The 71,508-nt window shown below is 47.5% G+C and overlaps 5 protein-coding genes across 6 annotated transcripts in view; 2 read left to right on the forward strand and 3 right to left on the reverse strand.

Moving 5' to 3' along the window:
- Nucleotides 1-7,986, reverse strand: part of LOC135818199 (uncharacterized) — a 15,561-nt gene extending 7,575 nt beyond the window's left edge. Inside the window, exons 1-2 of the mRNA XM_065331548.1 lie at nt 7,630-7,986; nt 23-122 (exon numbers count right to left, since the gene is read on the reverse strand). Coding sequence (XP_065187620.1) covers nt 23-122; nt 7,630-7,675 — 146 coding nt within the window. The 5' untranslated portion in view covers nt 7,676-7,986. The remainder of the gene's footprint in view (nt 1-22; nt 123-7,629) is intronic.
- Nucleotides 7,987-10,646: 2,660 nt separating this feature from the next.
- On the reverse strand, nt 10,647-16,919 carry LOC135818200 (uncharacterized). Its single transcript, XM_065331549.1, has 6 exons — nt 16,463-16,919; nt 14,760-14,849; nt 14,024-14,152; nt 13,200-13,287; nt 12,046-12,110; nt 10,647-11,775 (listed from the first exon to the last, which is right to left on the reverse strand). The coding sequence occupies exons 1-6, from the start codon at nt 16,508-16,510 to the stop codon at nt 11,611-11,613; spliced, it is 585 nt and encodes a 194-aa protein (XP_065187621.1). The 5' UTR covers nt 16,511-16,919; the 3' UTR covers nt 10,647-11,610.
- Nucleotides 16,920-22,651: 5,732 nt separating this feature from the next.
- On the forward strand, nt 22,652-28,433 carry LOC135818201 (synaptotagmin-6-like). The gene is made up of 4 exons (XM_065331550.1): nt 22,652-23,101; nt 24,415-25,607; nt 26,509-26,635; nt 27,223-28,433. The coding sequence occupies exons 1-4, from the start codon at nt 23,086-23,088 to the stop codon at nt 27,594-27,596; spliced, it is 1,710 nt and encodes a 569-aa protein (XP_065187622.1). The 5' UTR covers nt 22,652-23,085; the 3' UTR covers nt 27,597-28,433.
- A 480-nt stretch (nt 28,434-28,913) lies between these two features.
- On the reverse strand, nt 28,914-31,279 carry LOC135818202 (methionine aminopeptidase 2-like). Its single transcript, XM_065331551.1, has one exon. The coding sequence runs from the start codon at nt 31,253-31,255 to the stop codon at nt 29,813-29,815; it is 1,443 nt and encodes a 480-aa protein (XP_065187623.1). The 5' UTR covers nt 31,256-31,279; the 3' UTR covers nt 28,914-29,812.
- A 23,078-nt stretch (nt 31,280-54,357) lies between these two features.
- Nucleotides 54,358-71,508, forward strand: part of LOC135818203 (eukaryotic translation initiation factor 4 gamma 1-like) — a 55,849-nt gene continuing 38,698 nt past the window's right edge. The window contains exons 1-10 of one of the 2 annotated variants that reach the window (XM_065331552.1): nt 54,358-54,572; nt 55,008-55,346; nt 56,981-57,034; nt 57,255-57,869; nt 61,397-62,711; nt 63,336-63,430; nt 68,604-68,895; nt 70,248-70,366; nt 70,560-70,594; nt 71,102-71,234. In XM_065331552.1, the coding sequence (XP_065187624.1) occupies nt 55,092-55,346; nt 56,981-57,034; nt 57,255-57,869; nt 61,397-62,711; nt 63,336-63,430; nt 68,604-68,895; nt 70,248-70,366; nt 70,560-70,594; nt 71,102-71,234 (2,913 nt within the window). In that variant the 5' untranslated portion in view covers nt 54,358-54,572; nt 55,008-55,091. The remainder of the gene's footprint in view (nt 54,573-55,007; nt 55,347-56,980; nt 57,035-57,254; nt 57,870-61,396; nt 62,712-63,335; nt 63,431-68,603; nt 68,896-70,247; nt 70,367-70,559; nt 70,595-71,101; nt 71,235-71,508) is intronic. The other variant, XM_065331553.1, reaches the window with a different exon arrangement.

Raw genomic sequence — 71,508 nt, forward strand, 5'->3', positions numbered from 1 at the left:
ACAAACACAGAGGTCTACTCACATGCGAGAAGTGAAGAAGGACGCCCCGATCGTCGGACTGACTGCACTGCTGAACTGGGACTTGTTCATATGACGCAACACCAGTGACGTCTTGCCAGCGCCTGCAACAACAACAACAACAACAACAACAACAACAACAACAACAACAACAACAACAACAACAACAACAACAACAACAACAACAGATATAATGCACTGCTAATGCACTGCACAGAAATTGTACAACAAAATCACAACTATGTGTCCTAAAAAGGTCGAGAGATTATAATAGTCCAGGCTCCATAAAAGGAGTGTTAACATCCAGTGCCCGGGCGCCCATTCATATTTGGGAGCACGCTTGACCCCTTGAGGTACAGCTTTAGTGCTACAGCTACGTGCGAGGAGTGCGACATGCCACAACTGTGAATTATGGCCCTTGATATTGCTACTAGCCCATCCATTTGGAATACACCCAATTTGGGGTGATGGATGCCAGTCAACATTTGTACACACTGGAAGCTTATATCTGGCAGTTTGGGCCTAGAAGATTCTTCAGTCTTCTGAAAATAGCCGAACATCTTAGCTGGACTCCACTTTTGGCACAGAGTATCCCTAGGCCCCGGCCCTTGCGTTTGATCTACCTCACCCCCCCCCCCCTGCATTACAGTCCATTCATAAAAAGATGGGCTCTGGCTCTGACGAGCTCCCGTATTTGGCGATTTTTCGTGATTTCATCGTACACAGTGCAGTGCTGCGAAATTTGAAATTTGAAAAAGGGTCCAAAAAGGGTACCTGAACTGGGGTTCGAACCGCACAATGCACTGTTGCAGACGGGGTCAAACGGCCTGGATTTTTATGGTTTTTCCCAATTCAATGCTTTGGGGGCAAAACCTGGCCGAAATCCTATTCTTGTGATGGCTTGCTTTTTGGAGAAAAAAACTTCAGAAACATAATTGGAAGAGGATTCCATAGAGGATTGCAGAAAAAAATTCTAAAAAAACTCAACGTTTGACCCATTTATGGCCAAAAGCTAGAAGTTCATTTTTTTCTGAATGGACTGTAGAACCTGATGAAGGATGGCGATGGTTACCCTTTGGGCTACCCAATCCCCCCAGCAAGTTAAAGGATGTCCTTATACGGATTTCCATTGCTAAAATTGCACCCTTGGCCCCTGATAAAAGACAAACTCTACCAACAACTATTCACAAGTCTAAGGGACTGAAGGATAACTGCTGATCTTGCTTGCATGCATTGGTCTAATACTGATGACTGTGGTGTCATGTATTTAGAGTCTAGTGCACGGTATTGCTTTGTGGTACAAGTATTACATTGTTCATGATATTCGTTACAACAGTGTATGCTCTGCGTAGATAAGTAGATTGGGTTGCAAGGATAGCATGTTAGAAGTAATTGATTGGAACATCTGGGCCGCTCAATTACGTTAAGAGCACACTCTCATCATTGTTAACAACATTGTTGATCATACGGGTCAGATCCTAGTGTTTACCTAGTCATGTAATTTCTCGTGCTGCTGTGTTCAGCTGGTTGGACTACTCTAATAGTAATACCTTAATTACTAGCCTTCGATAGCACGTGCGAGTGCGGGCTTTTGCTGCGCAACTGGTATACCCCACAGTGTATTTAGAATAGTCTTCAATAATAATCTAGTTCAGTGAGTTTCACTACTTCCTAGAACTAATACAAGAAACACCAGGTCCTGAGATTGTGCGGTGTGCGTGCGTGTACGTGCCGTAGAAGAGTCTGATGGTCTTTCCCCTTCAGCTCTTGGTGCCGAAACCCGGGATAGGCAGAACGTACTGCTGTGGGTTTTCCTAGAGAGAGGTCCGGTGAGGAGTATGGCGGCGAAGATTGAAGGGTTCTTGCGCCCCTACAGAGGGAAGGGCGACAGCTGGGAGGTGTTTTGGGCCAAGTTCGCGTTCTTGGCCACAAACCAGAAGTGGGACACAGACGACAAGAAGATGGCGCAGCTTCCGCTCTACTTGGACGGCGATGCGTTTATGGTTTACAACGCCATGGATGACGCGGACCAAAAGAAACCGGACGAAGTAGAGAAAAGAATGAAAGAAGCGTTTTGCCTCACGAAGTCGCAGGCATACAAGCTGTTTGTTGCACGCCGCTTGCAGCTGGATGAATCCCCAGATGGGTACATTGCCGACCTTAGGAGGCTAGCAGCGGTGGCAGGCCTTGGAAGAGGCGCGGATGCAGACAGCGTGCTCGTAGAGCAAATCCTGAACGGCTTACCTTCATCCATGGCGCAGCAAGTGCGCCTTGCTCTGGTTGGAAAAGGCGACGACGTATCGTTGTGCCTGCAGTTGGTTCGAGCATTGCAGCAAACTGGAACTGAGGATGATGTTGTTTCAGCTGCAAGTGGCGCGAGTGGCCCCGGGCCGGCAGGCTCTGGTACGCGGAATGTGCTTTGCTTCCGTTGCAATAAGCTTGGTCACGTGCGGCGAAACTGCCCGGAGGCGAAGTCTGGCTACGATCGCGGTGCTTGGAGGAGCTCAGCGGCGGGGGGTTCAAGTGGCGTGCGGCCTGGCCTCACTTGTTTCTTCTGCGACAAGCCTGGCCACTTGAAAGCAGACTGCGAAGAACGGAGGGCCTGGGAGGCCCAGAGGTCAAGCAAAGTCACCGGTCAGCCATCACCATCGGCAGCCTGCACGTCTTCCCCGCAGGAATGTTCCGTGGAACGAGGTGAGCCGGCGGAGGAGCGCTGCCTGTACATGGGGCATGGGAGCGAGAAGTCAGGCCAGCTGGTAAAAATCTTCGTTGGTGTAAGTGCAGCGTCTGGTGACAACGCCGGCAAGGAATCGTCCATTGTGAGCGCACGTGCACGCGGACAAGCGGTTGTAGACACGGGCTCGACGAGGACGTTGATCAGCCGTGCATTCGCGGACCGCAGCAGCCTCACGTACGACGGCCCAGACACTCTCGAGACCAACCTTGTGGCTCTGGACGGCAATCGAATCGAAGTTCTGGGGCATCTAGAGGTCCTTCTAGAGCGAAACGATGGGCCTGTCAACCTTCCCAGAGTCAAGGTACGAGCGCTTGTAGTTGAAAGCCTAAGCACTGTCCGTGCTGACGTGCTGATTGGAGCGGATGTCGCTTCGCGGTGCGGTGGGTTGCAACTGAAGTATAGTAGTGATGGACAGCTTTGCGGAGTTGTATTTGGAGCCGCAGCCAGCGACACTGTTGCAGCCACTGCTGATCGGCTGTCCCCGAAGGGGCAGGATGATGATGGTCGATCTGGCCATCCGTCGCGTCGGGTGAAAGTCAGCACCACTGACGAGGGCAAGGTTATGCTCAGTATTGCGGACGGTGTCGTGACCTGGAGCCCTGCTGAGAAGCAATGGGAGTTGACCTGGAAGTGGCTCGATGGTGAACCTCCTGCAATGCCGCTCGGCCCGGGTATCGGAGAGTACAGCAGGACGAACCTGACTCCGGAGCAAGAGCGCCTGTTTGTTAGTGAGGTGCAATCCTGGATAGACAACGGCTGGTTGATCAAGCACGACCCGAAGCTACATGGCGAGCCAGCATGTGTGCTGCCGCTCATCGGTGTTCCGCAAGAACACAAGACGACGCCGGTGAGGCCGTGCCTGGATTACCGTCACTTGAATAAAAAGCTCCACTCTGACCCTGGTTTTGACCCACCAGTCTGCGGTGACACGCTACGTCGATGGCGTCAGGCAGGAGAGGATTATGCTCTGCTCGACATTAGGAAGGCATACCTCCAGATCCGGGTTAGCCCGGCGCTGTACCGCTACCAAGTCGTGCTTTGGAAGGGAGAAGCTCACGTCATGACGAGAATGGGATTCGGGTTGGCGGTAGCGCCCAAGTTTATGGATGCCGTTGTGAAGTACGTCACCCAGCCGTATCCTGGAGTAGATAACTACTATGACGACCTGCTGGTCCCTAGTGCCCTGGTGCCGAAGGTGTCTGGTGCACTGAATGAGTTCGGCCTACCAACCAAGCCCGCAGAGCAACTGGCAGAGGCTCGGGTCCTTGGCCTCCAGCTGACCAAGTCGTCCAGTGGTGACACGTCCTGGTCGCGAAAGGAGCCAGCTGCCATGACCTTGGAGCGTCCGGCAACTAGGAGGAGAATCTTCCAATGGTGTGGACGACTGACAAGCCACTACCCGGTATGCTCATGGCTGCGACCTGCCTGCAGTTTCTTGAAGAGAGCAGCTTCGGCGGACGATGCGTCCTGGGATGATCCAGTCCCACCGGCTATCCAGGTCTGCTGCGAGGAGCTTGAGAAGCGGCTAGCCGAAGTCGACCCAGCAAAGGGAACGTGGAGCATCTCTGCTGGCGACAGCAACACATGGACGGTGTGGTGTGATGCATCCGGCCTGGCCCTTGGTGCTGCCCTGGAGGTTGACGGCAAGGTGGTGGAGGATACCACGCAGCTACGACCACACCAGGACAAGAGGCACATCAATATTGCCGAATTGGAGGCGGCCATCCTGGGTCTCAATCTGGCTGCGAAGTGGAATGTGAAGCGGATTACGCTGAAGATTGATTCCAAGACCGTCTTCGGGTGGCTGAAGCAAGTGATCAACGATGTCCGACGAGTGAAGACCACTGGCTTGCATGACCTGTTGGTGCAGAGGCGCCTACACATTGTCAGCGATATGATTGACACGATTGGAGCCGCAGTGGATGTTGTATGGGTGTCGTCTGACTCCAACATTGCAGATGCCCTGACCCGAGTTCCAAGCGTCTGGCTTACTCGATCCGTGGGTAGCATTCCCGACGTCACCGCCGGCGCTGTGTGCGAAACGACAGTTGTTGGCCCAATTTCGTTTGACGCCGTGGCGGCAGCCCAGCTGGAAGACGAAGTGGTGCAGCGTGTCGCCAGCCAGGTGGCTACCCGATCGGCGGTTCGCGATGCTGGTTACAGGAGCGTGGCAAGTCAGCTCGTCGTCGAGGATGGCGTCCTGCTCCGAAGCGTTAAGCTGCCTGTTGAGGGTGAAATCCTCGTTCCTGTCATCGCTAAATCCGCGGAAGAGTCTGTTATTAGCGCTGCCCACACCAACTCCGGCCATGCCTCATGGCAGAATATGTACGAGATGTTGCGTGAACGCTGCTACCTACCACGCATGGCCGAGAAATGCCAGCAACATGTCCGCAGCTGCCAGCGTTGCAAGGCTGCGAACGCCGCAGGAGGACAAGCGGCGCCAGCGACACGACCAGATATGCCCGGGAGACCGTGGGGCTGTGTTCAGATCGACACCTTGGAGCTTGGGGCGAGCAAGAGCGGGGAAATCCACTGCGTCTTGGTCTGCGTTGATGCCCTGACGAAGTACGCCGAAGTTGTCCCGTTGCGTCGGCACGATGGTGCGAGCGTGGCCGATGCCATTGTCGAGTTGTGCTGTAGATGGGGAACGCCAGATGTGATCCGGATGGACAATGGCCGGGAGTTCCGCAACTACATTGTCAAGGCCCTTTTGCGTGTGTTTGGTGTTGAGGTCAAGACCGGAGCTGTCAGGCACCCACAGACGCAAGGCATGGCTGAGCGTTTTAATCGCACGCTGCTCGGCCTCATAAGGAAGGTCCTGGAAGAATCAACGGATTGGCTAGCCGAGCTCCCGGTGCTGATGCATTACTACAACAGCCGCATCCACAGCGCCATCGGCATTTCACCAATGAAAGCAATGATCGGGTGGCAGCCTCGAGCATTGGTGAGCGCCCGCATCAACCTATCCGATCCCAGAGAGTGGCAGGATGAGCATGCAGCGAGGTGTGCGAGAGTTCGCGACCTGCTTGATGCGGAGATGTCCGAGAAAGACCACTGTGAATCCGAGCATGAGTGCCCGTTCGCGCCTGATGATAGCGTCCTCCTCCAGCAGCCAAAGAGGCGCCAGAAGTGTACTCCTCCATACCAATGTGGCTGGCGTATCAAGAAGGTCTTGTCAGGATCGACAGTAGTCATCTGGCGGAGGTTCAAGGGTGTTTTGCAGGAGAAGGTCATCAACATCGACCTGCTGAAGCGTGACGTGCCAGCTGCACCTTCCTCGGACCCAGCAGATGAGCGTCGCCATGATAGAGAGGAGGAATCGGCTGGAGAAGAGAGTGATGACAGCGGGCCATACGTAGTGTTCTCGCCGAGTAGCGATACTCCAGACGAGCGAGTGTTGCGAGACAGGTCTGCCATTCGACCGCCTGCCCGCTTTCGCACGCAGTGATTGCATGGTCGGTAGTGAGTTTCTACATGCCACCAGGCGGAGGTGATGAAGGATAACTGCTGATCTTGCTTGCATGCATTGGTCTAATACTGATGACTGTGGTGTCATGTATTTAGAGTCTAGTGCACGGTATTGCTTTGTGGTACAAGTATTACATTGTTCATGATATTCGTTACAACAGTGTATGCTCTGCGTAGATAAGTAGATTGGGTTGCAAGGATAGCATGTTAGAAGTAATTGATTGGAACATCTGGGCCGCTCAATTACGTTAAGAGCACACTCTCATCATTGTTAACAACATTGTTGATCATACGGGTCAGATCCTAGTGTTTACCTAGTCATGTAATTTCTCGTGCTGCTGTGTTCAGCTGGTTGGACTACTCTAATAGTAATACCTTAATTACTAGCCTTCGATAGCACGTGCGAGTGCGGGCTTTTGCTGCGCAACTGGTATACCCCACAGTGTATTTAGAATAGTCTTCAATAATAATCTAGTTCAGTGAGTTTCACTACTTCCTAGAACTAATACAAGAAACACCAGGTCCTGAGATTGTGCGGTGTGCGTGCGTGTACGTGCCGTAGAAGAGTCTGATGGTCTTTCCCCTTCAGGACTGAAACCGAAAACCTGAATTATAATAATTCTAGTGTTCCTCATTCTAACTCTTATTCTCTTCATAAGTGACTTCAGTAGAGTTGCTCTCCCAACCTAGGGTCACTTGGCCATGTTTGCGACACACACGGCTGCTTATCTGTTTTGTCCACCACACACACAATTTTGCACTGACGATGACGCGTGCACTAGGTCTCGGATCATAATTGGATACTGTAAATATACAAAATGTCGGCGCTGCAAAATTTCGGCACCTCACGATTTTTGACATTTCGGCGGCGATTTATTTTCGGCGTGGGGTAGAGGGCATGTACATGTATATAGTGCGACAGATGCTGTGAAAAATTTCATCGGCGTTTTAATTGAGGCGTTTTGGGTCGGTGCCGAATATAGCCGAAATTAAATAGCTGCCGAAAATTTGTATATTTACAGTAATGCAATACCGGTATATGTACAGCAGCAGTACAGGTCTGTTGTTCTGCATTGTATCGGTTTGTCGTGTATCTTGCCCACGCTAATCAGTACAGTCATGCTATGCACTGCATACCACCACTCATCAGCGCAGCACAAAAGGAAATCTTAGCACTCGTGTATGCCCCCAGCTTATGCCCTATCGTTAAAAAACTGAGATGTCTCAAGTAAAAGTATGTAATGGGCAATATGTGGGTTATAAGTTATGTACACGTACATGCACATGTACTCGCCAGCTGATAAAAAAATTGTGGGAAAACATTTTGGTACATTTCGCGCCATTTGCATCCCTGGCCCTTGTGCTAATTGCCAGAATTGCAGAAGAATAATTTTCACAGATTTTACCTTGGGCACCGAGTACGACAATTTTGGCCTCGATAGTGGGCTTCATATCGCCAGCAGCTTTCGCAGGGTCATGGACTAAGTCAGACTTCACCAAGCAGGAAATGTACACACATCGTTACGCTGTACTTGCAAGTATTGTTTACTGAGAAACAGATTCGGAAAGGTACAATTGCTGAAGATTCTCCGGGGATAACCACAGAACCAATTCTGATAATCCGTAGCGGTGAAAGAATTATACTGGTGTTTCTCAAAGCCAAAACCTACAAGCTAGGTCAACGAGCTATTCAGGGTATGTCTTGTCTTGTCTTGCCTCTAGCTCTGGAGTCTGGTACAGAAATCCCCTCTCATCTGTCCAGTTTGATTTGACTGGCAAAATACAAAGCTGCGACGTCGCGACGCCGCGATACGGTGGCATCACTGGCATGTCATCATCACGACATCATTCATGTGAGTCATGTGATCGCACATTTTGTGAGTCCGAAATCCGCACTGTACTGAATCGCTAGCGGCCGAAACCGGCCGACCCGCATCTGCATGATCTGGTACATGGTGGTCCCGTTCGCTGTACTGTGTGTTGCGGAATGCGGAAGCTCCGGCTTCACCAGCCACGCGATCATTATTTTCGAATAAGTGATGTAAGCCGTGAATGAGAAAGATGACGACGTCGATGTGGTAACGAAAAAGAAGAGAATTTTTGTTTTGACCACGCAGCATTGTTTTTTTTGTGATTGAAGGTTTCCCCTGAATGGAGGTGGAGTGAAAATGAGTGACGACTTGTTCGAGTCCGTAATTTCTCTAGAAGAAGACCTGCAGCAACGAGGCAGAATAGAAGGTGTTGAACGTGGCGGAAAGTTAGGATACGCTGAAGGCTATGTGGCAGGCCGGGAGAAAGGTTCGTCTGCTGGGTCTGAAATTGGATTTATGGTGGGCCTCTGCGAAACGGCTCTGAGTAAAGCCGAAGAGTACCAGCTCAAGGCAAGAACAGTAAAAGCTGTGCAAGCTCTGCTTGATAGCATTAGGTCTTTCCCGTTCGCGGATCCATCGTATGACAACTACGTTGAGGATTTTGAGAAGATCAGAAATAAATTTCGCCATGTGTGCGCCTTGCTGAAAGTGACACAATCCCACACGGAGAGCCTTTCTTTTTAGGACACTGATTAGGTGATCAATATTTGAAAACTAGCAGCTGCCTTGAAACTGGCTTTGAACAGGTGTACGTGTATTTCCTGGAAACGACACGAGACAATCTTTTTAAACCACTCGAACACTTGAGAACATTCATTTTTTGCTTGTCTGTTTATTTTTTTCTAGCTGGCAGCATGACTTTTTAGGCCCAGGTTACTATTTTTTCTATTACTCACTCAGCGCACGTGTGTGCGTGCGCGTGTGTGTGCGTGCGCGTGTGTGTACGTGCACCCGCACGCACATTCACAGCTCTATCCTCTTGGTGTTGAGATCTATTTTAAATTTTGGTCGACTGTGTGTCTTATCTCCAAGCCACACGCAGCGATGCCGTATGAGAGTGACTGCGTGTGGACTGCCAGGCCCATAGCCCGTACCCAAGCACACCATATGCGAATCAATGCCAATGCTGTACATGTGTTGGTACATGTACAGTGTTGAAAAGCAACATGATCAACTAACTTGTGCATGCATCTCCGCGATAGCAAATCCACGGTTAATATAGTATGATCTCCCTCAACAAGCCAGACGCGTGGTACTCCGTGACTCGTGTGTTACTGCTCTGCTTCCGCTCTCTGTATTATCTCCCTCAATTGTTCTATTGGTCGCAGACAATTCGGCTACCCCAGCCATGTATTGCTTGGAATAAAATATATCTGCGTCATGTCCTACTATGCCTGGTCTATGGGTTATTGTCATGTGACTAATGGCATAGTAATGTGATAGGGAACGCACCAAGAACGACGTAGCATTCGGATTAGTGAATTGTGAACGGCAATTACACCCAATACAATGCTATGTAGATACCACATCTTTTTTTCTCTTTTTTCCCCTACACAATCCACATTATCTCCACACTGGGATGAATAAGGGAGCGTGGTGGTGGGGCCGCCGGCCACAGGTCTCGGCTTCATAGCCCCAAGGACGCATCTACCAGCCAATACTGCAGTGCTGCTCAATGAAATCCAGTCGATGCACTCATGTACGCGCCGGGCGTTGCGCAGCCCTAGACCTGCGGACACTGGGCTTTGAACTGATGCAAGGCGCAAACTTGACGTGACGCGACTGGATTTCATTGAGCAGGACTGTACTTCGAAAGTGCAAAAGAATCCGAGCTGAATGCCATGCCTGTTCTGAGGTACATGCATGCTGAAGTGTGGACTGGCCAAGTCAAAAAGCAGCCAGTGCAGCTAAGGCCTGGCCGGCCGGTCGTGCACAGACCTGAAATCAAAATTCGAAATCTTTATTGATATTTGAATAACCCGAGGCTAAACATCAATAAAAATGATAGACAAAAGCTGTGATTGCTTTAACCCTAAAAAGTTGAACTATTAAATGCACCTCCACGGTCCAGGTTTCGATAAATCACCGATGCTAATCTGCACGGATCGACCGTGACTAAAAATACCCATACTGGATTCTGGGTAGACAAACACACACATTCACAATTGCTACAGCACTACTAAGACCTTCACGCCTAGGCCCAGTTTCATCAAGCGTAGCCTAGCCCACAACAGTGACAACTGCTCAGCATGCACATCGACTAAGCACACAGTACCCACTGCACCCGGGAAAAAAACTAACTACACCGTTAACACACGCGTTGTAGCCGTGCAATCCCATAGAGGTTATGCGATGACATCATCAGTTGGGATGCTTTGTCAAAGTCGCTGCACTAGCGACTCGCGCTGCATACACGGCGCTCGTAAGCGGTTCCACTGTATTCTTAGCGCCCATAAGCAGTTCGGCTGACTCACCCCCATGAAATCATTCGCATGACCCGACTCTATAGAGCCTCAGGGCCACACTGAGACAGAACCGCAATGGCATAGCAGTAAGAGTAGATGAAGCATATTCCCGTGTAGATAAACCGTGGTCTATTACGGATAAAAAAAATGGAAAAAAGATATGATAGCACAGAAAATGAAGAAATTTATCGGAAGACCAGAAATGAATGCTCAATCCGCGGACAGCAGAATTATAAATAATAGGAGACATTCAACTGTCAATCAAGAAATCACTTGAGCTGTTTGTGCACACCAACCGATATCCCAGTCATAAAATAGCTCATAATGTAGCCTGTGTGGAGTAATACCAAGAGTATATAACCGGGGGGGGGGTATGTACTCTTGGTAACACTGCACTACTAACAGTGAAGGAGTATTATAGTTGAACAAATGGTACAAGGTATGTGATTATGTGCACACAGTACTCATATAACATGCACAGTATTACTGCATTGATTCCCATAGTGACGTGTGAGAACCTGAGAAAGGAGATGCGTGAATTCAGGGTCCAATGTGGCTCTAAGCATGGCGGTGCCATTATGACCTGCACCCACACCACCCGGTGTGCTGCGCAGAAGGTATCGGGCAAGCATACCGCTTGGCTGCACTGCCACGGTGCATTTCTGAAGACACGGTCCCGTGGCAGTGGGACATTGGCAAACCGTTGAATTTGCTCAGCGTGTGGATCCAGAATGGCAAGCAGAGCCTGACAGTACCCGAACAAGAGCAAGCAGCACTATTGTGATCACATCCCCATCAGCATAAACGTGAGCATGGCTGCTGGATTGCTCAGCAGACCGTACGGCATTCCACTGGAAAAGGAACTTGTGACTTGGCCTTAATTCTGTATGGTGCTATCCCACGGACACTCTCCGTTTCTGTACGATGGCCGACATCAATCGAAGAGCTATCTCAGCCCACCACTTCAGGACACTGGCTTAAAGTTTTCGCTCCGTTGGAGCGGTGTGCTGGATCTCACCTGTTCATCCTACACACGTACTAGTATTCCACCTCACGGTTCAGGCTGAGCGGATGCTGGTGCTTGCTCGTACGCCGGCGGAGCATCGACCAGCTCGGCACGTGGATCAACAGGTGGCATGAGCGGACGCTGGTAGGAGTCCGGGGTTGTGAAGCGCGAGTCCTGTCGAGATCTCAACAGCCAGATTGTAACAATCGCCTGAACCGGTAAAGAAAACACCAACACCAAAACTGTCTCTTTACCTTTATCCGAGCCCTGGAGGTACAATACTGGCATCCGGCGTAACGGTTGTAAATGCCTACAGCATGCATATCATTCATTGCGAATGCTTTGCAATTCAGAGCCGATTCAACTAGTTTCGAGTAATACCCTAGCCTGGGTTGCTTGTGAATGTCCAATCTCAAAAGGGATAAAAACAATTCACACTTTGCAATCTTTCTGTGACAACTTTGGGCTTGCATTCCTTACCACGCAGACAAAGTTGAGAATACAAAAGCTTGCGTAGGCTTCGCTGAAATTGGTGTAGTCTTCATCTGCAGAAAATCAGCATAACACACGCGCAAACACACACACAGATATAATACACACACATACACACCACACCGGCACACACATACACACACACACACACAGATATAATACACACACACCACGCCGGCACACACACACACACCAACACGGATATCCAAATTAGGAAAGCACCGGCAGCAGAACAACACCATTTTCCAAGAAACGATATCTCGGCAACTACCATAAAACGAAACCTGTCACCACTTCAACGCAGCCAACACATGTACAGGTTGTTGGCGCAAGAAGTATGGTCTCCTTGATTGCAGTGTTGACAGAAGCAAGGTAAGGCTTCATGATATTTTTAGAGTGGCTCCGATGATATCAGAAAGCACGCGCAGTTTATCAGTGCCCCTATCAGTGCACTTCCTCAAGACCTTTTTCAGGGGCGTCGCACACGGTACGTTCACTACGGTATTGACCGTACCACTATTCGCCCCAAGTACCCCGTGAATCAATAAAATGCACTGATTCGGGCTCTAAATTTCCAATATTTTCGGCTCGGCCCCCCCGGTCCCCCCCCCCCCCCCCGAGTAAATTGTACTTCAGATGGCTGATCGTACCACACTAAATTACCCGGCTTCCGACGCCCCTGCCTTTTACTAAAAAAAGAGAGTAAAGGATTGAACTTTGTTCAAGCCAGGTGACAGATGAAGAGACATGTCCTCGTGTGGACCTGGCTTCCTACAGAGTTTCTACGAATCCTTGAACCCAGGCAATACACGAGTGCTCTGTTCATGCTCATCCAGTACCCACATCAAGTGTGAAGCACCCCGCTTATCACGAGAATATGTCGCAATGAATCGTGGAGGCCCATTGGTACATCAAGCAGATCACCGGCTTCTTTCAACTGCACCCTCTCACCTCATTGATCGGTTGGCAGCATGTTACAAGGTGGAGGATGCACTGTGTTGAAAGCAGTGCTCCCGGTGACTACAACCATAATCGGTTGGCAGAGCCCCGGTCTTGCGACTATTTCAACCGTATGGTAACATGCTGTCAACCGATCAACATGTTAAAATCAACCAAACAAGGCCTACATAATACCCACTTACCTCCCAGTGCATGTCGACTCAGTCCGTGCAGCTGTGCACCGACCGTAGTGAGGAGGCTTAGTGCCGATGTCAGCGTCAATAGTAACGGCTATTGGAAGCACAGGCAAAAACCAGGGTTGTTCTACGCAGGCCGTAGGAGCTAGCTAGCAGTAACCGTATTTTCCAGAGTATAGGCCACGCTTTAAACACTCGCAGTACACACCCGAAAAGTCAGTGCGGCTCATACTACGGTGGTCAAATGAATGGTGGTATACAGAGTGGATATGTCTGTATTTCGTGACAGATCTGGGTGCAGCTTGTACGCCAGTGCGGCTCATACTCTGGAAAATATAGCACATGGCGCTGACCTATCAGCCCATCTATCAGCATACACAACTCTGCTCTGAGCTTGCGGATACTCAAACACTAGCAAGTCATTCTTTTAAGAATGCCGGGCTGATGAGCGGTACACCAAAGTCAGCCGGCTAGTCAAAGTATCAGTCAATACCACAACTAGTTTTAGTCCAAGGACACAATCACATCTTTTGTGTAACCATACACATTTGTGAGTCAGTATCGCTCATGGAGGCATACACATCTGTGCAGAAATAAACGGACGGGCAAGGATACAGAATAACCAGAAAACCAGCTGCATTTCTATTTTTATCTAAGCGTAAATTTGAGCCAAGCAGCCTTTTTTCACTGGCTCAGTGTCGAGAGAACGGGATATAAGAGGCACTCCTCAGCCTGAGGACCGGATACAGGGTGCAGCCGGGTCTGGCTGAATGGACACAGTACAGCATGTACTTGGTAGGCTATTCATAGTCGCTACACGGTCCCGATACCTTTTCCGTGTGGCTGCGCCGAATCAACAGAACGATGATGGTGCCTTCGGTCAGCACGAACGAGATCATGTCGTTGGGCAGATAGACATATGACCAGACACGCACATTGTTGTAAGAGTACTGCTTGTCCTGTGTGGTGCGTATAGCGAGAGCCGTGCCAGCGTGGGCATTCTAGGTCAAGGAAGACAGCACTCTCAAATGACTAATCCAGTGGTCAAGTTTTTCCAAAAATGAAAATACATGACTGTATCACAATCATCCGCATCATTACTTAGAGCAACCCTGTCACTGTAAAGGCGGCACCACCCTGACTGCTATTCGCAGCCTTTATATAACTAGTGTAGCCATTAGGTACACTGTAATTCCGAAACAACGTGCCATGTATCGCATGGAGAGAGGTACAGTGGGTCAGAGCATTCTGGTTCCCTGCGGGACCCGGCAACCCGACCCCACCGCAGAAAAGAGACTATCAGTTCCTGCCGACCAATCTCCAGAGACATAACTTAATTGTCCCGTAACCAAGCTTACCGCTCATGTAAATCATGCACACATACACACATATACTACGCATGTAAAACATTCACACATGCACAATGCATGTAAAGCATGCACATTTAATTTACACACAATCATATACTGACAAGTGCCATGCGTGTTTAAAATGCACACATGCACCCATATTTCATTCTCTTCGAGTAGCACCATACACTGACATACTAATGACTAATGTGGATACGCACGTCGTACTAATCTCCCGGGTTAAGTACTGTTCATATGCACAGTCCAGCAGCTTTGACACCATGCCGATGCAGAGTGTGTTGAACACCTACAGAAAGAGGGGATGGGAAGGAACAGAAGAATACATTTAAAAATGTAGTATTCATATGTTTGATAAAGTCGAGACGGGAAAAGTCTGAAGAAAAAATTGACTACCACCACCAGGACTCGAAGGGTTTATCGGGTACGCGGGTGTTAGCGGCTGTCGTGAGTTCCCTTTGGGAACGGACACGATAATTTACTCTCTTTTTTTCAACCAGGAATCGAACCAGGGACCCTCGCCTATCGCCAGATGCTCTACCACTATGGTGTAGTCGTCATCCCAGCAGCAACCGGTGTTCAACAATGTCTTCACTCTTCAGACCTCACTGGAAGCAGAGAAGTGCTACGGAGGTTCTACGTTCCAATACAGCCGCCACTAGAAACAGTGATCAATTAGTCCAACTCCCTCACATCATTCACCTACATTGGATGCCTATGGTATGGGGCCTGAATTGGCACACATAAATCGTACTCACGGTCTCCTAGCTTTTAACAGTGAAGCCTACCGCAGCGGCGTAGCCAGTGACCGCTAACTAAAACCGAACGCGGTTCTTGTGCACAGGTAGTCCGGCCCCAGACCAAGGATACACTGGCAATCAGAATGGCAACAGAGGAATCGTTCGGTCTCCTAGCTGTTAAAACCGTGAAGTCTACCGTGGCCGGTGACCTCTCAAATTCAATGAACCCCAGAACGCGGTCCTCGCGTACAGGTCGTCCCCATGACCCAGGTTTACTTGACTGGAAATGACACCCATGCATTCAAGTGATCCTCAGTCCTGCGGTCCCATGAGGCAGGTGGTTGCCTTGACAGGTTATCCAAGCTATACAGGACATGCATAGTGGTGGCCTGCGGATGCGAAGGCTAGTTTGTGTGTTTCTGAACATTCAAGCGATGCCGACGCGGATCCCGCGAATATTATTACAGGTGGAATCCTGATAATTCGAACCTCCAAATGCCAGAAAAAAATTCTAATTATCCGGACAGTCTAATTATCCAAACATGAACCCACAACACAATATGTATGTCAAAATGCTCCCATTGTCACGCAGAGTTGCGCTATGGACCTTGGACACAGATCTCACGGATCCTGAACTGACAGGCACAGCCAGCTCATGCAAACTGCACTGACCAGTACAGTGTACAGTGAACTTCGAATTATACGTTGCTAACTTCGAATTATCAGCACAAATCCCACACATTTTCTATGTAAGTGGAATCCGTGGAACTTCGAATTAACGGATATGTCCGGTTCGAGGTTCGAATTATCAGAAAAATTTATGTGGGAATCGTATTGACAGAAATCGGTCCTGGAATACATGTATGCATGGTATGCAGTCTACCTCCAGCCTACGCAGGTCCAGAAGGCGCCTGACTGGCCTGTCGACGCAGGATGGTGCTGGGGTAGGCATCGGGCATTGAAAACTGTTTAACGTGGAATTTCTTGGAGTTTTCTCCTATGAATTGTACTGGAATTTTAATTTTTTCTTTTCATGGTATTTCACATCTATAGACTTTATCTTGCCCGTAAATGAGGCCACTACCCCGAAAAAAATGGTACATGTAAATGACTATACAGGTCATGTACTTGTAGTATAATGTAATGATGTTGTGCTGCTTACCAAAGCCAGTAACAGAAGAACCACGTAGACTCCCTGGTTCAAGCGCATCCTCTCACAGAACAATTTGCCACCGACAAAAACGTCCGGGTCCCGTACCAGTCCTTGCAGTGGCTGTTCCCCGTGTCTAGCTGAGGTGCTGAGCTAGACTATTCTAGGCAAGCACCGCATGAAGTGATGAACTCCAGGATGGTGAAATCTGAAGAGCATAGTGATACAGCTAACAATACATGCACTGACTAACTAAAAAGGCCATGTGCACGTAAGGAGAGGAGCGTCCAGCACCGTGCAGCCTTCACTCGCTACAAACGTGCGTACCGCCGGTAGTTCTAGTCCCTTTGTGCTGATCGCTGTCAGTATATCAGGACTCTCGGAAAAGTCGTAATAGTCTCTTGTCCAGAAAAAATAACATGGCATGCATCTAGCTCTGAAATGTAATAATAGTTCACCCATTTCAATTTTCGCACCGGTACTTTCCCCAGCCCGTGAGCCCGATCGATAGAGCTATAATTTTTTTACTACAGTCAGTAGATGCCGCGCCAGTCATCATGCATGGTCATCTGTCAGACTTGAGCAGACCATGTGACATACATGATACTGTACATGACTAAAATAATTTAATATTAAAATCAAAAAACAGTGTTCTCCACCTTGTTTCATGCTGTCAATCTAGCGTGAACTACAGTCGACCTACCCTTATAATACGATAACCTCTATAACGATATTTTTCTGCCAAACCAAATCACTCCATTGACTGTAAAGGGTAGGGCATTATCAATGCCCTACCCTACAATATTGCTATAACGATATTACCCCTATAACGATATAAAATGGGCTGACCAATCAACATTTTCCATTTTATAACAATATCTAGCAGGGAAGATGTAGAGCCCACTATCCAGGTAGGGCAAGCTTCACTTGATAAGTCGCTAGCTGGGACATGACGAAATGCAATGGGGGCACCAGTGGGCACCTTGCTGGGTACATGATGTGCATGTATATCAGTTTTTTATGCTATGAAGAGTGTAAAAAATGAACAACTAACTTGACGAAATCCATGCATTATGACGTACATGTACATGTATGTGTATGAAATGAACCAGTTTACCCCTATAACAATATTACCCTTTAAATATAACAATGTTTCTTGGTCTGACGCAAATATCGTTATAAGGGTAGGTCGACCGGTTATCTAATACTGGTTTTTTTAACCCAGTGTTGGGTTATATAACACCAAGTACATGACTGTCCAAATTTTCGTTTGGAATGTTACTTTCGCTACATTCGTTTGGGGGCACGAAATAACTAAAGTTTATACCAAACTAAACCAAAGATAAGTAAAGTAACAGTAGTTTTTTTCTGAACGTTCGGGGTGACAGACCTCCTCGACCCAAAACGAAATTTAGCATGTAACAAGCCTGCTGGTGGAATGATCTAACGAAAGATTTCTTGAATGAAAATTTGCACTTACTACAGTGTAGTATACAGTAGTCATTGGGCGCGTTCGATTACACACAATTGCACCTTTTTGTACACGTGTTGTACACGTACATGTATGTTTATTCTCGGAGACCCCGTTGATTTAGGCTTCGGCCTTTGGCAGTTTGGGGAATCCCTCAAATAATAATAATAATAATAATAATAATAATAATAATTTGATAACCGCAATCAGTAATACAAGCTGGATCGACATTAATTTTGTGTACACTGTATTCATGTACAGGTAATGTAGCAGACAGATGGAACATGCTTCCACCTGGATGTCGTCAAGCTAAGCCCCTTTCTGCATTTGTCACAAGCACCAAGTCATTCCTAGGGTTCCCAGTAAAAAGGCAACGCCTGTTGGGAGTTCCCTAGTAAAATAATAAATTCTACTACTACTACTATGTAAAACTGTGGAGACAATGTGCAATAAAACGATGAAAATGTGAAGAAATTGTGTAGAGAAAAAAAGGGATTCAAACAAGTTTTCGTACAACACTCATCAGGAATCTTCGTTGTACTAAAGGACACTGAAAACAAAATTGAACTATTATAGAAAATCTAAGTTAGAGAAATAACACTAAGAAAAACAGCAGTGAAATTTACAAGTGTGAATTTTAACATTGAATGAAAGCGAGAGCAATAACGAATGTGTGTACTAACACTAAACTTGCAACTGAAAAATGAACAAAGAAGAGAAAGAAAGAAGGAAGGACAAAGTGATAACAAATAACAGCAGTACATTACACCTAGAACATTAACGGCCAACCTTTTTTTTTCTACACAATTTCTTCACATTTTCATCGTTTTATTGCACATTGTCTCCACAGTTTTACATTACATGAATACAGTGTACACAAATGTCGATCCAGCTTGTATTACTGATTGCGGTTATCAAATTGTTGTCTCCTCGCCGTTTGTTCAAATAATAATAATAATATTAACTGGTTTTGAGGGAAAGAGCCATAATAATAATAATAATAATAATAATAATATTTTACCAGTTAAAACTGGTTTGAGGGAAAGAGACAAACGGGAAAAGTCTGAAGAAAAAATTGACTGTCACCACCAGGACTCGAACCAGGGACCCTCGCTTGTAGCCAGCGATGCTCTAACCACTGAGCTACATGTACATGTATGCCACACAGTATGGTGTAGTCGTCATCCAAGCAGAGGCCGTTCAACATTTTCTTCAGACTTCGTAACTCACACTTCCTGTGAATCCACACAGGCGGGTGGGACGCATAATAATAATTGCCTTCCTGATATCCCACTGCTGGGGTTATGCCAACATGACCGTATACGAGTGATAAACAGCGCTCGAGTCTAGCGACGCTCGACTCCTCGAGCTCAAGCCTGACTGATGTACACCTTACAGACTTTTGTCAGTTAGAGAACGTGAGTAAGGCAAAGCCTAAACTAAGCCTAAAGCCAACAATGATAGACCTAAAGAAGGGCCATTTTCAAGGCCCAGGCCTCATGGGAGTGAACGAGTGGAGCCGGCTTGCGGTTCAGTGACTGTCATCGTCACGCTGAGTTGCTGGGCTAAGCGATCGATAGCTTTATCTGATCATGGCCCCTGAGCCCACCAACAGCTTACATGGCCGGCGCCAGCGATTGCACTGCAAGACCGCAAGACACTCCCCATGCACACACACGATGGATTTGGAAAATGATGGTGCCTACCCAAAGCACATCCTTTTTCATTTTGGTAAATATGGAAAGTGACGAAGTGCGATAAATAATAATACGATGTCATGATCATGTAGTAAGATTAAGACTAAGAGTAAGAGTGAGGGCCAGAGTCATTTTGCATCATCAAGGCAAGAGTGGAGTCACGCACTACATGTTGTAGTCTTGAGGTCACGTATCACACCTCGTCTGGGCATGGTGAGTCATGCTCCTCGTTGTCGAGGCTAGCTGCTTGTTCATTCGTTTGGGTCGTGTAGAATCTGGATCCAAATGGCTCGATGTTTTTGTAATAGGGCTTGAAAGTGCTACGTCACAGCATAGCAACAATTTCAAAAATTCAAAAACTGGATCCACTTGGATCCAGTTTTTGTATGGATCCAAGCACATTTCAAGCGGTCTTACCCACAGCATGGTGATGTAGCCAGTGAAACTGACTGATTTGGCTACTGGGGGCGGGGTTACAACTGGTGGCGAAATAAAAGTCACACCTGCATGCGACATGAGTGGGTTGCTATGCACCCACATACTTCGGCAATAGCAAAGTCACACCTTAGTGGATCCAAAAATAGAAATCTGATGTCAACTTACTACTCCCTGGCCGTTTTGACGTCATCACTTTCAAGCCCTATATACGGTTCGGCCAGTATGTAGTAGTATGTACATGTATGATATAATCCAAAACTGGTAAACCAGTATTAGATAAACCTTGTTGTAGTTCACGCAATTGTTAGATTGATAGCATGAAACAAGGAGGAGGACACTGTGTTCGAAAACAGTGACCTTACTACAACCTTCCGCGGTTGGCAGAGCCCCGGTCCCTGCGGACCATTTGAACCATAATTATGGGTATCGCACCCGGTTCTGACCCTCGTTATGCTAGGGGGTTAGGAGACTACTCTTGATGTCGTCTTGTTGTCTTCGCTCTTTTTTAACTTGTATAAAAAACTTTATAATAGCAATAAAGAGAACAAATCCTGCAGTCATCGTGAAAGGTAAACTCGTGAAGTCGTGAAAGGTAAACTTTCATGACTTCGTTGTAGTGTGGCGATGACTGCAGGATTTGTTCTCTTTATTGCTATTAATATTGTTGTCTCCACGTCGATTATTTGTATAAAAAACTTCTTTTTCTTTCCAACTTCTGCCCATGGCGTCCTTCTAGAATTCTCTCAGCTCGTCAGCTGTAAACAGTTTTTTGTCATCACCATGACAATCTAACAATTGTATGTACATGTACATGTATGTATAATTTCATTTTGAATTCGCAAGTACACAAGGGCTACAAGCCCAATTACGTCGCAAATCAACCTTCTCAGTGGATTGGACGGTTTCAGACAACATGCTCACTGCTGTTTAAGTTTTTTTCTTCTACGCTTTGGCCTTGATCCAAGACGACCTTCGACTTTTCCAACTTTCAAACTGGCATTATGGAGTATTGTGAGCATTATAAGTGGCATTATATCCTCATATTATGAGCATTGCCTTTAGCATTATCGCAGCAAATAACTAGCATTACCCACCCATGCCTACCCTCTCTCTCTCTCTCTCTCTCTCTCTCTCTCTCTCTCTCTCTCTCTCTCTCTCTCTCTCTCTCTCTCTCTCTCTCTCTCTCTCTCTCTCTCTCTCTCTCTCTCTCTCCTAACTATTACTTAGTCTTCCTGCACAGCTTCCTATGACTGTAATGTTTCCCACACGCAGTTGACCTTGATTGGAGGCTGATCCTTTTTAGAGTTAAAATGTGTTGTTGTTCATTGAGCGTCATGTCATTGCGATCGGTTCGCCCAATCATGCCCACTTCTCTAATGACACGTAAGAAGGTCGAAACAGCTAGTCTACTTATAGTAGCTAAGATTGCATCAGTACCTTCGAAATATACCTGCATGGATACCTGCTGTGATTGCATTGACACAATAATACAACATCTGCAACTAAACTTGCAAGTGCGGCTGCAACGCATGGCTCAGGTTGTACGTGTATGTACATGTATCTGCGAAAAGAGGTGTTTTGATGTCAAGAGGGGCTATTGACGTTTGACAGCGAGCATAGAGAACTCCGTACAACAAACAATAATGTCTGTAATGATCCGTTACTGGTCAAGCCCCATTCCTGAATAGAACTAACTTTAAACGCTTGCTCCCGTGTTTGGTCTTTGCTGAAACATAGAAAATGGCTGAGAAGCCATTATAAATTTGGAGCACGCCCTGAGGTGATCATATCTCTACGATGCGCTCATCTTTTATGATGGACCGGTGAGCTACACTTGAGGCGAAAGCCATTCATGATGAGCTGAGCTCTCCTGCTCAGTCTTGGTGTAATCCGGGCAGAGGTGCGGACCAGGTCACCAGAGCACCAGTGTGACTCTCTGAGGCACACTGAGTCCAGGCCAGAGGCAGTACTGTAAACATGGTGTAACAGAGGTAGACTGGCATGACTCGACTGCATGACTTGCATCACGCATGTCATGACTTGTAGATCTACTCATCAGAAATCCTCTCTTTTACCGTGGTTTACGGGCAGACAAAAGACAATTTGCCATTTGCGCTTGTATTGTCCTGGTTTGCGTGCTGCACGATTTCCGGCCCATCCGTTGCGAAGACGGAAAAGCCATAATCATGATAAACAGGGAGTTATGGTAAACCCGGGTTTAGACTGAGAGCTACTCAATACTGAGTACTAGTACAGTACTCCCTAGCCCAACTGCATTGTACACTCACGGCATTTTCCGTTCTTATCAAGTTTGGTTTGCAACAATCGGGAAAACGCGTCCAAGCAACTCGAAACAGTCGCCACCTCCCTTTCTGATACCTTAGCCTAGACTAGAGTTAGTTTTTAGAGGGTAGGCACTGGCGCACTCGTAGTCGTAAATCCTGTCATGACTCATGGACATGGAAATCCGGTCGCACGTCTAGCGCAGTAGCGGCCCCAGGCCAGGGCGCTCGCTGGCTATGCAGCCGTGGACGTGGGTAAGCAGTACCCTGTCAAACACTTGGTAGATCTAGACTACACACACATGACAGGATTTACGACCACAAGTGCGCCAGTGCCGCAGTGGTGCACCACAGAAGTCATTTTTAGCTCTGCCCTGCCGGCTTGGGAAGTACGGGTGTCCGGTGTGTCGGCATGTTCCGCCTGTGCGTCCGCTGATTGCCCGCCTAGCGCCTGTCGACAGGCGATCTTCACCACCACTAGGCACCACCGACGGAAATATAGAATTTAAATAATAATAGTAACACTATTGCATGTATCGAGAGCGAAGAAGCTCCGGCGGATTGCTGTTCTCTCACGAAGTCTGACAACAAGTCAACAGCCTACTACTTCCGGCAGTTACCGAGTCAGTGCGATAGATTTACGTCGCATAAATCGGACATGGAAGGACTGCCGTTGCTCATGCTACTCAGATAGCACTGCAGGATCGACAGCGAAGAAAGCCAGAGAAGCCGTTACTTGGCGCAAGAATGGGCCACCTCGCTGGTAAGCCATTTTCTGTTAGCAACTAATAACTTACTTGTTCACTTACGCGAAGTGCACGCTTACAGTTTTCGGGTCTTCCGTAGTGCCGTCAGAATCTGGAAACGACGTGGCGAGTAGCCCGTGTTTCGTTTCGTCCCATACAGTCTAGAAGTATTAGTACTGGAGTGCAGGGAAACTACTTCAGCGTAATAAGTACTAATAACGTAGATCTACATGTACATGTACCTCCAAGCCCAATGGCTGTAAACCTACCTGTACATGACTGTACTGTAGTAAAACCTACCTGTTGCTGGTTGACAGCTTGTAACAAGGTGGAGGACACCGTGTTCTGAAACTGTACAGTCATGCTGTCAACCAACAACAATACAAGTCATGTTTGAACAAAAACAAGGTTTATCTCAAACCTACCTGCTACTGTAGTATACCTGTACTGTAGTATGTTATACTAGTGGCCGAAGTACATCACTACATGTACTGTTTATCCCATGTGTAAATAGCAATCATGTACAAGGTACTATAGTACTGTAGGAGATTGCATGCATTCGGGGTCGTCGTAAAGTAAAGTTTGCACGTCCGCGTTACCACCGGCTATACAATTCTATTGAGAAACACAACCAGCTTAGGAAGTTTCGCTCGTGCCAGGCCACCGCCATGCCTGTGATACCAGGGTGGCAGCTGCAGCGCCTAACGGCGAGGGTGAGGTGGTAACCATGGCAACTCTCACAACCAATGCCCGGCAAGGGGGCGAACCTCGTTAGCTGCATCCATGTTACCCTCACTCCCAGTAGTGACACACAAAGTCAACTGGGTACCCACTATCTATATTAAAGTAAAAAAATAAAAAAAGTAAATTATCGTGTCCGTTTCCGAAGGGAACTCACGACGGCCGCTAACACCCGGTAAACCCTAGCGGCAGATGCTATCTATAAACTTCTTCTACAACTCTTGGCAGCACTGCACACAGCGCTTGTTAGTGAAATCCAACCACTGGTTTGAATGCTGGGCCGAACGCTGCTTTGCTTACACAGTACCCAGTGCATGCTCTAAGCAGAGCCCTGCAACTCTGTGACACCTACTACACAGGCTAAGGCTCCAGGAGTGGGAAACTTGCTCAGATTTGACTAGACCAACGTAGTGCCGGAAGGATACGAATCGATACCTCTAATTAAATGGAGTGCATATTTGAATTTTGAAAGTTTAAAAATTAACAACCATTAGTAAGTGTGTGTGTGGGGGGGGGGGGGGGCATTCAATTGGGACATTCACACATTCAGAGACATTTATATATTTTCTTGAACGTTGGTTGTCTGCAGTGCTGATAGCGGCGACGGCTGGAGGCATCGCGGCATTTGCAGTTTTCATCATTTTCCTCTGCTGTTGGCGGCGGAGGGAGAATGCTCAGCTTGCCAAGCATCCGAAGTTTGCACGCAAGGCTCGTCGGAGGATGGTGGCGCCGCCCGTTCCAGTTCTAAGCTTAGAAACGTCCCCAGTAACTCATATTGATCACACTAGCACCGCAGCAGCGGGCTACGTCCAGGGTGACATGCAACGAGGCGGCCCGAAATCGGCAGGATCTCCTCACCGTCGTCCACAGCTGTCGTCGTCACTGGAGCAGCAAAACGGCCTGTCCTCACGTCCGCTATCCCGAGAGGGGCAGACGAGCGGAGAGAGCGTTTCCTCTCCACCACCTCTTCCTCAGCGAGGACGGAGATTGTCGTCGTCCGAAACGCTCACGGGCCCTGCCTCCGCTGTGTATCCTAAGCCACAAGCCGAGTCGCTGGCTGAAAGGCGACAAGCGTACCAACAACTGAAGCCGGTCTATACGAAATCGTTTACAAGCACGCCGGCAAAGCTATCCAGGTCGCACAGCGATGAGTGCCCGTCTACGCACCGCGAGGCCTCGCTGTCACCTTTCGCACGTCGACGCTACTTTTCAGAGGGGATCACTGAAGAGAGCGTAGACGAGCTCAGCAAATCAGTCGACCTCTCCGCCGATCACTCGCCGGGGAGATCACCCGATCGGCAAATAGACACGCCTGATCCTGAGCCGGAGGACAGTAGGCTCAAAGGACATCTTCAATTCAGCCTCGAGTTCATGTATGATGTGGGATGCCTGCGCTTTCGGCCGCTTCGGTTAAAGAACGTCCAAGAACACAGTCTCCTCTCCACCACGGTGGATACATTCCTGAAAGCTACCCTGCTGAGAACCAATGAACTACCGGCAGATGGCAAGCTGCACATATCCAAATTTGGACAGCTGTGGAAGAGCGGAGTGCACTCGAAGGAGAGCAACCCAACGTTTGATGACGGCGATTACAGTGACTTTCCGTGCGCCATGGGCCGCTTGGCGACGATGGGTCTTCTCGTCCTGGTGTACACGCATGACATGCTGGTCAGAGACTCGCTCCTCGGCCATATCTGGATGCCGCTCGAGAAGGTCAACGTCACCGGCGCAATGCCGATCTGGCGGCCGATAGAGAAAGGCTCGCGGATATTCTCCAATCAGGTGGGTGGCACTGTAACACTGGCAACACTGAACAATGAGGGTACAGTCAGACCTCGCATATCCGCACACATCGGTATTCCACAAAAAATATCCGGATAGGCGAGGGAACCGGATAATCAAACACACATACCGTATACTAGGTATGCATGGCGTATGCTGTAAACCCGTAACCAACAATTTGCTTCCGGATGGCGAGGGATCCGGATAAAAGAGGACCTGATAAGCGAGGTCTGACTGTACTGCTGTTGCGGACATTGACAAAACATTGGAAAATGTGGTACTCATTATGTGCAATTAAAACGTTTCTTCAGAATTCCCAAACTCCATTGCAGCGTATTTCTTGCACTTGAAAATACCACCATTCTGGCAACAGGCTCTCAGCTGCACCAAATAGATAACTTTGCAACTTTGGCAAAGTTATCAATCAGTTGGTGCAGCTGAGAGCCTGTTGCCGGAATGGCGGTATTTTCAATTGTTGTGGAATTAGTGCACCATATCTGTTTCGGGAAGCACCCTTTAGTGCGAGCGATGTACGCGCCTGCTGCAGATAGGGTACACCCGAACACCATGGCAGAATCAGGGTCGGTACTACTGCTAGGTAGGAGTGCTGAGGCGGCTAGAATTACCGTTTTCTGCATGCTACTTAGTAGCGACTGTATTGTGTGTGCACTCATATAATTAACTCGGATGGAGAGCCAAGCGTATTATAGGGTAGCTTGTAGTTCCTCGGTCCTTTTTCTTTCTATAAACTCGTGTAATTATTATGGTTGTTTCGGGAGTCTATCGTGACAAAGTTGTTGTGTGGGCTTGCGAAGATTTTGCATGGTCCCTTATTACAGTACTACATGCAGCAGTGAGCGGCGTCTTCGTCTTCCATTCTTCTGCCCTTGATCACCTGTAGGGCGCCTTGCAACATGGCATCATCCAATTCTCTCTGCAGTACGAGGCCGCGGGCGATCGACTGACGGTCGTAGTCCTCAAAGCATCTGGCCTGACCGCCGACAGCACTGACTACACGGCAAGCATCGGTGAGCGGCTTTGAAAGTAAAATCATGCGTGTGCATGTAGATGATGGTGGCAGTGCAGTTAGCCCTTTCAGAGCCCCTGGGAACGTTGAATGCGTACACATTCAAGCACGGGGCCGCTTTCCTCGGATTTAATCTCTGCGCCAAATTTTAAGTTGAGGAAACACGATTACATGTACTGCCAAATGCCAATAAACACGCTGCCGGAATCTTGCAGTTTCAGCTTTTGATTTGATTGAATGTTGACCTGGCAGTAACGAAAAGTCACAGTGCAATTTCACTCATCGTCAGGCTTTTGGGTTTGGTCCCTAAGTTATTTTTGACACAGTTTGTATTTTGACAAAAATACTGTTTTACTTGCACTGCAACCAGAGGGAACTTAAAAATAGTGCCAGGCCTGCCAGGCTGGCTAGCTGTTATTTATATGCATGTATTATAACGATTGTATCAGACCCTACTCACAGAACTGTTTCGTCCTTTGTGGACTAGTCAGCGCAGCACAGAGAAAATGAGGCTTAACCTGATGGGCAATGAAACGTGTATGGGACCCTAGTTAATTTGTTTTTTTGTTGCGTGTATTTGCTGCTCAGACCCGTACGTGACACTGACGTTGCTGCGTCACGGCCGCAGAGTCACGCGCAAAGACACGCCGTCGCAGAAGAGCACCTCGCAGCCGGTGTTCAACGTGTCGGTGCGCTTTGACGGCGCCACCACGGCGGGCGTGATCGCCGCCGGCACCATCCACGAGTGCAGCCTGCTGGTGTCGGTGCGCGACAAGACGCGGCTTCGCTCCGACACGGTGCTGGGCGCCGCTCTAGTCGGCAACCTTGCCCGCGACGAGGGCGGCAATGAGCACTGGCAGGCAATGCTGACTGCGACGGGATCGCCAGTCGTGCGCTGGCACACTCTGGGAGCCAAGCCCAGCCGTAGAATACTCAGTGCTGCTCATAGCAACACGCAATGATGATCGTGCACTGCTTGCGCAATGCCACTGATGTGCTGTGCTCAATGCGCGGATCTGGTGAACATCTTATGTCGATACAGTGGTCCCTCTATAATCCGGCACCATTTGTGCCACGAAAATCTGCTGGATTAGGGAGGGTGCTGGATTAACAAATCTGATTTACTGCTGCAATGTGCATGAAGAGGACATTTTGGCTACTGAAAATTGCTGGTTTATCGAGGGTGCTGGATTATAAAGTGCCGGATTAGAGAGGGACGACTGTACATGTATTGTGAAATTGAGAAGATGGAGCATGATTGCGCTCCATATGAGATGAATTTCTAGCTAGAATTATTATAATAATGCGATTTCAACTTTCTACTGTCTGACACTCATCGCTGTGCATTCTCACCCATATACACTATCAAATACATATACAAGTACCATAATTATATTATACACCCGTTGCAAGAGAAGCACGCAAATCAGCAAATGCACTGGATATGCACCCACAAATTTTCTCTGATAGCAATGCCGATAGCGGACATCTGCATGTACTGAGAATGGCATACTTGTACACTCATGCACGAGCACACACGTACACGCACACGTGCGTGCGAGCGAACACACACACACACATACGCACACGTACATGGATGCAAGCATGTATCCATATGAGCTGACCTGCACCCCGCTTAGTTTGAGTCAAGGCCTGCTAACATTTGAGATATTTCTGGTGCGTTTACGAGACCACAAAATTATTTGAATTGGTCTTCTCGTGCCTTCCAAACATGTGTAATTCTGAACTTGAGTTTTTACATGTACATTTGAAAACTGAAATTAGTTCGTACAAGTAGACTACCTGTCTCCTGATGATTGTGTTTCAACATGAAAATCGTGAGTAGAGACATAGTAATACAATCAATTTTTTTGTTCCACCGGACTTTCGTTAGTACTAAGTTCTGCATGCCGTGACCGGTAGTCAAGGCTCCTCTGTGTAGGTCTACGTGTAGTGACCTGGTGACTAGTCTAGTGTTCTTTGAATTTGAATCAAACCATTCATGTGGACCTACCCAACGCTTATGATGATGTTGCCACGCACTTTGGCTACAGTATGACCGTTACATGTACAATTCCCTGCTTTGTGCATAGCTGCGAGGATACTAGTGAGCTTGCGAGCACATAAAACGCATACACGCACCTGCATGCGCACACGCACACACCTTTGATGCCCATTGCTGGACTTGATGATAGTGATGCTACAGCAGAAGCCATAGCAACTTGTCCACACACACACTGGCCTACGTACGCACGTACACACGATATACACACAGTTAGTTGCCATTGCATCGTAGCTGAACGACTGAGGATATTACGACACCAGAGAAAGACAGAGAGAGGGAGAGAGAGAGAGAGAGAGAGAGAGAGAGAGAGAGAGAGAGAGAGAGAGAGAGAGAGAGAGAGAGAGATGAACGTAACAGAACATGTGGAAATACACACACACCCAGAACAAGGTATGCATGTACAAGCAACTGAGAAGGCGACGGCAAAGGAGCACCAGTCACTCATAAAGCATATTCCAATCTCATATGCCATCCACGTACTTTTGAAGTATAACTTGTAAACTTGAGGTCACATGGCAACGGAGCCAGCAAAACAGATATGTCCAAGAAACGCATACAATCTTATGTTGGTCGAAATGACAGATGATAAACAACAAACATATCAGCAGCAGCAGCAGCAGAAACAGCAGCACAATGGACAGCAACCATGCTGTGAAAAACAGCAGATGCAATGAAGACAAACCCAGTAAACCTTTCAAGACACTTTCACACGGGGACAAAGCGAAAACATGTTAAAAACTATATACAGGTTCGCAAGTTCAAAAGCTATACAAGTAGAAGATGAAAATTGTTTTTTATGTGCACAGTTTGAGCCGTGCTGCTTTGAGGATGTTGACCGTGGCAAACACAGCACAGAATGTAAGGCTCAGTGGAGCTCAATCCAGACGGATTTCTGCAACCGTAGACGGGCAATTGTGCGACTAGCACGCACAGACATACTGCAGTTACCTGAATCTTCGACAGAGGGCAGGAGCAAATACATGCGACGCACACACACACTACATGTACACAGGCGCGTACGGGAAGCACGCATGCCGTCACTGCCGGCGTAAGAACGCATGTAGGGCAAGCCCCAAATCCTAAGCGCGCGGCGCACTCCGCTTCGGCCGCCGCTCAATAGTCATCACCGCGGCTCAGGACTTCCTTGCACGTCGGCCGAAGTATGATCGTGTGCTCAAACTGTGCAGTGTAACTGCCTTTGATGTCGCACAGCGGCGGGTATTCCTGCACAAGGCCACTGTCAGTCAGCTGACGAAGTGCACCCAGATACTTGGTCTGTCCAATGCGGTCCAGCCAGCGGCGGCAGAACGCTAACGTGCCGAAGTTCTGGTTGATACTGTGCAGCAGTTGCTTGGCCCTTGCCGAGCGCAGGGGCACATGGCCTACGTCGTAGTCCTTCATGTAGTGCGAGCACTCCATGTCCTCGTGCACGATGCCGCGGCCCGTCGTGCCGAACGTTTCGATGGCGAACACCTCGCCCTCTTCCATTCGCGTCTGATCGTTGCTCTTGATGATGGGCACGGACTTGCCGGCGTGAATGTGATACGGCTCTATAGAGTGACCATTCAGGTTTCGGATACTCTTTACCTGGTATGTCTTGCCGTCGAGCTCAACCTCGTGCGACTCCATTACCTCCTGAATGGCCTCGCCTACCTCGCCCAGACGCGCGTCAATGCCTGCCTCGCGGATTCCCGTGTTCGTTGCCGCACGCACGGCGTCCACCAGCGGGTCGTATCTCGGGTTGAAGTGCACGGTCCACGCACAGTCGATCAGGCGGCCGTTGATGTGCACACCGTAATCCACTTTGCAAACGTCGTTCTCGCCCAGGATAGTGGGGTCGCCGGCATTTGGCGTGTAATGTGCCGCACAGTTATTGAGCGAGCACCCGGTCGGGAAGGCCAAGCCTGCCTTCAAGCCGTTCTCAGCAATCAGCGTGCGGTTCGTGTCCTCCAGCCGCTGGCAAATATCGATCATACTCATTCCCGGCTTGATATAGCTTTGTACATACTTCCGCGTCTGCCGATGGCATTCCGCAGCAAGGCGCAGCTCTGCGTACGCGTCCTCCTGTGCTCTGTCCATTGCACGCTTTTCCTCAGTGTTCGCCAAACGACGTGCCATCGTATCATCCTTGTATTGCATGATTTCACCTTCAGGGAAATCCCCTTCAGGATACAAATCTTTTATAGCCACAGTCGGAGGATTTGTTTGCTTGGGAACTGCAGATGCTGCTGCTCCATCACCTCCAGCGCCACCCTTCTTCTTCTTTCTCTTCTTCTTTTTCTTTGTAGCAGAAGCGCCTTGCCCTTCGTCCTCGCCTTCATTGTCACTGCCGGCTGCAGCAGCACAAGCACCTTCGGCTCCAGTTGTTGAATTGTCTTCAGCTGCACCAGCACTGGGGGCTTCGCCATTTTCTGCGCTGGCAGCCTTCTTCTTCTTCTTCTTTTTCTTTTTCTTCTTTTCTACGCTAGGATCTGCTGCTGCTCCTTCTTCAACTTCCTCATCCTCAACCTCCTCGGCATCGCCATTGACGTCCAAATTTTTCACCTCCTCCGCCATTTTGTTTTCTTGTGAACCTTTGCCTTTCAGACTTGCGCATGCGTTAGTCAAAAAATAGTTGCATGCTAGTGTGCGGCGGCCGCATCACGCAGAGTAGTAAAGTTACTACTATCCTGCTGTGTGATCGACGCTGCAGCGCTGATCGTCGTGATCGACGCGTGAATTATTAATTTTTTTAGTTAGTCTGTCGATGTCATGACGTCACATCATCGAACGATCGAAGGCAGTGGGCAAAGCCGGGAAATCCCCTACGCACTTGAACTTTTAATTTTTTATTTTTACCATGGCAACGAAGCGAATTTTAATGGTGTTTTACATGATAGTGTAAAAACAACAGAAAAAATGATAAGGCACCCATTTTGATAATCCAGGGGATGGCCCACGCCTGGTACTGCCACTGTATAAATCATACATGTACGTAATGACTGATAAAATGCTACACCTGTGAAGTAAAAGAAAAAAAAGGCCCAACCCTGCCCTGCCAGGTATTTGGGCTTACGGGGGTCGCCATCGCAAATAATAATATTAAAGAACTAAAGACTATAAAATTAATGACGGGAAGTGCCAGCTTCGGCAGCAACTAGGGAGGCAGAAGAAGAGTCAGGTGCATGTACAGCGAAAACAGAACGGCTACCACGCAGGCACATGACACTCGCTCTGAGCAACGCAAAGCTAAGGCGGCAGCGGATGAATGACATAACAACCGAATACGGTTCGCTGCTCAGTTTCTCAGCAATGAGAGATGCAATACGCTTGTAAAGCGAGGCAGATTGCTTGCCCATGCCACCGGTTGTCGAGAAGACCAACGGGACAAATGAAGCATGCTCAATCTCCCGCAGCCTCTCTTCATACGATCTCTTCTTTGCTTTCTCATGGCGAACGTAGGTGGCAGAAATGGAGGAGGACTGGTTCGAAGACGCAAAAGGGTTGAACACCCGGACGTCGAAGAAGGTGCGTTCGAACCGCCCTCACCACACTCCATTTGCTGCTACGTCCAAGCGAGCCTGGTCGTCGCGGATGGCGGTGCGATAGCGCAGCTGCTTCCCAATCAGGGGCTCCAGATGAGGCTCTACAGATACGTTGGTGGCAACACGCTTCAAGAAACCAGCGGTGACATCGCGGATCTCGTTATGCCTGATGGTAGGGTAACCGCCGGTGGGGCACGAGAGGGCATGGGCCACAGTAAACTGGCTTCCACAAACGCACCCTGATGGCATGCGCTGTGGTTGCCAGTTGTACCTTAGGTGCACTCCATCGCGAAACTCCGCTTTGGAGAGGGCAAATCCATGGCGCTTCAAGGGCCTGCAGGTCAGCCAACTGGAAGAGCCCTTCTCCGCAGCCAGGTCGATTACACGCTGCTTGGCCTCCGGCAGACTGGAGCGGAGCAGCAGGGCTTGGGCTTTGACAGCATTCCGTGCTGTTATCCTCACCTCCGCCTTGGCAGTACGAACGAGACTGGTTGCAGAGCCGAGCGCCATAGTCTGCAGCTTGATGTTGGTCTGCAAGGACTCAGTCACCCTTCGGATGCATCATACTGGGATGCGAGATCCATGGGATTGCCCAGCCCGATCCCTCCGTGACGACATGGAAGCGCAAGAATTAACCTTTCCTCTGAGTTGACAATATGGCCGGTAAGAGCGGGGATGAGCCTCTCCATTAGCAGCTTCTCCACAGGCGTCAGAGCAGCTGCAGCTGTTGGTGTGGTGCGGCAGAGGAAAGACCACTTATTCTGCAGGCCTTGGGTGAGTGCAGCGTATGTAGCTTGTGGTTGCGTTTACGCATACGAGGACAACTTCTCCACGAGGTTGAGCCATCTTGTTGCCTTCTGCTCAACAAAGCTATCCAGGAACGCAGGCGTACCAATAGCTGAACCCAGGTACCGGCAACCATCGACGCGGATGTCAACTCCAGTGTCGGCGAACATCTCCACTGCTCGATCATAATGCTCCGGTTTAACCAGGAGAACCGACTTGGACGGGTTGAGATGATAGCCATAGGCAGGACCTTGCTCTGTTAGGCTATGCCACCATGCACGCAAAGGCATTAGCTTGCCACCTGCTCCTGAATCATCAGCAAACCAGGCTTGCACAGTATTTGTAGTAGAGACTGACTACAGCAAAGGAAGAACACCGAGAGCATAGAGAGGCATTGCAATCGGGTCCCCCTGCGTGGTACCTTCGGAAGAGAGGATGACTTCTCCACCGACAAAGAGCTGTGCGGGTTGCCTGTAAGTGTTGATGACAACTGGTGACATGGCTGGACAAAGATGTTGGATGTTCTGCAGATATACAGCACGATTCAAGCAATTGAACGCGTTTGAGGCGTCTGCTAGAAGGAGGCCTTCCGTTTCGTCATCTGCGAAAACTTCTCTCATGGCATGAATAGCGGCTTCTACTCCACACTCGTGACCGGCACAAAGCTGTAGGCTGCCGGCTGCTTCCAGGATGTCGTCTCGCAGAAGGCTGAGGATGGCTTTGCCCACAATCCGCCTTAAAACCTCCCCTATGCCTATGGGCCTGACACCCGGTTTTTTGTCCAATGGGATTAGGCGACATGACGTGTAGTAGGCTTGCAGTGACCAGGGGTCTGCCATGGATGTCGCCAAGCGCCTTGCACATGAGGCCACCGCATCACAAAGGTCGTCTGACGCAACACCAAATCCGGTGCACATTCGTCTCCATGTGTCGGCATCCACTCCAGAGGAGCCTGCTGCACCATGGGTGCTGAGTGCAGCCCGGCGAACAACATCTCGAGTGAGTGCTTCGAACCGTACGGGGTGTGGTGGTGCTGGAGGCGTGCCGGGAAGCACGGCGGCCGGTTGGGTTGGTTCGGCAAGGGGGTGCTTTTCCACTAGGATATCTCTGACTGGCCTGTCGCCAATTCTGTCATCCAGGTCAAGTATGCCTCCCGAGGTGTCATCATCCAGATATTGCAGTGCTGCACCCAGTTTGCCGTCGGTCACAAGCGAAGCAAACCGTCTGGCATTATCGGTGGTGATCCTGTCCCATTGCGCCTGTTGCTTTTCCAGCTGGTTATGTATGGTGCGGCATTCATGCAGGAGGTCTGAAAGCGCCCCTGCTCTCCACAGCTCCAGACGACGCTTCAGACAGATAGACGCGTAGGGTTTTTGAAATATTTCAAATTTGGCTGGCTTTTTGAGAATAGTTTTCGGAATATTACTCAGAAGAAAAGCAAATTGTTAAAAAATGCCAAATGTTAAAAAAGCCAAATCACCTCGTATAGCTTTCGCATAAGCCGAAGCGACAATAGCCAAACAGGATATGGATGGCGATATAAAAACACATGCGATATAAAACGCTTGACGAAAATAGAATACAATTAAAACAAGCAAACGAGCAGCTCAACCGAGTTGAATATTTGCTGATCATTGCCAGGGTTCATCCGTGAGCAGTAACATACCTGTATCTCTCCAGGATACGGCCACGTGACTGCACTGAGCCTGAGCCGTACATGTAGCTCCACGGCCCGCGATTCTGGGCGATGCTCCTCAGCTGCTCAAGATCTGCCCAGGTCTTGAGTTGAGGGTCCTCCCAACCAGCTCGAGATCGTGTCTGAGCACGACCTGCAGAGTTGTGCGCGGCCTGCCCCTCCACTGCTCCAGGTAGGCTCAGTGGGTGGCTTGAAGTAGGAGCACATACTATTACTAGTAATTGATAGGTTCGCCAGTACAGTGCACTCTGGTCCAGCCGCAGCACGTGCCCAAACAGATGCCAGCGCTAGCGGGCTCCCAGGATCGAGATACCAAGACTGGTGTTGATTTTGTCCTCTTGTACGAGTACAGGGTGTTATTCTTGATCTTAGCTGGGTACCGTATGCTTTCCGCAGTTGTTGTCTGTGGAACGCATCAACTCTGTGCATAGCGGTGGCGGTGAGGCCCCAAATCCCGTTGTTGTAGCACAGGTCTGCCTATACTATTATAGTAATGATTACTATTATAGTATAGGCAGAAAACATTGATTATTGATACTATAGCTCGGCTGCATGGCTGTCCGGGGGGGGGGGGGGGTCATCGATACAGCTACAGCCAATGTCTCTGTTTTGCACGGCTTGCTGTCGTTTCAGTTGACCCTCTCGCAGAGTCGCAGTGCGGCAGAAAAGCAGCAGGAGCCATAAAGCAGGTCGGGCGTTATGACCGCCTTCACATACACCTGACGAGAGCGTCAAGCTCGATAGGCTTCGGCGTGCGCGCCAATTTTCTTGGCAACCTTGGTGACCACATAGTTTACATGGGTGTCCCAATCTACATTGTACAATTGTCAAGGTGAACGCCGAGGTAGCGCGCAGAGCACGCTGAAGGGAGGAGCCAGTCGCCGCTTTTGACCATTACTTCTTGTACGTGCTGCTGGGGAGAGATAGTCAGAACCTAACCTTGTCCTTGCTCTTGGCGGCATGTTGTAGATGAGACTGAGACCAGCGGTAGAACGTTTGAAGAAAAATGTAGGAGTTACCGAGTACCCCCACTTCCTCAGTTCTTATCAGTGCCACTTGTTATCAGTATCAGATGGCGACTGCATGCACTCTACACTACTACAGCTAACAGTGTAGGACAATGCAGACTTGCAGCAAGCAGGGAGTAGTACAATACCAATATTAATGCAGTACTCCCTGCTTGCTGCAGTACAGTGGCTGCTATCCACAATGTACAGGTACAGTATGAGTATTATGACTACTACATGTACTTGAAGTATTATTATACACTGTATTGTAATTAATTATTTGTAGTATTGAGTATAATTATTATGGTACAAACTGCGATCACATGACTTTAGATAGAGAGATCACCTGCGCATGTGCACACAGGCAACACTTATTATAACTACTTGGCCAGGCGCCATAGTTTCAGACACGCCACCGGGGCCAGGGCCTAGGTATTGCTACCATTGTCTAGGCATGATGCCATGTGATGAAGTCTCTGCTGGCGTGTGGTGCATGGCTGTGTTGAAGTAAGTAGTTGAAGCCACAGCCGGCCACTGAGTCTGTACTGTGAGTGAGCCCATGCCCATGCATGCCAGTGCGAGCCCCGGCCCAGCTGACTGGCGCATGGCCAGTGCACAACCGGAACCGCTGATCAAACACGCCCGAGCGCTAGCGCGAGTCGTAGAAACATGGTCACGGCTGACAGTGACAGCCATACTGCCCATAGATAAGGGTGCTACTCCGTTAGAAAAAGGGGGCGGGCACGTCATGACGTCAATTTGCCGGCGCGATCTGTGCAGCTGGTGTGACGGAGCACTGCCACTGCCAAGTACTAAGTACCATACACAGTCTGTACATTTATTGTTGCAGTATCGACATAACTAAAGTAAAGGCGAGCCGCGGCATGCTTCCAGCCTCGGGCTTCTGGTTGCGGACAGAGATTATGTCAAGCCACATGGCAGTTCGTGGAAAGACAAGCGTAAACTTGACCAGCAGCTTCTGCCGGGGCCTTGGGCTAGGCCAACTCAGTGGCAGCGTACCGCTAAGGAGGCAGGCTCCCGGCAGCAAGCCGCGAAGAGCCGCGAAGAGCCGGTGATCGCAGCTCAGTACGTAACTCGTTGCACACAGGTTCTTTTAGCTAAAAGGTGACGCACGCACGCGGGACTTCCTTCCGACTTTCTACTCCTTTGCGTGAGAGTTAGAGCCTCCCTCCCCCTCAGAACGCCGTCGCCTTAGACAGGTTTCACTGTATTATGCATACTTTCAACCTCACGAACGACGACAACTAGCTAGCTGGCGACATTTTTCCCATGCACAATTGAGTGTCCTCACGCGCACGCGCAAGGTCGAGTGTAAATCGTTGGACTGAGTCAGTTTCGCACTGGGCGCCGTGTACATCTACATGGTGCACGCCCAGACGTACGTGCGACCACTGCCGCTGGGCTGTGCACCGGGGCGCTGACGCATGACGACCACCATGCAGCGCTGCATGCATGACTCCGGAGCTCCTTGAGTCCCTGTGCAACAATATACATGTACATGAGTATTCCCATAACAGGGTGTCCATGAATGCTAGAGATCAACATCGAAAAGAGAAAACATTACTGCTGGTAGTACAGTCATGTACTTCTTCTATTCATTAGTTGACTTCTTTTGTAAAATGATTTTTTCATTGCCAAAGAAGTTTGAGTTACCTTTGAAAACTATCATGTTCAACTGTCTTCCTAATCGTCATACTCATCCAACCGATCGGTCAACCTCACCCTGCGAATAATCAGCTCATCTCTCCCTTAGCTCCACTTCTCCATCATGATTGAACATCAACTATACCTCAATTTGTTAATAATATTATTAGAGCAATATCCATAGCCTGCACGGTCACGGCTGCTAAAAACCAGTGGTCACGACTTCCTATCATGAATAATGTAGATCGACATGTACGCAGAGTCAGTTTGCGGACTACCCGTCACTATCTCGTCCACCCTGGGATACCTGATAAAGGCTCTCGCATCTTCTGCTACATGTACTGTATCAATTGTTAGATTGACAGCATGAAACAAGGTGGAGGACACTATGTTCGGAAACAGTGACCTTACTACAACCTTCCGCGGTTGGCAGAGCTCCGGTCCCTGTGGACTATTTGAACCATATGGGTATCGCACCCGGTTCTGACCCTCATTATGCAAGGGGGTTAGGAGACTACTCCTGATGCCGTCTTGTTTTCTTCGCTCTTTTCTTTAACTTGTATAAAGACTTCTTTTTCTTTTTTCTTCCAACTTCTGCCCATGGCGTCCTTCTCTCAGCTCGTCAACTGTCAACAGTGTCATGGTGATGACAAAAAAACTGTTGACAGTTGACGAGCTGAGAGAAGGACGCCATGGGCAGAAGTTGGAAGAAAAAAGAAAAGGAAAAAGAAGTCTTTATACAAGTTAAAGAAAAGAGCGAAGAAAACAAGACGACATCAGGAGTAGTCTCCTAACCCCTAGCATAATGAGGGTCAGAACCGGGTGCGATACCCATAATTATGGTCAGGCGCGTGCACCGTATGAGTTTTTTGGTGTCTGGAAACCACCTTTTTTCGGGCAATCTCGCCAAAGGGAAAATGTGCCTACTGGATTGGTTATCGTGCATACGCGTCGATCGTTGGGCAGTTTACAGTACAGTGACTATGTCCTTATTTCGAAGTGAGAGAGAGAGTTGCTTTGCATGCAGTTCAACTTCAAAATACATTATTCTCTCTTTCTTCAGTGGAGAGTAGCCACAGAGAGATTGATCTCTAGCTCTGGTCCGCTTCTGGATTGGCGATGACGTTCAAGAAATTCGTTTCGGCTCGAAATTTGAGTCAAGCACGCGCGATGCAAGTCAGTTCAAGAATATGATTGACGATATCTCCTTCCAAACAGGTGACTCAAATCAAGATCTCCACATAGATCCACAGACTTCCAGGGCTTTCGTTCTCGCTCATGTGCGCAGCAGAGATGTTCGTCAAAAACGTTGTCGACTGGAAGACGTAAAAATGTGCGTCCATGATCCACTTGCACTACTTCAGAACGAAGCGCTGCTCCGGCCGCGACTCAAGGACGCATGGATTCGCTTTTCTTCCACGAGTTTCCATCGAAGCAAGGTCCATAACTCTTTAAAATTGAAATCATGTGGAACGTTGCCAATACATGCTGAAAACTTCGTCATATGAACAGAAAGAAAGATACATGTACATGTACGTCGAATGTAAGCAGTGTTGTTTTGATGAAACAAACTTGCCTGGAGCTGCAGTGGACTATGTACTAGTGAAGTACCATAGACATAGTGTTACGGACTGTAGTGTAGCCAGGGTGGCTAGGCGCTAGGCCTATCAAACTTTTACGTGTTCAATATGACAAACATGTATATGAGTGCATTGACTTTTGCACCCTCTTTGCAAAAAAGTGCTGGTATGTAAAAGGTAACCCGTTTTATCCTGCTACCGGTGATACATGTACCAACATTTCCATATAACATCGTCCCCTCCCTCCATTCCTCATTAGTACATTACTCTTATTTCTGTCCTTTCTACCCCTAGACCTGGTTCCCTCTCAGACGCGTTTGTGCCGGCATGATAGCATACAGTCGGAGGAGCCCCACTACACATCTCATCAGCAGCAGTGTTAATTCGTGCCCTGGACCCCTGATCTTGAGCCCCCCCCCTCCTTTGTAGCCCTCGCCGTTATCTCTGACGGGATGTTCGGGGGATGCGCATGTGCACAAATACATAATTATACAGTGTGTTTCCAGAAAAAAATTTACCAACTCTAGAAACCCCCCTTTCAAGACTCGGTGCACGCCACTGATGGTTCAAATGGTCCGCAGGGAACGGGGCTCTGTCAACCGCGGAAGGTTGTAGTAAGGTCACTGTTTCCGAACACAGTGTCCTCCACCTTGTTTCATGCTGTCAATCTAACAATTGCGTGAACTATAACAAGGTTTATCTAATACTGGTTTTTAACCAGTGTTAGGTTATATCATGTACTGTATCAGTGCGAGAAAGAACTTTGAAGAACACGAGTTTGAGCATACGATTGTGCATTCTACCCTGCTTTTCACTAAAAACACTGTCTGCATGACCTCCGAACCCTTTACTGATACTCCCTCGATTTAGGCAGGCCTGTGGAGAATCCATAAATACAAATACCATGCAGACCACCAGCACTGATCAGGTGCATTGTACACAATTGTGTAGCCTACATACTAGAACCATGGTACAATCATGTAGTTATGCTCCTACCTCCGAAAGGATGCCAAATTATGCTCCAAATTTTCAACCACCAGATTGTGCCAATAATCATGCCGGCATAATCCGCTGGTGCCTAGAAGGAGGAAACCATCATTGGTTGGCAGAGCAGACGACCATTTCAAGATTTGAACCTTATGGGGTCTGTTGTTTCAACACAGTGCTGACAACCAAAATAACCATGACAATTAATGTACTCTTGGTACTAGTTAATTATTACAACTTACAAGTAGCTAGTGGTAACGCGCGCCAACGTTAAGGTGCGAACTTAATTTTTTACAGCATCCTGTTTGACAACTCTTGCTAGGAGTAGGAGTACCGATTAGCATGTACAGAAGACAAACTTGTCTTAGGACCTGGCACACTCCATGTCCATGATCCACGGCAGCCGTTTACACAACATCGATCTAGCTCGTGTACATGTCTTCATGTGGCCTTTGCAGGACAGCTCATCTCTATCTCCTCATATCTCCAACAAACGGTCTCGTCTCTTCCTTGCTTGTCTTGCACTTTCGCGGATCCTTCCTTCACAAGGTAGGATACCGTAAAACATGTAATTTTAGGTGTATTAAAGTGCCAGGGACCTGACGGGTTTCAGGTGGAATGTAGAATTAGGCGACCAGCATCCCCTTCACAGATAGTGCACACTCTAGTGCCTTTTATGTGTAATTTAAATTTAGGTGCCTGGTTTCTCTACCGAAACCTTGGAAGGTTGTTGGTTTGCGCTTCGTAGTTACATGTATGTTGGAACTCAGTGTTGTGCCATTTTGTCGCACTCGCTGACTGTATAAGATCTGGTTACGTTGGTGGACAGTTAGTCATAACTCGTAACATTTTGTCCTTCTCCTTTCTCACCATAATTTAATTGGCTCACCATCCGAGTTGAATAATAATAATAATGTAAGGAACAAATTGGAGGCGTATCCAATTTCGAAAGAAAAGGTGTCAGCGCCGACGCAATCCACACAGTCCAGTAAGCCAATTTGGTAACCGAACGTTTTCGTTCCCTTCTTATCATGGGTAAGTACAGGGAATAATGGAAAAATGTCAAAATACAGCAATTTATAGAGCTACAGCAAAAGCATAGATCGAGAACCTCACGCTATACGTGTGGACAAAAAATTTAATTCAGCAGAACAGGTCAAACACAGGGTGAAGGTGAAGAAATGACTAAAACATAATGAAAACCTCAATCGCCAATCCCCGTGAAAGTGCCAGGACTCAGGAGTGCTTCTCCTCACTGATGTTTTCACCGCAGGTTCACTGGATGCGTGCCTCCGCCACCAGCATTGCAGGGGACTCAGGCACGGCAGGAGCAAACATGCTCCTTGAGCCATGCAGGCACATGGCAACACAACGCACCAGGGCAAACCCAAGGCGGCAGCGCAGCAAGGAGACGATCTGCGCGTATGGCTCCTTGCTCTTCCAGCCAGTAGAGAGAGGGCTCAGGCGATCCACGTTTCAGTTGACGTACAGTAAAACCTGTCAAGGCGACCACTCGGATGAGGTGACCACCTGTCCTAGAAGACCACCGGAATCAGGACAAAGGGATGCTATTTCCAGTCAAATGACATGGATAATTAGACCACCTGGTAACAGAGATCACGTTTTGAAGGTCCCATGAGTGTTCGTCTTGGACAGGTTCCACTGTACTTCGCGTCGTTCCACTGCTCCACTCCTGAGCCAAGCACCGTCTTCGGTCAGTAACTCACCTCCGTTGCAGGTCCTTGTTACCCAGCTGGACGTTCTTTAGGTGAGCTGTGACGTGTCAGGTGGTTGGAGCGCCGGAGGTCGAATCATCCTCACGGTCGAACCATCCTCTGCTACCATTGTAACTGTTCAGCACGCACAGAAGGACGGTGTTGTTTGATTCGACAACGTTCTTAGAACAAGAAGGTTCATTGTTTTAGACATGAAATGCGCCAGCACATTGCGCTGAGTCACAGGCCGTAACCGTGGCGCGTAACAGCTGTGATGCAGCAGTTGGAGTCACACTGTTAGTGTTACACACTTGTACTTATTGCTCACTGCCAAAACTGGTCACGTGGGTCTCCCCGGGAGAGGGGAGAGAGACTCAAAAGGAATCTTAGAAAGATGACTCAATTGGCTATTGAACCACCCAACGACCGACACCCCCTGAAATCCCCAAAACTCAGGGTGGACTTGAAAATGATCCCACTTATGGGCTCACCACACCTCAGTAAGTGGGTGAGGACAAGGTGCAGAAAAAGGATTCACGGCATCAGGGTATCCGTCCCGGGATCCCTGCAGTTACCCCTGCCCCCAGTGAAAGTAATACTTGCTACTAGTCTGGATGGCTAAATCAGAGTGAATCCGATATATTATATATATATTTTTTACTATTGAACACTCACTGCATGATGAACTAAAATAATCATAAGCTTCACTAGCACCATTGATTACACAAGAGTTAATCTAGCCAGAAGCAGTCCATGGTTAACAGGTATGTATACTTCAAATAGAAAGTATATGAACCCTGGAACCAACAAAGGTGGCAGGTACAACATTACACCTTCAAACAGCCGAGCCCGTTACACACACAAACACACACACACACACACCATGTACCACACACACACACACACACACACACACACCACACACACACACACACACCACACACACACACACACACACACACACACACACACACACACACACACACACACACACACACACACACACACACACACACACACACACACACAAACACACACACACACACCATGTACCACACACACACACACACCATGTACCACACACACACACACACCACACACACACAAACTCACACACACACACACCATCACCATCACCACCACCACCCCCCCCCCCCCCACACACACACACATGACATTCCTTTGGAAGACCTACATGTACTTGACCGCCAATGACTATGTAACCCCTTTTGAACTTTTGCCCTTTCCTCTTCCTGGCTTTCTCCTGGTTGTGGTGTTAGTACTACAATCCTGTACCGCGAGTGCCGGATAAGTGACATCTGCCGCCAGCGGCATACTACTGCTTTGGTTCGGACCCAATGCCAGCGAGGGACCGGAGGCTCCATCATACCAAGCCATGAGAGGGCCTAGGGACCGAAGGCTCCGTCATGCCAAGCCATGCGCATGGCCTTCAACTCCGAAGATAATCCCACGCAGACATCCACCAACCAGATGGACCGCTATTATTACGCAAGACCTGAAGAAAACCGACATCACTTTGAACCTTTTCACTCACAGATGCGGAGAGCTCAATTTTGAGTCTATATGCGAGCTGTTCTTCTTCCTAGTTTTAGTACTGCCGCTGTCTGCATCAGATGTGGGGAGTCCACCTACTGAAATGTTTACTTCTTGGTTATGAGCTGCACACTACCAGCCTTTGACACCAGCCTTTGACTCAGTGAAGCTATCAGTTGTGTGATCGTGTTACTAAGTAGGTGAATTCCGACCGGGAATTGTATTAGCTGCGTTTTGACATACATATCATATAATGGGATCCATATATGGTCACGCAGTGAAAAACCTCTAACTAAAGACCACCTGCTACTAAAGACCGCTTTTGCTGGCACCAAGGGGTGGTCGGTAGTCACAGGTTTTACTGTATTTACCCATGATGAGAAGGGAACGAAAACGTTCGGTTAAACAATTGGCCTACCTGACTGTGTGCATTGTGTCGGTGTTGACACCTTTCTTTCGAAATAATAATAATAATAAATATTACACATTTACTGGAGGCAAAGAGAAACAAATGTCGATGAAGAATTACATGTAGCAGTTATTAGAACACGAGCTTCATGTTGGCCTTGATATCATTTAGCTTATATGATGGTTCTGTGCAAAATAACAGGGGAATTCGTCACAGTGGTTTCACACAAAGAAATGGAGACATGGAATTTTTTTACCGACCTAGCTACGACCGTCACTGATTGTACCAAGAGTATAATAATTATAAAGGGGATTATCTACTCTTGATTGTACAATGTAGTGGACTGGACATGTTATCAAGGGAGTCGTAAACCTACGACTTCCTGGTGCATCTACCTGTACTTGTTTAGTTGTACTTGTGGAACATGTACAACTGTATGGAATTTGTATGTATGTACATGTATGTATGTATGTATGTATGTATGTATGTATGTATGTATGTATTTCGCTCCTGCTCTTGTAGCAGTTGAGCACTCTTGCATGGGGTAGTGCCTTTGCTGTTTGCGTTATGCAGAGCTCACTGACTTGTCAGTTTGAGCACTCTGGCAAGGTACGTTCGGGCCTGATTGGAAATCTTTATTTCCATTGCTATCAGGTTCGGCCTCATTTTCTCTGTGCTGCGCTGATGAGTTCACAAAGAACGAAACAGCATGCTGTCCGCAGATTGAGTATTTCGCTCCTGCTCTTGTAGCAGTTGAGCACTCTTGCATGGGGTAGTGCCTTTGCTGTTTGCGTTATGCAGAGCTCACTGACTTGTCAGTTTGAGCACTCTGGCAAGGTACGTTCGGGCCTGATTGGAAATCTTTATTTCCATTGGGTTCGGCCTCATTTTCTCTGTGCTGCGCTGATGAGTTCACAAAGAACGAAACAGCATGCTGTCCGCAGATTGAGTATGTATGTATGTATGTATGTATGTACATGTATGTATGTATTCTTTCATTTCAATTCGCTCAGGGCACAGGCAATACTGCCTTCTCACCGAAGAAAGGATTCTCCGATTCCTACCAAAAACGAGAAATCTGCGATATGAATCTGTATGAGAAAGATATGAGAAAAATGAATAATGATTATGTCGGATTACGATAGTTTAGTTGTTATGCGAGATTTCCCTGACGATTACAGATAAAGCGGATACATAGAGCATACATGTAAGGCAATGGTGCAGAGAAGAGAATGTGATGCGAACAGGCGGATTATTCCAATTTATGCGATTCGTATGCATTCTGCCTAGAATTATGCGATTATTCGATTTTGGTAGGAATTATGCGAAAAATTATGCTAGCATAATCCGTCAAGGCCTAGCTTACAAAACCTGCTCCTGGATCCACCAATCAAACATGCCCAAAGACTTTCCAGTACAGTAGATCGAGTACATCTTTTACTAGCGTAATTACGTTGTGCGAACCTCTCTATTTTATGAGCACATGTGCTTATTCGCTGGTAACATGTGCTTATAATAATATTATCAAGTATTACTAGGGTATACAAAATCATGGATTACTAGTATTACGGTACCAATTACTTCAGAAAAACAGTAGTGAGCAGGGTCCAGCGGATAATGCCGGCATTATATTCGGCATTATGAGACATATCCGAGCATTAGAGCATTATGGAGCATTAGAAAGGACTAAGACGAGCGTTATGTTAGGTTTGAGCGGCATAACGAGTTTCATAGTGGATAATGTCGGGAAATTTCAGGTTTTTGGCAACAATCGGCTAAATGCATGAGGTGCAACGCCATGTATTGTACCGGCACATGACTTTGTGATTTTGTAGACACGTTAACACCTTTACTGGCTTTAGCATGACGCCTGCAAAGAGCATGTAAATTGTAATGCCATTGCTACAATCATCAAGTCTTTATGTAGCAATGTAGTCAGGTAGATGTACATGCCATCATGTACCATCACGAGCAAGGTTCGGCAATTTGCAGACGACGTGTCTATGTATAAGGCAGGCACGAACTTGCAGAAACTCACTGATGATCTCTCTGCTGACATATCTGTCATCAGAGAGTACCTACGTGACCGAGGTCTCAATCTTAATAACTCCAAGACTCAATTTATCATCATAAGACAAAAAAACAAAATGTGTTCCTCCTAACATCTGCCTTCGGCTCGGCGATGTCCTCATATCCCCAACACCAACGGTGAAGTATCTTGGCCTCACCATTGACGAACATCTATCATTCTCCTCATATGTCACTGAAGTTGAGAAAAAGGTCGGAACAAAACTTGCCATGTTCCGGAAGATCAGGGACAATCTGACACCGGCTGCGAGAAAGACCTTCTACTGCTCATTTATTCAAGCACACCTCGAATATGGTTCTAATGCGTTTGTACACTGCCTTCACACCACACAACATGATAGACTAACTCGTATTGCTAACCGCGCTGTTAGGATTGTTTTTGGTTTCCCTTGGCACTATGATGTTTCAGTCTTACACACCAGATATGGCCTTGCTCCTATTGCACTGCGCTATCAGCTTAAACTGTATATTCTTGTCTTTCGGGCCATACGTGGCATGTGTAGCACTCTGCTCTCTGATTGCTTCTGCCTTCGTTCTGCCACAACACGCACAGCTGCCCATACACGTTCCCAGTCCATAGATTCACTTGCTCTGCCTAAAGCACGCACTCGTTATGGCTTATTCGCTTTGAGCTTTCTGGCTTCTGACCGCTGGAATTCTCTTCCAGCTGACATTCGCTCTTGCTCCTCGCTTTCACTATTCCGCAAATCTATACGTGACTACATAGGGTACCCTGTAAAAAGGCCTTAGGCCTGTGGGGATTGCCCTATTCAAAATTTAAATAATAATAATAATAATAATAATAATGTGAAATTAGATAACCCAATACTAGTTCAAAACTAGTATTAGATAAACCTTGTTATAGTTCACGCATATTGTTAGATTGACAGCATGAAACAAGGTGGAGGACACTGTGTTCGGAAACAGTGACCTTACTACAACCTTCCGCGGTTGGCAGAGCCCCGGTCGCTGCGGACCATTTGAACCATATGGGTGTTGAACCCGGTTCTGACCCTCATTATGCAAGGGAGGTTGGAGACTACTCCTTACGTCCGTCGTGTATTCTTTGATCGCTTCTGGATGTCGTCCTGGTAGTCATGTACTGATGTAGCTACATAAACCTCAACTTCCTTTCTTCCAACTTCTGCCCATGGCGTCCTTCTCTCAGCTCGTCAGGCTGTCAACAGTTACTGCCACCACCATGACACTGTCGCGAGAAGGCGCTCTCTAATACGTTGTTTGGTGATGTCCTCCACCTTGTTTCATGCTGTCAATCTAACATGTACATGTGATGTAGCATGCCCAACGTTGCAACTGAGGCCGTTCACAAAATCCGTAACAGTGATGTACGAGGAGTTCTTTTTAGAAATCGTGGAGAGCCATGGAGGAGACTAGATGTAGGTCTACGCGAAGTGAATATCAAACAGACGAGGAGGAGTTTTCCTTTTATGCCATAGGCTCTGGGCCGTGGCCATAGCATCTCTAGCGATACTGAAGTAAACACTGATCCATTTATAAATTAGGATCTCGATGAAGGAGCGGCTATAAACAGAAATAGCTTGTTCCAAATAACTGCCTTTGCCGAGTCCAGCTCAGCAGGCTCGAAAAGAACTAGAATTTCTCATGGACGCAGTACCAAGTCGATTTGAGTGCTCAGCAGCGCGTGTCTTACTGTCCTGGTGAAGCACGTACAGTTTGTCGTGGACCATTGTAATGCAAGGCCTACAGTCAAGTGCTATCAGAAAAGAAGAGTAACACTGTATCATGTGTGGCCAACCATTTGTCTCCACGCAACCTCAGGAGAAGAAGACAGTCAGCGGCAAGCAGAGGATGTAGAGCGGCAAAATAACGTCCGACCACGTGTTTTCAGGATTTCTGAAAATGGGAGGGACCGGGATCTCGATCTGACATCGTCTCTCAGGAACTGGCCTCACGTGAGCTGTTTCAGATGAAGACATTTTTCACAGAGTGGAAGCAGTGACAGCTTGTCTGCAGGCAGGAATACTACTTCCTATGATAAGCTTCCAGCATCCAAGTGATCACCAGCAATAATGGTCAGTTTCACCTCTCACTACATGGATAAGCAAGGGAAAAGATTTGATACACCCACTATTCAGCCACAGCCCTGCATCAAAGTTGCAATGGAGAGCAGCCGATGGAGACGCGATCATGTCTTATAGTTATAGTGCTAAGAAGTGGTGGAGCTCGTGAGAAATACTGTAGCAGCTTCAGAGGCAGATCGACTAAATGCATCCTTTCCTGGAAATTTGACAATGCGCATTTTCCATTTTTGTTCCAAACCAAGAGCATTATAGCCCTTGTTGAAGCATTATAATCATCATTACAAGGTAATTTTGGAGCATTATGATTAGCATTATACGAACATTTTCGGAGCATTATCCGCTGGACCCTGCAGTAGCGAGCAGTCAATGGTTTGATGTTGCAGCATAGAAAAATCTCCGCGTGTCCTGTGTCGCAGTCAGGAGGTGTCAAGTAGGCTTTCCCCAAATCGGCCGGCCGAAAAATTCCCCGATAACGAGACTTATTGAAAAATCGCTCTGCTCAGTTTTCGCCGATTTTGGGGTTTCTTTGAAAATGGCCGAAAATCTACCAAATCTTCCAGTATCTCACCAATTATTTTGAAGCCAATATGACAACAAAAAGAGAACTGCATAATAATATGGCTAAGTTTCAATTTAACTGCAAAGGTATTCACTGATAATCTACGTGGAGATAAAAGTTTAATAATAGCTATGAAAAGTATGAATGCCGCAGACATCACCACGCAACATGACAATTTGTTCAAGGTTTGGTTTTGTGTGTTTCCAAAATCGATTTTCACGCTCCGATCATCAGTGGAAATACGGAACTAAAGAGATCAAGGGAAAAAACAAAGGTTAAAAATCCATTTTGTAATACTTACCACAAGTTACCCGTCATGTGTCACACTTCTTTGGATTTTTAACCTTTGTTTTTCCCTTGATCTCTTTAGTTCCGTATTTCCACTGATGATCGGAGCGTGAAAATCGATTTTGGAAACACACAAAACCAAACCTTGAACAAATTGTCATGTTGCGTGGTGATGTCTGCGGCATTCATACTTTTCATAGCTAGTATTCACTGATATTCCTTTTTTTCCTCATTGATTTGCTCACTCGCAGTTGTCCTATTCTTCGTGTTATTTCTCCTCAGTCTCTGCTCATTTTGTATTCTCATATGCTCATCCTAACTGTACAGAAATGGAGACCCCCTCGATAGGCCTAAACGGCCTCTGGGGAATCCTTTTTAAAATAAATTATACAAATTATACACACACACAACACACACACACACAAAGGCAACAATTTTTTTAGCCGGTTTTCTTACATGTACATTGTGTACATGTATATTCCAATTTTGCAGCCTATTTTTGAACAAGCAACTGATTTTGCAGCCGAATCTGATGCATTTTGAGCTTAGCGAAAAAAACGGGCCGATTTGGGGAACGCCTAGTGTCAACACCTGGATACAAAGAAACAATACATTATTCATAGTCATTGTGCAGTGATGTGGTGTAATGGGGTGTTGACTGTTTTTTATAACCAGTGCCGGCTTGCTGGTCCGAGTCTTGCCTTTGAATAGGGCAGTCCCACACAGGCCTCGCCTAGGGCCCGGCTAGGGCCTTTTGCGTTTTGTTTTGGCTAAGTTTTGCCTTGCATGCGCCACACTACAAGTACTAGTACTAGTGAGTAGGCCCACTACTGCCAGTACTGGCACTGCATGCATTGCACTGCAGCGCGGCCGGCAGTAGACCACTACTGTACATGGTAAATATACAAAATTTCGGCGCTGCAAAATTTCGGCACTTCACGATTTTTGACATTTCGGCGGCGATTTATTTTCGGCGTGGGGTAGAGGGCATGGTATAGTGCGACAGCTACAGACGCTGTGAAAAATTTCGTTTAGGGCCTGGTCAGACTGCGGCAAAATCGAAATAATCCTAGGATTATAATCCAAATCTCCATAGTAACTTGCCGCCAGAGCGGCAAAAGCGAGAGTTGACGCTCCAAAAAAAAAGCAAGAACGGACCACGCTTTTCCGCTCCAAACAGGATTTGACGCTGATACGCCATTGACGCTGATAATCACTGATTTTTTCATCTCGATATCGAGGAGCTAATTGGCCACGGACAACAACAAAACTCATTAGGATGGTTGCAAGGATTGCACTGAAGGTGTTGGCGATCCCCAAGGTGAAGGAATTTGACGTCGTTCGTGGAGATTACCACTTGACGCTCGAAATGAAGTTTGAATTTTCACTCTCCCCACATGTGTAGTGTGATCGCGATTCAAATTCTGGACGCTGTTCTGTTTTCGTCAGGCAACCAAAATTTGCCGCAGTCTGACCAGGCCCTTAGGCGTTTTGGGTCGGTGCCGAATATAGCCGAAATTAAATAGCTGCCGAAAATTTGTACATGTATATTTACAGTACGCACTAGTGGCACTACGTATCTACGAGTACGGATGTGGCAGCACGTGGAGTGTATGGGAGTAGGTTAGAGAGGACAATGCTTGATGTTCGGGTGTTTAACCCTTTTGTCCCCTCCAACCGAAACCTTACTCTCCCGTCTGTCTACAGAAAGCACGAGCAGGAGAAGAGGCGTAAGTATGAACGGCGAGTCCTGGAGGTGGAGCATTCCTCGTTTGTTCCCGTGGTTTTTGCAACCACTGGCGGCCAGGGGAAAGCTGCTTCGGCACTCTTTGCCAGGATTGCCAGCAAGCTGTGTGAAAAGCGCCGTGAGCCTTTCCCGGTTATGATGGCTTTTGTATGGGCGAAGATCTCCTTTTGCCTTGTTCGAGCAATGGTTGCCAGTCTACGTGGTCACCGTCGGAACCCGCCTCGACATCTGTCTGGTTCGGCTGTGCGGGCAGCTGCTGAATGTGCCCTGGTGCCATAAACGGTGTACATGATACAGTACAGTTTCTTTGGTAAGGCCACCCTTTGTTAATTCATTGTTTAACGTCCTTTTTTTCGCGAAAAGGTACGCGGGAGGGCGGAAAAAAAACAAAAGCCCATTCCAAAAACTGGAAACCCCAATCAAACATTTTGACCAGTAAAGCATGTGATATATACAATATTTCTGGGTCTAACGGCACTTGCAGGCATAGAACAACACTCTTTGATGGTACATTGGAGCACATGCCTGATGAATCCAACAAAACAGGTACATAGCATGGAGTTAGCATGTCATGAATTCATTACATCTGGATTTTTACTTGGGCACACACCGTACGATATTTAAAAGCCAACAAAAAAAGAAAAAGAACACAAGACAAAGGCATGCCCGGGAGGCAAGATTATAAGTTTAGGGTCATGATTGGCACACTGTGAAACTACACAATCATGTATTTACAACTTCGCATATTATTGGTACTACTACTTTCTTGTTTTTTTTTCCGGTCGGAGGCAAAAAGGTACGCGGGCACGGACGTTAAACAACGAAAAAAGAAAGGGTGGCCTAATGGTGTTTCATTTACTTTTGTATTTTCAGTTCGTTTTCTTTGTATTTAACTCCTCATTGTTTTTTTTACCAGGCGTGGGCCATCCCCTGACTTCATAGGTGCCAAACATTTTACATTTTTCATTTCTATTTTGAGAGTTAATAAAAATCTACGAGTACGACCTCTACTCTAGACTACGAGTCGTACACACACACATACATTTATGTACATACCGGTATAATAATAATAATAATAGAGAGGTTCCGCATAACGTAATTACGTTAGTAAAAAACGTAGTCGATCTACGGAAAGTCTTACGTAAACTGCATGCGCATCTGGGTTCCGCCATACGGAGTTTTCAAATCACGTAGCTGCCCTTGGCAACTCCGAATGCGGCAGTGTACGACCAGATCGACATGGGGAGAGAGTCATAAATTTGTACCCCAATCCACTTACGGACCAGCTACGTTATCAGAGCCCTATCTACGTACTCTCCGTAGACAACTTTCCGTAAGTGGAGTGTAAACTCGCGAATTCACGGGTTTTTCCCGCCCACTAACGTAAAGTTGCTCAACTTTACGTAGTGCGGAACCTCTCTAATAATACTAATAGTAGGGATGTCAGCGCGGACACTGCGCAGGGCTTTGCGCATTCAATGATGTAATCGATTTTTCAACGCGGCGATGGCAGACTGAGGCTGCGTTTACACGACAACGCTGGGGGCGAAAACGCAACGAAATCCTTTCGGATCCATGGTTCATTTAGGGCGCGCTCACACTGCGACCAAAACCAGCGTCCATGCGGCCATGCGGCCAAGTTGCATGGCAACGGCATGAACTTGACCAAAACGTCGCGGCCACGTTTCAAATCGTGACCGCGACCTCCGGAGGGGGGTGCCACGACTTGGCGGCAACATGATCGTAGACGTGAAGCGTATTTGTGTACAACCTGGCCTGAAGTATATTCAATTTCTCAAATTCCGGTGTGTTGATTCATGAAACTCGGCGGTTGTCGATGTCATCCTCGACATTTGCACATTTTCAAAATTTTGTAGTTGTGGTCTTGCACGCACGCACCGCCATATATGCATTCTTTGCCCTTTTTGGACGATGTCAATTTTGTTTTTGTTTTTGTAGTTGCTTCGTCGATCGTTGACAGGTGATCAGGTCAGTGACCAATTATTTCTACAGTGTACTCGTTCAATACGATGGCAGCTTGGTCTGGCTTTTCGGTTCGCGAAATCTACTTTTCTGCGATGATGGAATGCCATACCTCAAGACATTTCAGTTACATATCATCGGAAAATACAGTTCTCATCTCGGCAACAGACGAAAGAAACCACTACCGGAATTTCCACTGCACTGGCACTTGCTCTGACCACGAGGTCAGGAAAGCGAAAGCGCTTGGCTGTCAGCGGCAGTTCCTCTAGAGTCCAAACCTACTTGATTGTATGAATTATTTTCGTCGACTTCAAGCCACGAGGCACTTCCTCCAACATGCAACATGCGAAAAATTACATCCAAAACGGGCCACAACTTTATTAGGAAACGCACGAACTCTTTTGGATACGAACTGCAATTCGTAAAGTTTGTGTGACAACTTCACGTCTACGCGTGTACGAGGCCTAGTGTGAGCACGACTGCCACGTTTCTGCGTTTTGCTGACGCATGGACGCGTGCTCATGGTCGCAGTGTACTAGTGTGAGCGCGCCCTAACACGGTACGCGGAGCAAAACGTAAAAGTTGTACACCAAAACGGAAGAAAACCAAAACGCTGGCCAAGGTGGAAGAATTTGAAAACGGAAATGTTCTGCCGGATAAATTTGGGTGTGTAAACAGTCGAAACGGTGTGCTGGCCTCGTTTTCCGTCACATTTGTTTCATATTTGTTTCATTTGTTTCACATTTGTTTCACATTTGAAAGAAAATGGCGATCGCCAAAAACCGGCTCAGTGAGTCGCTATTTGACGACTCCCCGATGCAGCTCGACCTAGATTTTGAAGTTTGGAACATTTTTAGAGAGAAAGAGAGGGAGAGAGAGAAAGAGAAAGAGAGGGCTAGAAAGAAAGATTACTCAAGCTAATGCTTCAGTAGAGTCACTAGAAGTTCTGGGCACACTGATAGGCTAATATCATCTGACGATTTCCACAGCTTGTGCCGCTTGTTGCAGAGCATAAGTGAAAATGCGCCTCCAGAAGATCGGCGATCGTGAAGTCGGCTTTGGGTAGATTTGGCTTTCGCCATCCCGAGGAGCCGCTCCTGTTGCCTGTGAGAACCAAACCACGTCTCCACACGACTACTCGAACAAAACCCTGTCCACACCTGACAATCGATGTCTCTGGAACAACGGCCCAAATGCACGGCGATATGTCAGAAATGCAGAAATTCACAAGAACGAACACCGTCACGTGGAGCATGAACGCTTCGGTCAAATTTCCTACAAACTCTCAACATCCAACATCAAGTATTTCTGCCGGGTTTACCATTGAATCCAGAGCTTTTCCCCGGTTAAATCCAGAGATTTTCAACTCGGAGATCGTGGCAACGATCGGCATGGTCGCCATTTTCCGCTCTGAAAGAACCATGTCGTTTGGAACGAAAACGGCTTCGCGCCTTCCAACGAAAGCTACAAATCGATTCCAGAACACATGGGCGGCCAACATACCAAACAAGATCCCATTCTGGTAAGCAGGTAGCCTGTAACCACCATCTCCTTGCAAGGAAATTTCAGCCATTTCTCCTTCGTTCAAGGTCTCAATTTTCTGCAAAAAATAGCCAGTGTTTGGCAAAAATTCTGCATGCCACTTCTGATGCGCGTTTGGCTGCATGCGCGAACTGCATGCGCAGTGCACGCGCTGAGATCCCTACTAATAGTCGACAGCTGCAGCGCGTAGATCTAGTAGTGCACTGCACAGTGGCTGGTCTCAGTGGTGAGCTGCTAAGTCACACTAGCGCCTCTCGCTCTACCGTCCGTGGAGCCACGCATCTGACATGCACCTCCGCGATCCGGAGCTCCAGCTCCGCGCGGATCCGCATATGCTGAGTGATTGAACACGTGGCGCGCATATCCATGATCGCATGCATGCATGCCGCCGCAAAAAAAGTCAAAAACAATGACGTGACTGCGAATATGAGCTGAGTCAGTGAGCGTGGAGGTACATGTGGGCTTGCTTTGGCAACTCGTGGCTTTCTTTGTAGTTCGGTTCCTGGTTTGTACTATTATTTTGGCCTTTGAAGAGTGTAAACGACCGACAAGAGCAAGACGGGCGAACATGCTTGTCCTCTTGTATTTATAGTACTGTCTTCCTCTCCATTCACAATCGTTTTCAACCAAACTTCTGCGTCAATTGCCTTGTAAGTTCGCCAACACCTTCCGTTCTCAAGGTAGGGCTGAATAATCATTATTCTTGCCTATTTATGTTATTCGTGCCAAGACATGCTCGTCTGGCCTCCCTCTTGCCGTCAAGCTTTACTTTATCTTTGACCGTTATGCAGCTGCTGTAGTTTTATTGTGTGTGAATGTCTTTGTGAAGCCTTTCCTTAGTTGTTCGTGAAGTAATTTTTTTGTGGTTTGCTTTTGGTTGAAAATCCTGCGTACAATTAGTTTTGACTTGGGATAGTTGGTGAACGATATCAATGGCACTCCTGTGCACCGGTTCGCGGTGTGGGGTCGAAGGTAATTCGTTCATAAATCTGATTTGTTACACAAATATTGTAATGCGTTATCTCTGCAGGAACCCAATGACGAGAATTTTTGCTTTTCTTGAATACGCATTCAAATCTATTGAACGTTGTTTTATTCCCTTGTTGTATTTGTAGGCACAATAACTAGGTGCGTGTTGCATCTAGACTTCTTCTGTGTCAATCTCGTGGGAGAGTCGTGAATATCGAAACGACGCCACCATGTCAAATCAGCAGCAGCAGGGACCACCATTTCGCCCACCGACGCAAGCTTCTGGCAGCGCGTATGCAAGCAAAGCAGTTGCTATTCCAACAGGCAGGACTCAGCAGCATGCTGTGCCTGCGCACAGGCCACCCCACGGCCACGTTGTCGGGCACAATCCGGTGGCATCGCCGCCCTCTCAGGCGCCTGGTGTCTCGCTGGCCGGCTTACAAAGTATGGCTTATCGACCGCCACCAAGCGCCAACATGGGTCATGTGAGTAGTAATCTACTGGCAAAGTGTTGTTTTCACTTTGTAAATGTACTTTTAAAATATTAGTCAATTTAAAAAAAGAAAGAAAACAAAACAATGAACTCTGCGATATTCTGCTTGTCATTGTTACTAACATCTTATTGTGATTGGAGACATGCCTCATTTGCAGTTGATAGCATCGATGGGTCATGATATGAATGAATCAACATTGTAATGAGGATCTGTGGGGATGTGTACATGTACTGGCAACTTCTAGTTTTGAGCGAGCAGTCCCCGGGTTGCTGTTCCGTTGGTGCATGTGGCCACCAATGACCGTGTCATGTGCACGAGCATGATGCGCCATGGCTGTGCTATTGGAAGGTTCTCTTGCCTGTATCGCTGCTACCCCGTTGCTACAAGAGAGATGGTCGACGTGCGGCGCTGTCAGGCGCAATGCATTTCGTTTCGGGCCAAACACATGCGCTGTGGCTTTCGGTGCAGTTAGTCAGGGGGTCGGCACCACTTGATGTGACAGCAAAGGGGTCAGCTCTGGGTGGCATGCCAGTTGAAGTCGTTCTCCTGTCAGGTGCAGGCTCTACACTGCCACTGGTGTTCACGTTAGCGCTTCGAAACCGATATTTGACACTTTAGTGGACTGGTGTTTGAAGTGCTCTGTCCCATACGTGTGCGTTCAATAGTTTTACCCTGGTGTCTGGACAAGGGCTTGGGACCCACCGAGCATGCAAACATATAGCACATATTGACATCCTATAATTATACCATAATACTCATAAAAAGGACACACTTCAGGCTCATTACAAACATCTTGAAAGTTTTCGTCTTCACAAGTATACTTTCAAGCCTTCTCAACAGGTGAAATACAGGCCACCTGTTCCTTTTCCCTTGCCTGTATTTCACCTGATGAGAAGGCTTGAAAGTATACTTGTGAAGACGAAAACTTTCAAGATGTTTGTAATGAGCCTGAAGTGTGTCCTTTTTATGAGTATTATCGCATTTTTGTCTCAGAGGAAACTGTATAATTATACCATCGCTTGTTCATCCTTTTGTACTATACACAACCTACTGCAAGAGTGGAGATGGTTCGGCTAAACAATTATTATGTATTTTGATTTTGTGGTGGACCATCCCCATTTTATGTTGTACAAATTAGTTCAAGGAAAACGCTTGTAATGTGTTGACACCCTGTACAAACACTGCAAATCTTTCCTGCGAGGGGCATTGCATCGTAAGAATGATGTCACCTTGAAATTCTATCGGGGCAGCAGGGTACTCTAATTTCAGAGATTTTCGGTGCTCAATATTTTCGGTATGAGGGCAACAGGCTAGGTTAGGTGAACAGAAATTTTCGGTACGGAGAAGCAGTTCCCTATTGGATTATGTGTGTTAGTGTTTGTTCGGTGTGTTGAAATTTTAGGTGTGAAACAGACACACCGAAAGTACCGAAAAAAAGTACACCGAAAAATTGTGAAATTACAGTATACAGGAACTGCACACTCTTGGGGGTTACGTGCCCTTGCCGAAAGGGACAAGCGTGCAGGTGAGCATGGGAGTGTGCACTTACACGCACATCATCGTTACCTTTTGGTATGGTGTCTGATGCTATTTTTCTGCTTTGCTTTTTGCCTTTCCTATGATAGATCGTTTCACCGGCTGCGGCCACGCTGATGCTGGGTAGCGCCTACGGACCGCCGGTGAGCAATCAACCTCTGCTTGTGCACATACAGATGAATACAGTCATGTACTTCCTTCATCAACTAAAGCTTGGCTTCTTGTGATTGGTTTTCGTACAGAAAGCATGAGAAGTTTAGTTCATGGCACGAGCACTGTATTAAACTAATTACTTCTTATTTATATTTACATTCCAACCATGTGCTGTGTCTGTATTGTGGTCTGCTGCGATGTTCGGCTCAGCACATTCTTGGAGCTACGCCGCCGGGGTATGTCCAGTTCCCTGGCACTTCACCACAGTATGGTGTTGTGCCGCAAATCCACCCAACCCAGCACGCGATGCCTGCTACACTGCTGCCTGGCCAGCAGCCACCAACACACTATTCACAGCAACACCAGCTGCAATATATGACACAGCAGCAGCCAGCTGCCGTCGCCACTGCTGGTATTCCAACCCCGCAGGCCAGTGGTGTCGCGCATCATCACCAGCAGCAGCCGCCGTTGCCTCACCACCAGCAGCAAGCAGCGTGGCAGCAGCAGGCAGCACTCCAGCAGCAGCTGCAACATCAGCATCAGTCACAGGGTGCCACTGCCACTGGTCATCTTTGGCCACCACCACCTCAGCAGCTGCAACATCAGCATCAGCCACAGGGTGCCACTGGTCATTGTCAGCCATCACCACCTCAGCAGCACCAACAGCACCACCAGCAGCAGCAGCACCAAAAGACACCGCAGCCGCCGTCTTCCGGTGAGTCCAGCGCACAGCCGACGCCTGGACGCTCTACTGTCCAACAACGTCGTCCGAGTCATACGGTCACCTTGAAAAACCCGGACACTGGCAAGGACCTCACAGATGAAGTAAGTTACTTGTGATCACTCTGGAGTACGTGTCTTTATAAGGTCAATATTTGGGGTCTAAGCCGCACCACCCTTTTATGCAGTCCAGCATGCACACTATACTGCACGTCAGACTTGATTTTTTTGGCAACCTAATGCAATGGGCACCAGTGGAACGTTCTAGACAGCGACATGTTTTAGTTTAGAAACTCTAGTGGAAAAACAATTTATGCCTATAGTTTCCCTTGCTATAGTTGACGGCGGCTGAACCGTCGTCAACAACTGCGTTGTTAGAGTCGCGGAGGATTGTACCCTTTTTGGAAACTCTTCATCCAGAAGGCGTCACTCGCTTCAAGACAGTGTTTGCTTTCTCCACCGAAACCGGGTCAAGCCGCAACGGTGCTGACAAGAGTGATAGTGTTGTACTTCATTTGGAGTTCGAATGCCGATTCCTTTTCTTTACGTTGAAGCAACAGGAAGCTGTAGTTCATGGCCCGCGACGATCGCTGAACGATGTGTTGACGCACAACGTCTTGGAGCTCTGCTCGGTGTCCGAGTATGACCAGTTTCACTGTTCCAGGCGGTCTGATCGAGCTGTTGATGGAGCATGCTATGTACATGTTATACCTGCTTTATTTTGTAAAGGTCTTAAAATAGGAGGATCTACACGCACAAGACGATGAGGAAGCGGATGAGAATGCAGTTAATGATGTGGAGACAGAAGAGTAAACGGATGAAGAAGAAGAAGCAGAGGATGAAAGTGACAGTGTGATGAAGGCGGCGGTGAGATGGATGAACAAGAGTCTGGCGGGAAAGAGCTTACGAATACAAGCAGCTTCAAGGATGTTGGACTGATTTCCATAGCGGAGATGATGACAAGGAGGCAGATCTACATGCACAAGGCATGCGGATGAGAGCGCAGTTATTGATGTGGAGACGGACGAGGAGACGGATGAAGGAAAAACGGAGGATGCAGGTGGCGGTGAGATGGATGATCACGAGTCGGGCGGGAAGGCGCAGGAGGAGCCACATGAGTGTATTGTCACTAAGAAGTCAGCTGTGCACTTGCATTTGGTGTCCCATCCTGTTTTAGCGTGTAGGAGGACTTGTGTTTCCCTGTACTTAGTCGTGCCTGCTATGTCAATCAGTTCTTGAAGCGGTTTGTGTTCGTATGCACAAGCCTGATTTGTGCAAACAGAAGGAACACGTTGTTGCATTACGCTTATATTCGTAAACTCGCTCTTCTTGTTCTTCTACACCTTGCCGTGTATGATCACGACTTCGTTTACGTGCCTTTTCTTTTCAAATTGTTTCATCACGTTGATCAGCAGCCCTTATATGTCTATTGTGTCACCGCACGACTACTTAGCCGGTGTTTGTTCACCGTTTACCCTTTAACTTCTGTAAATTCCACTGGTGACCGATTAATAAACATTTTGTCTCCTCGAAGATTTCCTGTTCTTATTGTGCACAGTTCTTGTCATAATGGAATGCATGCATGCTCCATACCACAAATACTACTTCCTCCGCGTCATTAAAATTGTCGCTTCGCACATCGCAGTGTTTGTGACTTGCTTGTCTTAGTCGGTGTGTCGGAATCGCTGTTTTCTGTGTTTGAACATTGCTCCGACCCTTCCTACACAATGTCTATTTGCTACGGAATCTGTGGTGGTCTCGGAGCTCTCGTCCGCACCAAACAAATTCATCGCGCTCCGCACTATTTCGCCCCAGAGCGCGTATTTTTTTCTGTTTCCACGTACTTCCTCCGCGTCATCGAAATTGTTGCAGTTTGACTAGTGACTTGTCACTTGTTACTGACAACTCCATAAGCTAAACCATTCAAAACTTATTACACAGTATGATAGTCTGAAGGCTAGAGTAACGTTCCAGGACAGTTGGACTGAGAGTTTTCACGCAGAGATGAAGGCCTCGTCGTCGCTGATGTCAATGGACGCAAAAAATATCGTTCCGAAATATTTCAAGGAACGCTGTAAGTTGGTCGCGCCTCATCTCAAACGCTTTGACTTTCTCCACAGGACACGAGCTGCTATGCTTGTCGTCTGCTAGCCCTGGATGATTTCTACTTCACCACCAACGAAGTAAGAATACACACGATCGTTGCGAGGTCGGTTGATTACGGTCGGCGGAATCACCTCGATCTTGAAATGAACTGTTTTTAGCCGTGGCATGCCCAATTATTTTAGCTGTGTGGTCACAGCTCATGCAGGTAAGTGTACTATCACGTCCAGCGCGCCCTCTTTTTCAGCATCACTGGTACGGCACCTGCGCGTGCATCACTAGCACTACGTGTAGACTCTACACGGCTCTTAATGGTACAATCATGTACTGAGTGTCTCAGCCAGAGCGACAGATTTTATCGCTGTTGCATGCATTTAGTTTGCTGACCCCTTGATGTTTCTCCAAGTGTGTCCAAGCGCTGCCACTTGTTTCACAAAGTCATTCTCACCCAGCTAAGGTAAAACAGTGATGAGGCTTTGAGTGAATGGCCATAAGCACGAGAAATGTGCAGGCTGCAATGCCTGAATGATCTCAGCGAGTCGAAATTACCATCGCAGCGACATCAGCGAAGAAATTGCGTCTAGTTCAAAGATTTCAGCTTCCAATAACAGAAAATAGAACTTTGCCGTCACCCTATACTGATGACTATTGCCTATGTCCGATTCCTTGCATCTGGTGCGAGTGCTGGTGAGTAAATACCCCGTTTTATATCAAAAGTCAAATTGCGACAATTTCGATGACGCGGAGGAAGTAATTTCTTCAATCCTAATAAGATATCGATATTTATGGACGGCTCCTTCCTATTTGGGTGCCGATCAATATTTCTTGGTGTTTTTCGTTGAGATGCCGATTTTAATGACGCATAGAGGGGTGAGAAAGGCGCTTGGTAGGTACATATGAGTGCTCAGATGTGGGGAGTCCACCTACTGAAATGTTTACTTCTTGGTTATGAGCTGCACACTACCAGCCTTTGACACCAGCCTTTGACTCAGTGAAGCTACCAGTTGTGTGATCGTGTTAGGTGAATTCCGACCGCAAGTGCTTCTGAAATGGCAGCATGGACTTGCGCTGCCCGTGCTGCACTGGCCCTGGAAGTGATGCGAACCCTGCTGGATGTTTGTTTTTTTCTTTCTTGTGACGATCTTCCAAAAAAGCAAATAGACGCTAGTCTAGGGAGTGGATGTAGTACTGATCGGAGCTGGTCCAGTGTACCAGCTTTGTACTCATTTTTTGATTTTTGTTTTTTTCACTTTGAGTTGCATGGCAGAATATCGCATTGCTATGACATTTCTAATGAAAATGGCAAGACTAACAGCAACCGTTTATTGGACACTTCAACTCCTCTTTTCTTTCTTAGATGTTTCTCCAAACTTGACAGGGGTAACTCAAACACCTCCTTAGTTTTGGTAATGTACTTTGGCTGGCCTGGGCGTCTTGGCCTTTTCACACTACGCTGTATGTAGGTTTGGCATGTTTTGTGCGATGGTTTATTCATGCACGTGCCTTGATGATGTTTTTGCGTGCTGTAGGTTCTAAGGCCCTCAGCGAAGCCACAGATGCCTCACCAGCCAACCGGCGCTCAGAGTGCAATGCCTGCGTATTACTACCCAGGCTTTCCTGCGTACGTGGCACCAAGCAATGCCCTCAGCGGTGGCATGGCTGTCACAGCCGCTACAGTTGCTTCCACGTCAGGCGTGAAACCGATGCGCACCAGTGGAGCCAGATCCAAAACGGATCCACCCGCCACCGGTATGAGGCGTAGCAGTAGCAGCAGCAGCAGCGATGCTTTTGCAGCCAAGGCTACAGTGGTACGGACCTCTGAATCCGCTGAGGGCTCTGCCGCCAAGTCCATCACAGCGGCATCTGTGGTGTCGGACAAGCCATCTACAGAGGCATCGGCTGGAAAGTCGGCCGAGGTTTTAGCTGCAAAGTCTGCCGAGGCGTCGGTTGCGAAGTCTGCCGAGGCGTCGGCTGCGAAGTCTGCCGAGGCGTCGGCTGCGAAGTCTGCCGAGGCGTCGGCTGCGAAGTCTGCCGAGGCGTCGGCTGCGAAGTCTGCCGAGGCGTCGGCTGCGAAGTCTGCCGAGGCTTCGGCTGCGAAGTCTGCCGAGGCGTCGGCTGCGAAGTCTGCCGAGGCGTCGGCTGCGAAGTCTGCTGAGGCTCCAGCTGTAACATCTGCTGAGGCGCCAGCTGCGAAGTCTGCCGAGGCGCCAGCTGCGAAGTCTGCCGAGGCGCCAGCTGCGAAGTCTGCCGAGGCGCCAGATGCGAAGTCTGCCGAGGCGCCAGCTGCGAAGTCTGCCGAGGCGCCAGCTGCGAAGTCTGCCGAGGCGCCAGCTGCGAAGTCTGCCGAGGCGCCAGCTGCGAAGTCTGCCGAGGCGCCAGCTGAGAAGTCTGCTGGGGTGGCAAATGCGAAGCCTGCTTATACGTCAGTTGCGTCTGATGCTGTGGTACCGACTGTGAAGTCTGCCAGGGCACTGGCTTCAAAGCCTAGCAAGGCGCTGGCTGCGAAGTCGGCCAAAAAGTCAAAATCTGACGAAGCAATGGGTGCCAAGACTAGGGTGCGTCGTGCCACAACACAGACTACGTCCACTGATCCTCGCCAAATGTCCAGTCCAATCGGTGGCGCTGCACTGTATGCCCGTGGGGCACCTCGTCGTGCAGTTGTGGCAGGCAAGAAAAACATGCAATCGGATGTGAAGCCTGGTTTTCTACCACCGAGTCCTTCTCCGGCCACTGCCGGTGCCACAACGTCGGACGCTGCTACGCATGAGGAGAGGAGTACGCAGCAGTCACCGGACCAATCCCCGGCTGGTTCTCCGGCTGATTCCCCGGAGCCGATGGCTAAAGGTAAGGACATATTTTGCTGTGTGGCTCAGTATGTTTTACCTAGGACTTGTTTGTTAGGCCAATCTGGATTGAGACCAAATTCACTGGAGTTGTCAGTGCAGCAGTTCTCCATGAAACTAAACAACTGGCTGCATTCCCCAGTACACTTCGCATACATACGAAGGTTTTCTCTTCGACCTACACATTTCGATCTCCAAAAGACCAAGATTTGGCAAAGTTCTGGTAAATTGTAAATGCCTATCCCGTCGGTCCCATTGGTTCGATGCTTGTACCAGTATGTACAGACAGTAGAGAACGGACTGGCTAGAATTTTACCAGGCACAGGATACTTGTCTGTACATGGTGGCTCAGCAATCTACTGAGTATAGATATGTACATGAAAAATGAGAACAGCCTAGTCTACAAGTCTGTTCTTTGGCACCAGGCAGTACTGGAATACGGCACATGTTAACTTTGCCTAGCTGTCAGAGAGTTTGTTTCCAGTGGATGTGTGTATGTATTCGTATGGCTATTACTGGCACTTGAATGTTCTTTTTTCCTTACCGTGTGTGTGCGTGTTTGTGTGTGTGTGTGTGTGTGTGTGTGTGTGTGTGTGTTTGTGTGTGTGTTTGTGTGTGTGTGAAGTGTCCAAGGGCAAAAGTGCCAGGAGCTTCCGCTACCGGGAACTTCCTGATTCTGACCCATTGACTGGCTATAAGGACAAGCCAGCCCGAGAGGAGGTTAGGAGGTGCCATTACATGTATCTGTTAAGGTGGCTCCTACCACTCGGGTCCAAATTTTTTTGTTTGAAACGTGGCTACAAACGATTGTACTTTGTTCCGTAGGATATCTAGTGTACGGAGACAAAAATTTTATCAAGTTCTACCGGCCGGTTTCACTCGGGGGAGGGGCCAAACATAGCATACTCACAATTGCCAATTTAGGCCAAAAAACACCAGAAAACCACTTTTTTGGCCGTAGCACTCGTAGTTACCCCATTTTTCTTGATGTCCAACATCAGGACAGTAGTATACTTGCTAAATACCAGCATAAGCTTTAGAAGTGGGTAGAATTCTGCTAGAAGGTGACCTTTTTCTCTTTTCGGAATCATCCCATTTCAGCGCACACGTCCCACATATTAGCCCCGCCCACAAGTATTTGACACTGGACTTGCCCTGTATTCGATGGTTATGCTATCATAATCTAATAATGGTACTGTGTAGCAAGTTTGAGCAGGTTCTACCGAAGGTAACTCTTGAAATAAAACTTTGAAGTGTCAAGTGATGCCATATTTTCAAGAATCAGCACATTGCACTGGGACACTGTCCAACGCCTTAGAACCCCTTACTCCACCATATGACAGATACGTATCTTGCAATAATTGATTGCAACATCTTCCGAACATAGTAGTAGAGCTTTGGATCAAGTTTTAGCAGTTTCCACCGAACCTAACTACCAAAATAGAACTTTGAAGTCGCCCACATACTAAATGCAATAGCTGAGCATGAGCATTGAGTGTATGGTCTAAAGGTTTTCACAACTAGCTCCAATGCGGCAGATACGTGTCTTACATTACTTGATTGCAACATCTTCAGAACATAGTATTAGAGCTTTGGATCAAGTTTAGACAGTTTCTACCGCAGTTAACTACCAAAATAGAACTTTGAAGTCGCCCACATACTAAATGCCATACATGTAGCTGAGCATGTGTATTGAGTGTACATGTATGCTCTAGTGTTTTTCACAACTTTCTCCAACATGAAGCCAATAGTGATGTGGAATTTGTTGACTGCTTTGTCCAAAACATAGTGCTGAAGCAATGCACATTGGGCACTTTCTACTGGTAATGTAATTATTATTATACAGTGTTTGCTGCCAACATAGCAAGCAATACTTCTATACTAAATGCGTATTCCATTGGGTACGGTCCAATGGCTTTTCACTTCGCATCTAGCCACTGTTCTTCGTGCATTACTTGAATGCTTAGTCTCCGTGGTAATGAAGCTAAGAGCCACACTGGAGAAGTTTCTACTGAAGCTAACTATCAAAAATATAAAATTTCCAAGATGCTACTATTACATAAAGTAGCTGTGTGCAATGCCACTCTGTTGAACACAGTAAGCAAAATTGCGTCACTAAAACCCTATTTGCCAGATATAAGCTGTTGAGACTGATAGTAGCTGAGCTGTATGATCTGATATGGATGGCGGTTCCACACTGACCAGCACATGTACACGTGCACAGGCAGAAGAACATACAAGTAATACACCTAACGTTACTTCGAAGTACATCATGTAAATACAAGCTATATACAAGCATCACTCCTGTTCTCCACAACCGGCAGTCCTGGGCCACTCCAGCTGGTCAGAGTGCAATAATTTCTGCAGCAGGCTTGACTTGGAAAGCTAATCACAACTGCCATGGCTGCAACATGAGTATTACCAGCGCTACTTGTATTATATTATTGTCAATCCCTTGTGGTGCATGGCACTCGTTTTCAACAACCGAGTTTATGTCATTAGTTGCACATCCAACGCCAGTAGAAAAAAAGAAGGGGTGGGGCAAATTACCACGGTTCAACACTAGTCATATTGAACGGCGTTATGCCATGCCAGGCGTGCACACAAAACGCCCGCGCGAGTGCGCATGCATGTACACACCCGGGTAACGCACATTCGTGCGACTTTACATAGCCTGCACTGTCGTTCTATGTCATAGGAGTGAGTGCACACACATATATGTACATGTAGATTGCCTAATTTTGCATACGTAATAAAATTGTGTAAGTATACACACATGTGCTTGCACATATAAATAGACTCAGCGGCATACGCATGAGTGTGTGCCGATAGGGCCACATGCCAATTATCGGATTAGTCTGTAAAAGTTGCACGGCACGACAAACTTTCGGGCAGTCTAAAGATATGACACAATGAATGTGGAATACCCACCAGTGTGTAAGACCATTTCATACCTATTTCGCAGCGTGTGATTTTCGGAGCGTCCCTGTTGATATTTGATGTCCTCACTTGGTTGATGACACAGTCACAAATTATCAAATTCACCTCCAATGCCATCCAATCTGCGTTCCGCGATACATGTACAGTGAACGGTGTTGAGGAAAGCCATGCAGCAATAAAACAGTCGAGACTCCCAAGCAGAGGATACAATTCAACAGCGTATTGAAGTACGAATTGTTGTAAACAATTTTCAAGACACAATTACAAAATTTGAAGTACGCCTTGAAACGTGTTTGAAGTGCTTCGATGTATTTACCTTCGATCTCCCTGAATCGATCATCCACAGCTACCTGACGAATTTGCCAGTCAGTGCGGGAGATGATCGAGCAAGTTTTATTTGAAGTAGGGGTGAAAGGATTATGTGGTTTAGTCGATAAATTAATCGAAAAAATCTAGTCGATTATGATTTTTCTAATCGCTACAGCATTTTCATACGTACTATACGGTACGACGAAATATCCGGCATGTGCAGTGTGTCTACATGACTTTACTGCGTGCAGCACATGTACCAGAGTACGAGTGGATTCGCGCGTGCAGCGCTCACAGCGAGTTGCTCATGCTCTGGATACACACTACACGCGTAGACTCTACCCGGTAGATCTACCTGATGTACTCTCTAGATCTATTGTATGACATGCGGCTCTTTTCTCTGCACCGTGCACTGATTCGTACCCGCGAACTTTCGTTCCGGTTGCTTCACGGAACTCACTATTCTGGACAAGTAGCCTTCAGAATCAGTTTGTGCCTGTGCGACGGTCGATGTTTCCTTTATTTTTGTTCTCTTCGAAGTTCCAAAATTGATTGTAGTTGATGCAAAATGGTGAGTTTTTTCGTCAGTGGTGCTTAATCCATAATAATCGATAAGTAATCGATAAGTTTTGGATTAACCGTTAAGGAATATCCCTTAATCGTTTCACCCCTGATTTGAAGGTCGCGAGATGTCAGTGGCACTGGCAGAAAATCTACACAAGCGTATTCTGAAATAATTTTCTAAGACTCAGGCGTGATTCAAGAGCGGACTTTGATTTCTCCCTTCTTATAGTACGAGCACCAGTCGACATTGCATTCTTGGAAAATCTTCTGCGAGTGCTGCCTTCCCCTTTCATAGAAAGAACGAGTGAAGAGGGACACTAGCAGCAGGTTCTAGCTAGGTCGCCAGAATTGCAGAAAAGCGAGAAGACGTTTCCTACAACTATTGATCGCACAAAAATCATCGCTACCGAAAAATTTACTGAAAATCTACAGTTTTCAAACGATGCGCGCGCAGAGGGTGCGAGCCACCACGGTCACCAGCAAAAACTGTAGGATTTGGTAACTTTCTGGCTAAGGGGGCGTTCGTTTTTGATCTACAGGTTTGGGTAGAAACTACTTCTTTCGGTAGAGGTGTTCGGTTTTTTTCAACTCAAAAGGGTAGATTTCTACTTTCCTCTACCGGCTCTACCAGGGAAAAGTTGGTAGAAGCCGGTAGAAGTTGGTAGATGTACGGGATTTCCAGATCAAGGAATTGTACACAACCCCATACAGAAGAGAAATATTTCACGTACAGAACGTGAAAAACTACTAATCCGGTAGAACAGCGTTCGTGCACTTAGGGGCCTTCCGTAAATACCGATATTACCGCCTCCCCCTCCCTGAGAAACAAACACGTACTAATTGTACATAGCATCGATATATTTTGATCTTTTTTTTCTGGGCATGCTCATGCGTGCAACATGAACATCGATATTTTTCGAGATACGAACAGGCGCTCAACCCCCCCCCCCCCCCAAACGACTAGTTTTCGTTTCTAAATAAATATCTATATTTACGGATGGCCCCTTACCTCTACCATCTACCTCTATCGGTAGAGTGACTCTACTCTATTCTACCAGGTAGCTAAAAACAAACGCAGCCTAAAGGATTTCGATAAACAACCTATGCAAATTGACGAAATGAATTTCATGAGGTGTTTGGAGCTGTCCGAATCAGTAGGGCTTGAAAGTGATGACGGCAGAAGTCAAAATTTAACGAGAAATAACGCTCTTTGGATCCACTGAGGTCCAGTTTTGTATGAGTCCATACACGTTTGATAGGCTGTCATAATGAATATTATCCCGTTTTGGATTTTGTCACCGTAGACGTAAACGGTAGTCAGAAAACATAGTGTGATGACGGCCTTACAATACATTATACTATTTTTGAGTATATCTTAGACCCACTTCTCCGAACACAACGGACGGCGGGACAGCAGACGGAGCGAAACGAGTTCGAGCCAAGATCGTCAGTCGGTAGAGTGAGAGCGAAAAGGCACACAACTTTTCCCGGGCGTCAGTATGGTCATGATTATTGGAATAAAATCAAGAATCCTATTTTTGTAGTGGTGGAGGTGATACTCAACAAATCCTATATATTTATAAAATATTATAAACTTGACTAGTTTGAGGGAAAGACACAAATGGGAAAAGTCTGAAGAGAGAAAAAAATTATAAGATTTGACAATTTGAGACATTGTACTAGAGAGGTTGTGCACAACGAAAATCCGTAAGATTTGGTTGTAACGGCCTGGTCTAACGGAAGTTGTATGAACTTACGTCAACCTTTCACAGAAAAATAGCTGAACAACGAGAATTACTTTCGTTGCGATCACTGTACTGCCACGCAGTAAAGTACGACTGGCGCACACTTTTTTTGTAGTGTGTGCATGCCTTGCTGTCGAGACCTATTTCCTCTCGGGTTATGTACTCTTGCTAGCCTTGGTAGAATGGGTTGCCTCTGGTTTGTGATGCGGGCGAGTGGATGCAGTTGACAGTAGATGTCTTGTGTGGAAGTAGACCCGTCACTGGCTTTCCCAGCTGTTTGGCTCTGTTCCAGCACTCCTTTCCATTGCATTTTTCTTGTCTGTTCTCTATTGAAGGCTAAGCCAGAGAGTAAGACGGGTGCCAAGAAGACCAAGCAACAGCAAAGGCCAGCTCCAGAGCAACAGCAAAGGCCAGCTCCAGAGCAACAGCAAAGGCCAGCTTCAGAGCCGACATGGGATGAGAAGGATGATCGTGAGCTGGTCGCTGACCTCCCAACGTCTTTGCATGGCAGTGTGGCCAGTGCTGAACCCGTCCAATCAGATTCGAAAACTACAAAGCCTGGAACACCATCCGATGAAAAAAAGACCTTCAAGACCGCTGTCCCAGGTATCCGTTATCCAGATGAAGGTAGGTGCTGCCAGAAATGACTGGAAAATGAAATAATGAAGAGGCGCTATATTTCGATTTTGGAAATATCTTTCGACCACTGGTTTCGAGAGTTAACTCTTTTAGTCATTTGTGTACCAGCCCCATCACGAATCGTACCATATGGTACGGCTTGCTGCACTCCAATCAAGCGTGCCGTTCCCCACCGCCGTAGCTCCGATCGACTCGCGGTTTTTTACGCTGTACAGCTGAGATCCCACTGAAAATTTTGATGTATGACATGGGTAGGTTGCCATATGAAAGTATGGAGAACGAACGCTTTCAAAAGTATGCTTTTCAGCGCAAACAATTGTCGCTATTTCGATCGTGTCCTCGCTCAGTTTCGCTGCTTGTAGCGAAGATGTAGCTTGTTCCAGGTAATGTCAACCTCTTCTAGATGTGGTGGACGCTTGGAGAGATCTGCTGTGGCGACATCATCGCGGAATGCGACTCGAATTTGCAAATTTGTATTGCTGATCCCATCGCAGTATTCGCTCTCCAAACAGGAGTGAGAGGGAGGGCAGCGATGGCCTTAAATTGCCAAGGCAGGCGTATTCACCAGCCAGCGACTGCTTCTTGTCTTCCCTTTCACTTACCTTACGCTGGATGTGAGTAGATGAAGTAAAATAGTGATGTCGAATCTGACACAATAATTCGAAATTTGCAATTTTGAACCAATTGTTTTACCTCAAATATGTGGCAATATGACTATATCCCTGGCATGTTGTTGCTCTTCATGCACTGAGACAACGCTTGTAAGGTTGTTTTGTCCCTATGTTCCCAGTACATGAGCACAAACTAATTTTCATCCTATTTGTTTGTGATACTCTGATTGGTCAGAACTATGCACAATTGGTGCGTATCTTTGGTATTCCACCTTTGGCCTTCATTATACTACTGCATGCTGTACCAATACCCGTGCTTACCCAGGTGCAGTAGTACATATGGAGTCAGGAAAACACAACTTGCATATTATACAAAAGTTATCTAGATTTCATACCATGGTTGCTTCTTTGGCTACGATAGCCCCTTACATACATTAGATGGCTGGTACATAAAGGGTTAAGTCGGATTTTGATGGACGGAAGTAATAAGCAGTTGAAATTCGAAACCTCCGAATTCGACTCTCGATAGTCAGGAACCATTTCAAAATGCAGAACCGCTCTCAAGTTGATTAACTTGATTTACTACCAACTATACCATGGATGTTTCCTCTGAGACATTATGTGTATGTCAACACTGTGCATATGATGGCATCGTTGCCACTGTCATTTTGTTTTTGCCATTGTTGATTTCATCAGCATATCTGGACTGTTGTCTTTTTCTTGCTGTAGACATGTGGCGTCCTGATAATCCCGAGGGTAGGAAGTCCTACGACGGGAGCTTTTTAAGGCAATTTTCTGGTTACGCCGACCCGCCTGCTAACTTGCCAGTGGGGGTTGAGATTCTTCGGGTGAGTTGGCTGCGCTTTCTCGCTATTTTTTGAAGCTATCACCACGCCAGTTATGCCTGTGTTTGGTGTTGATGTCTACACTGCTTTCTGTTTGTTTTTCGTCAATTCTTATCGATTCTTATCGATTGTTGTTCAGCTCATTCCGATATGTTCCATTTAGATGTATTCCTTTTTCCCACTGCTTTCTCTGCAGTCTCCGAATCCCCAATCCCATCAGAGTGGAGCATCGTGAGTTTGCTCTGTCTGTCTGTGTGTGTGTGTGTGTGTGTGTGTGTGTGTCTCTCTCTCTCTCTCTCTCTCTCTCTCTCTCTCTCTCTCTCTCTCTCTCTCTCTCTCTCTCTCTCTCTCTCTCTCTCTCTCTCTCTCTCTCTCTCTCTCTCTCTCTCTCTCTCTCTTTCTCTCTCTCTCTTTCTTTCTCTCTCCGTCCCTCCCTCCCATTCGTGCACCGACACATGCAAACACAAACATCCGGATCATATACTAGTTCTACTATGTTGTTGATACATGTACCATAGTTCTACCATGTACACCCGTCACAAGAGAGGCCCTGAAGCACTGAGGACACATTATACTGAAGCTCCACTGTTCCGAAGATGAGATGATTACAGTGTCGAAGATCAAATCGCCTTGTGTATCTTTAGCACTGTATCATTATCAATAATCATTTCAATCATGAATACAGGCGCCGGGGAGTCTCCACTTACCGCGGTCATCTTTCTCTTTTGTTCTCTTTAGATCCGTTCCCCCGCCTCCGTCGCAAGGTGGCCGAGGCTCGTCAGGTGGCCGGCAAGGCCGGACCAGCCGAAGCAGCGTCTCGTCACAGTCTTCGCGCAAAACGGTCACACTCCAGATGGACACGACAGCAGCGGTGAGTAGATGTTAGCAAGAGTACATAACCCCCCCCCCCCCCCCCAGAGTGTGCACCGCCTGATCCAGCTCTGCATAGGGTCTTTGTCGAGCATAGTCGGATCTTCTGATGTCATGCGTACACACCACACTAGCGCAAGGCCGGTCTCGAGGCAGGGCACCGTTGTTTTTGATCGAAGAGTACCCGCGACTCCCCGGGTTCCCCTAAGATGTGTACGGTATTATCAAGAGTTCATAACCCCCAAGAGTGTGCAACGGGCAGAGACCCAGCTCTC

This window comes from Sycon ciliatum, chromosome 5, assembly GCF_964019385.1.
Source record: "Sycon ciliatum chromosome 5, ocSycCili1.1, whole genome shotgun sequence".
Lineage (NCBI taxonomy): Eukaryota > Metazoa > Porifera > Calcarea > Leucosolenida > Sycettidae > Sycon > Sycon ciliatum.

Bases quoted from the DNA above. Each gene is read 5' to 3' on its own strand.
- LOC135818200 (XM_065331549.1), bottom strand. From the start codon at position 16,510: ATGCGCTTGAACCAGGGAGTCTACGTGGTTCTTCTGTTACTGGCTTTG. The intron at 14,153-14,759 runs GTATCCACATTA...CGCACCACACAG, and splicing joins GGGAGATTAGTACGACGTGC to GACAAGCAGTACTCTTACAA. The intron at 13,288-14,023 runs GTATCGGGACCG...TGCTTCCAATAG, and splicing joins GGCGCAGCCACACGGAAAAG to CCGTTACTATTGACGCTGAC.
- LOC135818201 (XM_065331550.1), top strand. The intron at 25,608-26,508 runs GTGGGTGGCACT...GATCACCTGTAG, and splicing joins CGCGGATATTCTCCAATCAG to GGCGCCTTGCAACATGGCAT. The intron at 26,636-27,222 runs GTGAGCGGCTTT...TTTGCTGCTCAG, and splicing joins TGACTACACGGCAAGCATCG to ACCCGTACGTGACACTGACG.
- LOC135818202 (XM_065331551.1), bottom strand. From the start codon at position 31,255: ATGGCGGAGGAGGTGAAAAATTTGGACGTCAATGGCGATGCCGAGGAG.